The sequence below is a fragment of the Bos mutus genome, chromosome 7, assembly GCF_027580195.1.
Source record: "Bos mutus isolate GX-2022 chromosome 7, NWIPB_WYAK_1.1, whole genome shotgun sequence".
Classification (NCBI taxonomy): domain Eukaryota; kingdom Metazoa; phylum Chordata; class Mammalia; order Artiodactyla; family Bovidae; genus Bos; species Bos mutus.
Genome location: NC_091623.1, coordinates 87,077,534 through 87,149,622, shown reverse-complemented (window position 1 = coordinate 87,149,622; position 72,089 = coordinate 87,077,534). Strand labels below are relative to the sequence as shown.

At 40.6% G+C, this 72,089-nt stretch overlaps 2 protein-coding genes across 2 annotated transcripts; one reads left to right on the top strand and one right to left on the bottom strand.

The window, feature by feature from the left end:
* The first annotated feature begins 26,688 nt into the window (after window positions 1–26,688).
* On the top strand, window positions 26,689–38,254 carry LECT2 (leukocyte cell derived chemotaxin 2). The gene is made up of 4 exons (XM_005890392.3): window positions 26,689–26,860; window positions 29,087–29,183; window positions 30,757–30,902; window positions 38,088–38,254. The coding sequence occupies exons 1-4, from the start codon at window positions 26,815–26,817 to the stop codon at window positions 38,252–38,254; spliced, it is 456 nt and encodes a 151-aa protein (XP_005890454.1). The 5' UTR covers window positions 26,689–26,814.
* Window positions 38,255–40,286: 2,032 nt separating this feature from the next.
* On the bottom strand, window positions 40,287–59,130 carry FBXL21 (Putative F-box/LRR-repeat protein 21). Its single transcript, XM_005890393.3, has 5 exons — window positions 58,998–59,130; window positions 50,131–50,497; window positions 49,551–49,673; window positions 43,332–43,503; window positions 40,287–42,673 (listed from the first exon to the last, which is right to left on the bottom strand). Exons 2-5 carry the CDS (start codon window positions 50,494–50,496, stop codon window positions 42,030–42,032), a joined length of 1,305 nt encoding a protein of 434 aa, XP_005890455.1. The 5' UTR covers window position 50,497; window positions 58,998–59,130; the 3' UTR covers window positions 40,287–42,029.
* Between the last annotated feature and the right edge of the window lie 12,959 nt (window positions 59,131–72,089).

Sequence of the window (72,089 nt, the reverse complement as noted above, 5' to 3'; positions counted from 1 at the left end):
GAGCCATTCAACTCATTTCCCTGATTAAAATCCTTTTTCGACCCCCCATTACTTACCGCAGTGTTTTTCAGTAATTTTTGTCATTGCTGTTGCTATTATCTCAAAAAAATATCTACACAGACACTCACCCATCACCTGGAAAACGGCAGAGCTTACCAGATGTGCATGGGGGTGAGGCCAGCACCCCTCTGCTCTCCTTGCTGACACCTCCTCTTGAAGTCTCACCAGGGTACGTGTGTGCTCAGTCACTCAGTTGTGTCCAACTCTTGGCAACCTCATGGACTGCAGCCCATCAGGCTCCTCTGTCCATGGAATTTCCCAGGCAAGAATACTGGAGTGGGTTTCCCTTTCTTACTCCAGAGGATCGTCCCGATCCACGGGATCGAGCCAGCGTCTCCTGCATTGACAGATCGATCCTTTACCATTGAGACACCTGGGAAGCCAAGTCTCATCAGCGTGTCCATTCAAAACTGAACTCCTGTTCTGAGCCTGGGTCTCTTCCTGTAATGACTGGTGGAACCACCACTCAGGGACCTGAGAGCCAGCTCCTTCCCACGTACTCCTTCAGCTCCAGGAGGATCAGCAAGCCTTCTCCACCTCTCTTGAGCCGGCGGCCTCCTGCTCCCCATCTGCATGTGAACACCCAAGCGCTCAAGTCCAAGCAAGTATAGTCTCTTCCTGGAACGGCGGCACAACCTCCTCATTTCTACCGTTGCTCCCCAAATGTCCAGTGCGCTCCCCACACTGCAGCCAGAGTGAAGTGAAGTGAAGTGAAGTCGCTCAGTTGTGTCCAACTCTTTGCGACCCCGTGGACTGTAGCCCACCAGGCTCCTCCGTCCCTGGGATTCTCCAGGCAAGAACACTGGAGTGGGTTGCCATTTCCTTCTCCAGGGGATCTTCCCAACCCAGGAATCAAACCCAGGTCTCCTGCATTGCAAGCAGACACTTTAACTTCTGAGCCACCAGGGAAGCCCGCAGCCAGAGTAAGCAAACACAAAATTTCCGGCCAGAGTAGAAGGCCACCCTGACACAGGAACTTCCTGATATTTCAATGGCCTTGTCACTCCCCTCTGCCCTCCATCAAATACGACCATATATTTCCTTCTTTCTTCTATTTTTTTTTTTTTATAACTTTGAGATGAAACCATCAACCCGAGGTAATCTGAGAATCAAAGAATGGGATGTGACCTGTTCTTGAGTTGTAGCATGACCACTGAGTTTCACTGGCCACAGAGCAGAGTTCATAGGGTCATCTTCTTCTCTTGCCAGCAGCTGTCACAGCAATAACTTCTGTAAAATATTCAGAATTAATCACAAGGAATGTAGACGTCCAAAGCACTCTTATGTTCCACTGACATGAAATAATAAATGTGGATATATGGACATCTGGTTGACAGTATGATGCCCTAAGATCTAAAACGAATCTGATGATGTCATTAAATACCTATCTTTCTACTTTTACTTGTATTAGAACAAGATCCCTCTCAAAATCTATATTTATACATGGAGTTGGCCACATGGTCATATAAATCATGGGAAAATTTGGAGCAGATGTATTGGGTGGCTGGAATTCTGTGAAGACTGCATTTTAATGGAAAAATGACACAGAGCAGATGTCCTACATGTCTCATGGATGGAGTGATACAGCTACTTGAAAGGAATGTTTATACTCTAGATAGGTCGACATTTAATCAACAAATGTGATTGCTTACTGTCTGGTCTTGGGGAAATCAGACGTTGGGGTGTGCCGGCATTTCCCGGCCGGAGCGGAGTGAGCCACTGGGAGAAGGTTTTACAGTGCCTTCTCTGTCCACGTGTCCTGGGCTCTTCTTCCTCTTGCTGGCCAATGGAGACGTTCCAGGGCCTTTTCACGGTAGCCTTCCATGGCCTTGCAGCCTCAGAAACTTTTGTTTGAGAGGGAAGTGATACATGTAAGCTAAACCTGAAACCCCACCAAATATAGAAAACAACTCTTTGTGTACATTTCAAAGATTTTTTAACTTCTCTGTTTTGTTGGGTTTTACTCTTTTGAGTCTGTTTCATCTGATGATGTTTTGAACGTTGTTTGGAATAATTTTCAAGACATGATTTTCTAGGGTTGCAATATGTCATTCTGAAGGCAAACGCTTGTGCTTCAAAGACAGAGTAGGTCGTGGTCTGCTTCATGTGGCCTCCGGCTTCTCTGTTTTTCTTCCTCCTTTTCATGCAACTGAGCATCACAGAGCTGTAGTCCAGATTTTCTACTTTTGTGTAACTTGGAAAATGAAGAGGTAAAGATACAGCATTCAGCATGGGAGGTCTGGTGTATAAATGGATCGGAAAATGATTTAAATAGTGACTCAGATTTTCTAACACAGGATAAGGTGGTTTGATTCTGCTGATCCCAAGTCAGGTTAGGTGTCTGAATAATCGCAGACACCATCCTCAGTTGAGTGGCTATCTGTGATTTCAGGGGAGAGATGAGGTGGGTGGGCAGAAGACAAAGGACTGTACAAAGTGCCCCCACGGTGCACAGTGGGGTTTCAGGAATGGTGGCTGCTGAATAGGCCTCTCCTTGTGGGGCTGAGGCCCCATGGTTTGTGTTTTCACAGGAACACCCTGGGGTTGGAAGGGTAGTCACAGACCCAGCACCTGGCTTGCACCCCCTGAGTAGCCTGGGCTCAATCTGGCAGACTGAATGATAGACAATGAAGAATGACAAAAACGCCATGAGTCGGAAAATCTCTTTTGGTTGAGGTAATTACAAGAATCACTGAAAACAGAGTATACATTATCAACCTCTTGTATACAGAGAGACTTAGGCATGTCTATTACGATTGAGGTCAAAACTAGACCTGACTGCCCTTGTCATTTTATTGCCTCAAATATTTACTGAATGCTTACTATGCACTCAGCATTTATGCCCAGCAATTGTGTGACATCCCAACTAAGCAGACTTTCATGTTCTTTTCATCAGCACAGTGTAGTGTTTATAATATATTGCTAGATGCAACAAACTAGTTTGAATCACAAAAAGACACACAGACTGTAAGAACATATACAATTACACAGTTAGCTATAGCTCTTTGGATAATGGGCAATTTTTATGTTTATACAGCATTTTAAAAAATAGGTACCAGTACCCAGGATATGTCTAACTCAGGCTACCAGGAAAAAGTCCTCCCGACAATGAATCATCTACAACGAGCAAGAGCAGCATGATATTTGTTGCCATAATGACACAAATCTTTTTACTGAGTGGTCGCTTACTGTATCTGCTACTGGAAGCTGGCTGATCTAGATTTCTACCTCTTAGGAAGTCCCCATGCTCAGATCCTCTTAGACTCGTTTCATAATTCCTTTGCAGTACACACTTCCTAGGCAGACAAGTAGGGTTCAAATCCCAGAGAAGTCATATGTCAGAGCCAAATGTGTTTTGACATATTGTATGTGTAAGAAAACTGAACTGACGTCAGTTTCAAAGCCACAAAAAACAGACCTTCAACCAGAAAACTGCATCACGCTATTGCTTTTAATCTTTTTACTTGGGCCAAGTTTAGACAAGAGACATCCACTCCAGGTAATTCCAAAGGCACTGAGGCGTGCAGAGATACCTACTTCTGGAACCCTGAGGACTCTGATGAGCAGCACTGGGGATGTGCTCTGGTGAGTGGTGGCCAGGCACTTCTCCTTAGAAATTCTGATTGCACTAACTCAGTGTTTTTGGATTTCATAGAGGGGTCTCTATCTTAGAAAGGTCTCTATCTCTAACCATATTTGCAGAATTCGCAAAGAAAAAAAAATAAAAATGAAATATTTGGTGATTTAGGGATGACCAAAGGTCATCTTACCATAGGGAAAAAGGTGTGTTCTTGTCCTAAATGAAATTTGATGTTGTTATGAGTCATGGATACACCCCTAAGTCACAAGACACTTTGGTAATTATCCATAGTCTGAGAAAGCCTGCCTCCCTGTTGCTATAAAGTTCAAGACACAAAAGTGCATGAATATTACTTTTGCTATGCAGTCAACCAGTGGAAAATACCAGTTTCGAATGTGGACCTGCCAAAGTGTACCTCTAAATCATGCTTTGATTATCCCAACATAAGTTTCCTTAACATGTTTGCTAAACAGGGCCACACTGCCATGGATACTTTCCACTACCCTACATCACCCCTCACACATGCTGGCTCTTTCTTTCGAAGCAACCACGTACACCAAGTGAACACGTTAGCATGTCATTTGTTCTCAGCATGGATGGGAAATCCAGAGAAAAAGCAACATAAAAAATGTGATGAAGAGAGAGGAAACATAAAATAAGGACAATGAGAAGGGTGGAGAGCCACCACTCCACTGAGACAATGTCCTGGGGTGACTTTACCCATTAAGAGTTTGGGGAGCCGCCATGTTTAGTCTGATCAAAACCACTTCCTGTGAGAGGGCACAGAACAGATGGATGAGCACATGTGACTGAGCGAGCGACGACAGGGGTGACAGGAGGAGAGTGTGGCGCAGAGGGAAGACGGGGGAGGCCTTGTCTCTACTCATGGGGGAGGGAGCCACGCGCCAGCCACCACTTGCCGTCTCATGGTGCCACACGCAGAGGGCCTGTGCTCAGCTCCCAGCTTCTCTGCACACCCGAGCTGTGTCAAATGGATATGTCTGCCCTTCGGTCTCTTTGGAAACCCTGGCTGGGAACGGACCATTCTGGATTCTGCATTGAGCTCATCAGAGAGGTCGACAGGCCTGTCCATAACCATCCAGGTACCCGCTGCTGGCCTGTGACAGAGACTGTAAGTGAGCACAGCCCAGGAAAGACAAACGTTACTGTCGTTCTGCTGCCTGCATTCCCTCCTCAGTATTTCCGAATTCTGCCCACTGCTGTCCACATGCAGGGACCATCTGCATTAAAAGCTCCACAGAGTGTGTGGGAAGCGAAGCACTGTGGCTCAGAACCCTTGGGGGGTAGGACATAGACATATGTACAGCAATAATCTTATTGAGAATTCTAGGAACTTCCTTGATAGTCCAGTGGTTAAGAATCCGCCTTGCAATGCAGGCAGCACAGGTTTGATCCCTGGTCAGAGAACTAACCCCACGTGCTGCAATTGAGAGGGTAACAGGCAGGAAGGCCAGGGGTCTCCAAATAGAGGAAATAGCCTGCAAGTGTCAGACATTTTTATCTCTCTTAAGCGGCAGGAGGAAACAAACTAGCAATATTTTTTCCTTCTCTATACAAATTTAAAGGGAGGTTTCTCTTAAAATACTGTGTTGCCATAATGAGACCCGCCTGAAGTTAGCTATTAGCTATTCTCGAGTCTAGAGATAACCAATGCCTTTTTCTTATGGAAATGTTTGTCTTAAGCTATGCTAATGTACTATGCCTTTACCCCAAACTCTGTCTCCAAGTCGGTTCCGCCTCTTGGCCCAGAACCTAATTGACAAACCAGTATGGATATTGTTCCCCTAATCTATGTAAATGAAACTATTTGTATGGTGGTCTGCCCTTCTTCAAGATTCAAGTTAATCATTTTATGGCCCAGGATAAACCATTTGGTGCCAAGATTATCCCAAAATGCATCTTATGGGTGAGGGGCCTGGTGCCATTCTAAATTTTAAGACATTCCTTTCTTTCATTAACAGACTGCTAGTGACTATATAACATCCAGCTAAAGACTAGCAGGGGGGTACTCTTTCTGCCCCCTTCTGATGCCTATGTCAGAAGCTTTCTCTATCTCCTTTATACTTTAATAAAACTTCATTACACAAAAGCTCTGAGTGATCAAGCCTCGTCTCTGGCCCCGGATTGAATTCTTCTCCTCCGGGGGCCAAGAATCCTGATGTATTCGCGTGATTCAACAACAACCTTTCACAATGAAAGATCCTGTGTGCTGCAGCTAAGGCCTAACACAGCCAAATGAATAAATACATATATTTTTAAAGAATTCTGATGTCCACTAACATTTGCGAACCACACAGCTAAATTAAACTTCTGCCTTTAAGGCTCGTATCATCTCCAAGCTTATTTTTCAGTGTGAATTTGTACCTTTGTGGGATAAGGAGGGAGATGGATGTAGAATGAAACCCATGGTCTTCTTGAATCTCCTGTTTAGTCATTGGTATTTGGGCTAAATAAAGAGACTTATACATTACGAGGAATTGGGAGAGGAGTGTATTGCTAAAATTAGAGGGATTGTTTCATTCATTTATGTATTGGCCACATTATGTGGCATGAGGGGTCTCAGTTCCCTGACCAGGGATCAAACTCGAGCACTCTGCATTGGGAGCATGGAGTCTCAACCACTGGACCACCAGGGAAGTCCCCGGATTAGCGAGATCATTTTAAATGAGGGAAGGACATTCCTCTCAGTGGCCTCCGGTAGAACTAATCCAACCCACTGCTTACACTTAGAGTCTGAAAAGACTTTTCACAGACTAGGGCATCAAGCAGTGGAAATCTAGGGCCTGGCAACTAGAATAAGATGGAAGTGATTCCCCTTACTTTGGGTTGAGACACTGAAGAGTTGTACCCCAAGAGGGAAAGAAAAGGAGGTAAGTTTGTGCAGGGACTGGAGTGCATCACAGTCTTGGGACTGAGCTTTTCAGAGCTCATCCTGACTTGATGGGATGCTTAGGGATCTAGCAAAGGCAAAGAAAATTCCTCTCTGGAATTATAACCTCATCTCAGTACTCTATTTCTACAAAAGGTTTTGCAAACACCATGTCCAACACAAGATTAAAATTAACCAGAGCCACTCAAAGACAAGACAACATGAGAGAGAAACAATAGAGAGAACAAACAGACCTGAAAAGGTGTTAGACATTAGAGTTACCACACAAACTTTAAGGAAACTCTGCTATGTACACGCTTGAGAATTTTGTCAGATAACTAAAAATTCTCTTAAAGAAGAAACAAATGTACATTTTGGAAATGAAACATACAGTAACTTAAATCAATAACTTAATGAGTGGGTTTAACAGTAGATTAGATATAACTGAAGAGAAAATTGACAAAAATTGACAAAATGCTTTACTTAAACTATGATTTGTAGAGTAGTAGCACTGACATAAGAGTGTGTGTTTTTTTTCAAATACAGGCATAAGAGTGTGTGTTTTTTTTTCAAATACAGGCATAACTTGGAGATACTCCAGGCTCAGTTTCAGACCACCATAATAAAGCAAGAGAGCAACTCAAATTTTTTGGTTCCTCATTGAATATAAAACTTCTATTTATACTATTCTGTTGTCTATTAATAATGCAATAGAATTATGTCTAAAAAAACAATGTACATATTTAGTTTTAAAATACTTTATTGTTAAAAATTCTAACCATCATCTGACAATGCCACAAGCCTTCAATTTGTAAAAAAAAAAAAAAATGTAATATCTCTGAAGCATAATAAAGTGAAGTACAATAAAACAAGGTATGCCTGTAGACTTTTTATCTTGGAATAGTTTCAGATTTCAGAAAAGCTGCAATGGTAGTACACAGTTCTCATATAACCCACACCCAATTATTATATATGATACATTAATTACAATTAATGAGTTAATATTAGTATGTTCCTATTTTTTCCATTTAGTAATTAGTTTCTTAATGTGGATTTAATGAAATTATGTAGCTGGATGGAAAGAACACAGGTTCTAGAAAGAGATAGACTTGAATTTGACTCTGGGTTCTGCTCATTACTAGCATGATGATACATTCCTAATGACTAAAACCCATACTTTTATTCATCCTTCCTTAGTTTTTAAGTATGGTCCTTTTAACATCTAGGAACTTTTTGAATATGTGGAATCTTAGCCCCCACTACAGATCTAGTTAATCAGAATCTATATTTTAAAACAATCCCTGGGTAATTTCAAAGACATTAAAATTTGAGAGGTGTTGACTAGAAAAAGAAAAACTTTCAGAAGGAAGCATAAACAAAAATAAATAAATAAAAATACAGAAGAGAATATAGGAGGAAGAGTAAAGACAATGAACATAGACGATGAGATGCAAGTCTTGCATAAGCACAACTGTGGTCTCCAAAGGGGGTTACAGAGAGGACGGAGGAGAAACAATATTCAAAGAAACCATGGCTAGGAGTTTTCTAAAACTGATAAAAGATATCCAGCCACAGATTCTAGAAGCTCTAGGAACCCAAAACTGGAATGAAAGAAAATCCACACCCAGATATATCATAATAAGCCTGTTGAAAACCAAAGACAAAAACAAACAAAAACAGGTTACCTTCAATGGAGTCCCTACTGAACTTAACACTGACTTCTAAAGAGAAAGACTGGGAGCCAGAAGATTCTGGAATGATACTTCCAAAAGGATGGAAAACATAACTGCTACTGCTGCTGCTAAGTCGCTTCAGTCGTGTCTGACTCTGTGCGACCCTAGAGACGGCAGCCCACCAGGCTCCCCCGTCCCTGGGATTCTCCAGGCAAGAACACTGGAGTGGGTTGCTATTTCCTTCTCCAATGCATGGAAGTGAAAAATGAAAGTGAAGTCGCTCAGTTGTGTCCAACTCTCAGCGACCCCATGGACTGCAGCCTTCCAGGCTGCTCTGTCCATGGGATTTTCCAGGCAAGAACACTGGAGTGGGTTGGTATTTCCTTCTCCAATGCATGGAAGTGAAAAGTAAAAGTGAAGTCACTCAGCCATGTCCAACTCAGCGACCCCATGGACTGCAGGCTCCTCCGTCCATGGGATTCTCCAGGCAAGAGTACTAGAGTGGGGTGCCATCGCCTTTTCCGGAAAAACATAACTACTAACCTAGAATTCTATACCCACAAAAAATGTTCTTTAGAAACTGTGACACGATAAAATTCAGACAAATAAAAAATGAGGTAAGTTCTTCTCCAGCTACTTTGCACTAAAAGAAATATTAAAAAGTATCTTTCAGATATAAGGAAAATGATCCCAGATGGGAGTCTGGAGATGTGGAAACAGACAATGAAAATGGAAAATGTGTGAATAAATCAAAATTACTTTCTAGGGCACAAAATAATAATAATGCATTGTATGTTTAAAAGATATAAGCATTAAAATACAAATAGCAGAGTGGAAGTATTAAATAAAACCAATAATGTCCAGAAAGAAATATCAGTTAAGACTGGATTTTGATGATATATATTATAATCTCTACAATGAATAACTATTAAAAGAATGACTATAAATTATATAAGACTTTCAAGTTAATAGAGGGGTAAATGCCATACATAAATAATTAGTCAAAAGGAAGGCCAGAATGGGGAGAAATAAATAGAATAGGCAAGGAAAATAGAAAACACGGAGTAAGATGGTAGATTTAATTCAAAATGTATCAATTTTTACCTTAAGTGAATTGGTTTAGGTAGAAAAAGCCTGCCTCCCTTTGGGGATGTTTGCTGACAGCTCTTCAGTCTCTGCCTTCCCTCTTGCCCTCTGTTCTACATCAGAGAAGGAAAATACGGGTGCTCCCTCCTAAGGTGCCGGTGGGAGCTTCAAGCCACACAAGCCCTCTCGTCTGGGGACATGCCAGGACCAACACAATCTCCCAACTCTAGTCTCCTTTCCTTGTTCTCAAGTCATTTCAGGCTTGCGTGGGAGGTCTCATCTGCTTTCCCAGGCAGTCTCAATTATTTAAGCAATAAATCTTTCACATCCTCTTGATGTGAATGTATGTTGTCATTGGTCTCCACTTTCAAACCAAAGTCTGGGTAGGGGTCTATCCTGCTTCTTCAGGATGGTTAAAACAGTTGAACAAGCTCTAATTAAAAGACCAAGATTACAAGACTTGATTAAAACTACAAACCCACATACATACCATTTACAAGAGCTGTATCTAAAACAGAGGCATACAGAAAGACTGAAAGGATTAAAAAAAGATAATATGGAAGTCACTACATATATTTGGCTTTTCCAAAGATGGACTGCAAAATAAAATGCATTACCAGACATCAAGAGAATACTTTTAAAAACACTTTTAGTTCAGAGGACAATGTAAGTATTCTAAAACTGTAGCCTATAATAAAAGAGCCTCAAAATATTAGTGCACAAATCAAGCTTCAAACATGAAGAGAAACAGAACTGTGCAGTCATAGTGGAAACTATTGCACACCAATTTCAGTAACTGGAAGAACAAGGAGATTAAAAAGCTGGTAGAAGTACAGGATGGGTAACAGTTGCTCAGTCATGTCCGACTCTTTGTGAGCCCATGAATCGCAGGACGCCAGGCCTCCCTGTCCATCACCAACTCCCAGAGTTCACTCAGACTCACGTCCATCGAGTTAGTGATGCCATCCAGCCATCTCATCCTCTGTCGTCCCCTTCTCCTCCTGCCCCCAATCCCTCCCAGCATCAGAGTCTTTTCCAATGAGTCAACTCTTCGCATGAGGTGGCCAAAGTACTGGAGTTTCAGCTTTAGCATCATTCCTTCCAAAGAACACCCAGGGCTGATCTCCTTCAGAACGGACTGAACTGAACTGAACAACATGAGCAAACTGACACAGTGGACATATGTCCCACACTTCACACTGCAGGATACATTTTTATTCTCTCGAGTAGTATTATATAGAGCTTTCTTTTTTATCAGTCATTGAGCTGCATTGAAAGTTTTATTTATATTACTGCTTTTGTACTACTTTCCACAATAGAGGTTCTCCACCTAGGATCAAGATGCCTCATGGTGTCAGAAACCCAGCCTTGTTCTACTTTGCGGTTCCACTATATATATATTTCCATTTTGAAGGCTGCCTCAGTCCAAGGTGGCTGCTGAAAACTCCAGCTATTAGGATCACATTCGAAACACAGGAAGGAGAAGAAGGATTTCATAACCTCCTTTTAAATACACTTTCTGCAATTTGCAAGTACTATTTCTACTTATATCTCATTGGCCAGAACTTAGTTACTTTCACATCTAGCTCCACAGAAGGCTGGAATAGTCTATTTTGGTTGGCCATGTACCTAGTGGAAAAAAATTTGAAGATTTCATTGTTACACAGGGAAAATTATAATGATATCCAGATATTGAAATAGAGAGGGATAAAAAATATTCACATTTTACCTTATTTAATGGACATTTTCTCCAGCCCCAGCCTATCACCATTGAACAAAAAAGACAGAATTTGCCCTGTGGGATCCCCTCCGTCTGTGTTCCTTTGGCATGGTATGAAGGGGGACAGCAGGGAGGGACAGGCGAGCAAGCAATTACTAAGTCAAGGGAGCTTTGCATCGATACCCTAAACATAGTAGGTTGAATAAATAGGCTGTGGAGGTCTTGCTTTGCAAGTTAAAGTGAGTGACTACATTAAAAGTGAGTGAAGTCATTAATAAGCATAGCCTCTATTTCATGTAGGATGTCCAAGTCTAAATCAAACGCAACTGTTGGAAGACCAGATGTTATTCCCATTGCTACGCTGCAGTGTTTTCCTGGAAGTGATCTCACCCTGATGGTAACGCTGTTGTCCAACTGCTCATACTGTTTATATCTAGAAACCCAGATTTCAGGTTTAAAATGCATCAAGCTGCAAACAGCTATTGCTTTGAATGCTGAGCCTGTTACTGAAAATTCAAGCAAAATCCTCAGGCAGTGAGGTGTTAACTTTGATGGTTGTCAGGAGGCAAAGTCTTATGTAACTTGTAAACACGTGGGTCTATTATTACTCATGGTTCTGGACAACACCGCCACATAAACTGATGTGGGAAATCAGTCTTTGCTGTTCTCTTCTATGAAGAAAAAAAGTTAACTGTGATTAGTTATCTGCTATAGATTAGAAAGTATATAATCTCAAAGCCAAAAAGGATATTTGGTAAGAGGCATAGAGTGCCAATCCTTAAAAGAATAAAAAAACAAACAAACAAAAAACAGCTACCAGAAAACAGTGTGATGATGACCTTTATCTGAAATATTTTCTTCTTTTTGTTTTTCTCTTTTTAAAATTTGAGGGTAAAGAAAGGCATTGTGAGAAAATAAGCTGTTTTTGAATAATAGAGTTTTTAAGGATAATTATATCATTTTGGTTTTACATATTCATCTCACAAAAACATGACTGGTATGATGAAGCAAAAACAATACAGTTGTTAACACACTGATAGGTATACACACACAGTAGTTCATTCACATTATAAAAGAGATGGAACAGTTAGATGGTTCTTATGTTGAGCAGCAGTATGAAGACAACTAATGCCCAAGACTGATAACATGACAGCTTCCATTTCTGGGCGGGATACTTTCTATGGGCCAGGTCCTGTGCTAAGTGGTTAGTATGCTTTATCTCACCAAACAGAAAAAGGTCCTATAGTTATCCCCAGGCTCAGCAGACAAAAGGATGGTGCAGGAAGGGTATGTCACTTGCCCCAACCCGCATGGCCCTTGAGAAGTGCAGCTGGGTCTTAAGCCCAGGTTGCCTGCTCCAGAGCCCATCCTTGTAAGCCTGGGATTAAATGAAATATATTGTGTTATAGGTATAACAGTAGTTAGAGCTGAGCTATCCCTGGTAGCTCAGCTGGTAAAGAATCCACCTGCAGTGCAGAGACCTCAGTTCAATTCCTAGGTGGGGAAGATTGCCTGGAGAAGGGATAGGCTACCCGCTCCAGTATTCATGGGCTTACCTGGTGGCTCAGATGGTAAAGAATCCACCTGCAAAATGGGGGATTGGGTTCAATCCCTGGGTTGGGAAGATTCCCTGGAGGAGGGCATGGCAACCCACCCCAGTATTCTTGCCTGGAGAATCTCCATGGACAAAGGAGGCTACAGTCCGTGGGGCTGCAAAGAGTCACACACACACTATGTTATGGTAACTTAGTCACGCACCTGGCATCTAATGAGCTACCAATAAAGGTAAAATGAAGGATATTTACACAAAAACAGACTAAAGCAAATTGCAACTCACATACCTTCCACATCACTGACGATGCCTGAGAAGACAGTTAAGGTAATGAAAGATAACCTGGTCAGGGGTCCCTTTTTGGTTCTACCTCTCACCTCCCTGGTAGCTCAGACGGTAAAGCGTCTGCCTACAATGTGGAAGACCTGGGTTCAATCCCTGGGTTGGGAAGATGCTCTGGCGAAGGAAATGGCAACCCACTTCAGTACTCTTGCCTGAAAATCCCAAGGATGGAGGAGCGTGGTAGGCTACAGTCCATGGGGTCGCAAACAGTCGGACACGACTGAGCGACGTCACTCGCTCACTGCTTCACAGTTATCCCTGGGGAGCATCCCTGGATCACTCCTTGAGAGGCTGTGTGGCTTTGGACTAATCACTTACCCTCTCTGGACTGACATTCTTCTGTCTGGAATGATTCCTAAACTTTGCCTTTGCTCTGAATTTCTACAACTTAAGTCACCTCTAAGATTTCGCCTGAGAAAACCAGTGCAGGAGCCCAGGGAAGCTGAAAGCTTCCTTCACTATGTAGAAGAAGATTAACCGCCCTATTAAGAAAGAGAGCCAGGCACCGAAAGATCAGCATTTTCCACAAAGGATCAACTCTTGTTTCGATGGCAACTGGCTGTGGTAGCAAAACTGCAAGCTTCCAGAGTGGGCATGACTCAAAACCAGAGGGCCAAGGAAGACCTTTTGAAGAGCTGATGGAATCGAATTACGCCAACGACTTTCATAATCCTGCTCTGTGTGAGACCCAAGTGCGTCAGTCCAGATGGGAATCGCATGCAGGCTTTCTGTCGGGGGCAGAGGTGGAGGCTCCGAAGTCTGCTCCATGGCGCCCACTAGTGGAAGGCCACACTGTAGCGAGGCAGACTTGCTGGCTGCTGGGGTTCCAACAGCTCCACACTGTTTAAGCCCAAAGTCCACGCGTGCATCTCCTGACTAGGAAAACAGGAGAAAAAGAAAGTGCCTTGTCCAGGGCCATCAGCTAGCTAGAGACAGAGCTGACATTTTGGCAGCCATTTTGGTCAACACGGAGAAGTTATCTTTTGGACAACAACCAATGGCTCTCTATCATACCTACCATTTCATATTTGTTGTAAGATCCTGATCGCCATATGAAAAGAAAGTGCAAACTTGCTCTATCCTTAACCCAAGAAATATAAAATGTCTGGACAAAGTCTTAGGTCTTCTGATTTTTGTCATTCAATGGCTGTGCAAATAAATGCTTGGGATCCCATAAATATTTTATTAATGAATATTTTATTGGAATCAGAACTCCCATGAATATTTTATTGGAATCAGAATCGTTTAGAGAGAAAAATTATATTGGAAGTAACAACTGACAGATACTTTGAACTTCTTATGAGTAACCAGGAGAGCATAGTACTAACTCTCAAATATAAAAATTCTGACAAAATCCACCAAGTCATCTCAAGCATTATGGTGTATGTGTGTGTGTGTGTTACTCAGTCAGTCACCCAGTCATGTCCAACTCTTTGAGACCCTATGGACCATAGCCTACCAGGCTCTGTCCATGGGAAAGAGTGGGTTGCCATTTCCTTCTCTAGAGGATCATCCCAACCAGGGATTGAACCTCTGTGTCTTGTATTGCAGGCAGATTCTTCACCATCTGAGCCACCAGGGAAGCCCCCAAGTATGACAGTAGTAATGCCATTTATTTTCTGGATAATTAACAATACTTGAAACATTAACAGTATCTGTGTTCAAACAGTGTTTAACCATGTTAGGAAAATAAAAGCAGCATGTGACTCAATTCTTATATCCTGAGAAGCTGCACATCTTCACAAGGAAATGAGATATACACAGTGCATACAGTATGTGACTGTAATTCTGAAATAAATTAAATGCCCCAGAGAAAAGTTTGGAGGGAGTCTCAAGAAGGGCTACTGACAAATCTAGAAACAGCTAGAACTTCATGGAGCTGACAGGACTTGAGACAGGACTCCCAACCTTAAAGGATGGGAGGGGCACTGAAGTAGAGGGAAAGGAAGACAAGCGTTCAGAAAAGGGAAACACACAAGGATGCAGGGTGGTGGCTGAGGCAGGAGGAAGTTCCACAGAGAGAAAGAGGGTGTTCAGAGCAGTCCTGGCATGGCTCATCGCATCGTGACTTTAGTTTCCCAAACCTCTCCCAATCCCTAGCTGGCTTCTCTCTTGCCTCTCTATCCAGGCTAGATCTCACAGTCAGCCTTTCCAATCAAGGTTGTCAACTCTATGCTTTAGCTATCTTGGGGCCTCCCTCTGCTCCCCGTCCTGGGCAGTCGGACACTCCTGGGGCATCACAGAGACTGAGCTCCTGGGTCCCAGCTGCTTGGCAATCTTTTTCTTCATTTCCCATTTATCAGTGACCAGTCCAAACCACATTCAATCTCATTCTTGCAGACATTTCCTTGCCACCCTCACATTTTCTATGCCTCTCGTCTCAGAAGATTGAGGCTCTTCTACATGGGCTCCAATGTAACCTGTCCCCCTTGAAAATGTTTCTTTATTGCCACTTATTCTCCTTCCATGTTCCAGATCACCCCCTCACCTTCACACATTACATCCTCAGGTTTATACTATAATTAGGTTCTTTGCTCCTGGTGGCTCAGAGGTTAAAGCATCTGCCTGAAATGCGGGAGACGTGGGTTTGATCCCTGGGTCAGGAAGATCCCCTGGAGAAGGAAATGGCAACCCACTCCAGTACTCTTGCCTGGAGAATCCCATGGAGGGAGGAGCCTGGTAGGCTACAGTCCATGGGGTCGCAAAGAGTCGGACACGACTGAACTACTTCACTTCACTTCTTCACTTTGGTTTCATGTAGCAGATTTCTGCTTCAAAAACTATGGGGCAGAAAATCTTTTTTTAACTAATCTTTTTTTTTTTTTTTGCTCTTAAATGATAAATTGGAGCAGTGTATTACTTGCTATTTGTTATGAAAATGCGGGGACTGCAGGCTAACCTCAATGCACGCTCCCTCCCTTGTGAGAGTCTCTGTTTGCTCCACATACCGCCCACTCTTGGCTCTAACAGCCCTTCTGTTTCTGTATGATCTGGCACTGGTAAAACAGAAGGATGTGCCGCGTGCTCACAAAATGCGAAACATGCTAATGAGACGTGGGAATCAGGGATTTTCCCCCTCTGGCTCCATCATTTTCATTATGTCTTATTTCTTCTCTAACTCCTCATCAAAGGTCTTAAATTGAACAGACTATAAGAAAAGTTTTCAGTGAGATTGTAATTGAGTACATAAAGTGTCCATAAATTAAACCAACAGAATGAAATTTTCTGAAGTCCCTTGAAAGCTCCCACGGCATGCCAAGCTTTCCTTCTGTCCTGGTTCAACTCTTGGAAGTCAAACCAGAGTTAATTTTTTAATTCCTGAAGCAACGGCGCTACAATGTTGTGCTAGTTAATCTTATATATCAACTTGGACAGGTCATGGTACTCAGATATTTTGTCAAAAGACTATATACATGTCTCTGTGAAGGTATCTTTTAGATTGACACTTAAAACAGCAGACTTTGAGTAAAGTAACTTACTCTATAATGTGGGAAGGTCTGAGTCAATCAGGTGGAAGACTTTGAGAGAAAAAGATAGAGGTATCTAAAGAAGGTACCTTAGGTACCTGCCCTCAGACTTCCCTGGACTCCAACCTGTAGCATCAATTCATTCCTGAGTCTCCATCCTGCCCACCTGTCCTGGAGATTCTGGAGTTGCCAGCCTCCATTACTACATAAGTCAATTCCTTAAAATAACATACACTCTCTCTTTTAGAATATAGTATGGTAGTGGTGGTTTAGCTGCTGAGTCATGTCTGACTCTTGTGACCCCCATGGACTGTAGCCTGCCAGGGTCCTCTGTCCATGGGATTTCCTAGGCAAGAATACTGCAGTGGGTTGCCATTTCACATTCTTGGGGATCCTTCCTGACCCAGGGATCAAACTCTGGTCTCCTGCATTGCAGGCAGATTCTTGACCGACTGAGCCAGCAGGGAATCCCATAGCATACAGAGGGTTATTTTATATATATATAGAAAAAAAATATTGTTATTTTGTGTACACACCTCCCCCCTTACTAGTGCTGTTTCTCTGGAGAATCCTAATAAAAGTGGATATCCTTTTGTTAATTGCAGACAGAAAACAACATCTCCAGCAGAAATAAATTCTCTGAATTTGGAATTACAAAGGATACTTTCCAGGCTAGGACTGTTTTACTTTCCCTGAAAAGTTCTATTTACCCTGCTGTCTGGCAAAGGTTTAGGTAGAGTCATCTAGTCTGAAGGTCACACTCTCTGTCCTTTATGTCTATCAGGTCCAACCAAGTTCCTTTCTTTGATAGTTCCTATTTAGCAATAACAGGAAAAAATTGTTTTATGTCTCTGATACATGTTCTGATAAAACAATTTAAAAGTAAAATTTGAAAACACAAGTGTATCTAGTCTTTGCACAAATATCTAAACACCCAACTCCCCTGTCCTCTCTCACAGCATCCAACACAAGTATTCCTGCAGCAATTCCAGATCTCCCTAGGATGAAATAAAATTTTTAAATTCCATCTTTTTTTATTAGAAATAAGCAAACAGTGGGATTAGTCTTGATTTACAAGGCCATCTGAAACGCTTCATGGGCTCGGCCAATGACAGGACCATCAACACTCCCCCTACACGTTTCCCTCCACCTACACCTGCACTCCCCCTCATTCTCACATCCAGGGCTGACCCCTCCATGCTCTCAAGTCTTTCCTGGCTTGCCTGCCTCTCTAATCATCTTTGCATTCTCACAGCACTTAGCTGAGTGCCTTGTACAAACCACTCACTAAACACGAGCTAGAGTTGTTGAACAGTGAAGCAGTGCTGTAACTTTGAGAGCTATTTATGTTGGCAGTTCCTTTTTTAGAAGGTATCAGTAGCTAGAGAGACAACGTAGTCCCCAAACAGGAGAGCATCATTCCTTCCATTGTCATAATTCATTTATTACTCAGTTTAAGATGTTCAGCTGTTCTGAGTCAATCTGAACAATGGCGCCAAGAATGTGTGTGTTGTAACCTCTGGCAACACTCTGTGTCTGTGTGTGGTGCAATTTCAGGGTTCAAAGCTCAGTGGGCCAGTCGCATCTGTTTACCATTGCTTGGGGTAATCTCGGTCTTTGTTTCCTTAGGTGGCCCTGGGATGTTTGCTTTCTGTTGGTCAAAGTACTAGCAGATGGTGAAACTGGGTGAGGAAATATGCCCACTGTGGGTCTGTAAGTATTTGATAGAGTGAGGACCATCTATTGACTGGGCTTAGTACATTCTGGAAACTTAAAATCAAATGGTCAGTTCTGACACAAAACTCTCTGGCAGGATTTTAAAATCAACAGACTCTCATTTGAACGAGCAGATTTAAATAAAGAATAGGTTTTTTGCATATTTGTATCCAGTGAGATACAGAACAGCTTCACTGGTAAAAGTTCAAGTCCAATTTAAATCTCAAAGGCTAGAATGATCTTGTTTTGCATAGATGACCACCACTGTCTTTTAGCTACAAAGGTATGCAAGAGACAGAGAATCAGTTGGTTTGCAAGTGCTCTTGAGAGCAATCTTGGGTAAAATATTAATGGCTGTGAGTAGAGAAGGCAGACATGGTAAATTAAGAGTTGTGAGGCGCAGCCTTCTCATTTTTGACCCTCTGCCCTTAGCACACAGTAGACAGAAAAAAGGAGGACCTTTACATTCCTCATAGGTATAAGCATTTTCCCAGGGTCATGGCCATACAACTTCATGTAGGGACTGTGCACAGAGAACAACCAATAGATACTTAGGAAAACCTGACATTCCACATACCAGACAAAGACTATAAATCAGCTACTTTAAATAATCAAAGAACTAAGGGAAATCATGTATAAAGAAGTAAAGTATGAGAACAATGTCTCAACAAATAGAGAATTTCAATAAAGAACAGAAACTACATGTAAGAGAACCAAATAAGAATTCTAGGGTTGGAAAACACAATTACGGAATTAAAAAATTCTCTAGAGGGGCTCGAAGAAGATTTGAGCAGGGAGAAGAAGGAATTAAAGAGACTTGAAGATAGGTCAATTGAGATGATCCAGTCCAAGAAACAGGAAGAAAAAGGAGTGAAGAAAAATGAACTTAGAAGTTTAGAGAACCGTGGGGAACCCCCAAGAACACCAGCGTATGCACAACGGAAGTCCCAGGAGGACAGGGGAGAGATAGAAAGGGGGAGAAAGAATATTTAAAGAAATAATAACTGAAAGTTTATCAAATTGGATGAAAAACATTAACCCACACACCCAAGAAGATAAACAAAATTCAGATAAGATAAACTCAAAAACGCAAAGATTGGACACATCATAATCAAACTTTCAAAAAACAAAGCCAAAAATAGATTCTTGAAAGCAAGAGGAGAGAAGGAATTCTTCACAAACAAGGAATTCTTAGAGAGGCTAACAGTTGATTTATCATCAGAAATCATGGTGGCCAGAGGCAGTGGTATGATACAGAAGAAACATATCAAAAGTACTAAAAGAAACTTGTCAACCAAGAATTCTGTATTTGGCAAAATTATCCTTTAAAGAGCCTCTTGATTAAAGTGAAAGAGCAAGTGAAAAAGTTGGCTTAAAATTCAACATTCAGAAAACTAAGATCATGGCATTTGGTCCCATCACTTCATGGCAAATAGATGGGAAAATAATGGAAACAGTAAGAGACTTTATTTCAGGGGGCTCCAAAATCACTGCAGATGGTGACTGCAGCCATGGAATTAAAAGATGCTTGTTCCTTGGAAGAAAAGCTATGACCAACCTAGAAAGCATATTAAAAAGTAGAGACATTACTTTACCAACAAAGGTCCGTCTAGTCAAAGCTATGGTTTTTCCAGTAGGCATGTATGGATGTGAGAGCTGGACTCTCACATCCAGTCTTCTAAAGAAAGCTGAGTGCCAAAGAATTGATGCTTTTGAACTGTGGTATTGGAGAAGACTCTTGAGAGTCACTTGAACTGCAAGGAGATCCAATCAACCCATCCTAAAGGAAATCAGTCCTGAATGTTCATTGGAAGGACTGATGCTGAAGCTGAAACTCCAATACTTTGGCCACCTGATGCGAAGAACTGACTCATTGGAAAAGACCCTGATGCTGGGAAAGATTGAAGGCAGGAGGAGAAGGGGACGACAGAGGATGAGATGGTTGGATGGCATCATTGACGCAATGGACATGAGTTTGAGTAGGCTCTGTGAATTGGTGATGGACAGGGAGGACTGGTGTGCTGCAGTCCATGGGGTCACAAAGAGTTAGACACGACTGAGCGACTGAACTGATTGATCCTTTAAAAAATGAAGGATAAAAAAAGTGAAGGATAAGTTTAGACTTTCCTAGGTAAAAACTGAGAGAATTTGTTACTAGCAGATCTGCTCGAGGGAAATGTTATGGAACTCCTTCAAGCTGAAATCAAAGGACACCAGACAGTAACTTGAATCTCTGGAAAAAACAGAGTGTACTGACAAAACTACAAAAGTAAATAAAGCAGCAAATATAAATCTGTATACTGATTAGCATACAATGTATAAAGGTATAAGTTATATGACAAAGCACAAAGGAAGAGGGAAAGAGTGGAGCCATACAGGGACAAAGTTTCTGTATACTACTGTAGTTAATTCGGTATTAATCTGAACTAGATCATTGTGAGGTAATTTATAATCACCAGGGCAAGCACTAAGGAAATAAATCAAAAGTATACAGCAAAAGAAATGACAAGGATGGGATTTCCCTGGTGTTCCAGCAGCTAGGACTCTATGTTCCCCAAGCAGGGAACCAGAACCCCCTGGTCAGGCAACTAGAACCCACACGCCACAACTAAGAGTTCCCACTGCACCAAGAAATGACAAGGAAATTATAAAGTACAATAGAAAATACTGATTGACCACAAAAGAAGGCAGTAAACAGACAGATAAAAAAAGACTGTTTTCAGATTAAATGAACTTGTATATAGACAATTCTAAGGAATTCATAAAAAAAATCTGTAACAGCTAAGAAACTAATTTGGCAAGCTCACAGGATACAAGACATATATACAAAAAGCAGTTGTGTTTCTATATATTAGGAATGGAAATGGTATTGATGAACTTATTTTCAGGGAAGGAATAGAGATGCAGATAAAGACAACAGACTGTGGACACAGTGGGGGAAGGACAGTGTGGGACGAATGGAGAAAGTAGCACTGACATATACACACTGCTGCTGCTGCTGCTGCCAAGTCGCTTCAGTCGTGTCCCACTCTGTGCGACCCCAGAGACGGCAGCCCACCAGGCTCCCCATCCCTGGGATTCTCCAGGCAAGAACACTGGAGTGGGTTGCCATTTCCTTCTCCAATGCATGAGAGTGAAAAGTGAAAGTGAAGTCGCTCAGTCGTGTCCGACTCTTAGCAACCCCATAGACTGCAGCCTACCAGGCTCCTCCATCCATGGGATTTTCCAGGCAAGAGGACTGGAGTGGGGTGCCATTGCCTTCTCTGATATACATAGGTGGTTAGAAGTTGCAATATAATGCATGGAGCACAGCCAGACACTCTGATGATTTAAAGGGGTGGGATGGGGTGAGGGGAGGAAGGCTCAAGAAGGAGGTGATATATGTATAATTATGGCTGATTTGCATTGTTCTCCAATTAAAAAATAAATTAAAAAACAATTTCATTTATAATGGCATCAAAAGGAATAAAACACTTAGTAATACACTTTACTAAAGAAGTGCAAGATATATACCCTGGAACTGCAAAACTTCTTGAAAGAAATTAAAGAGAACCTAAATAAATGGAAAGACACCGCCACCCCCCCGCCATGTTCAAAGGTTGTAAGACTTTATAATGTTAAAATGGCAATATTCCCCCAATTGATCTACAGATTCAACTCAATCTCTATAAATTTCATCTACCTTTCAATTTTGTTCAGAAACTGACAAGATGATTCTACAATTAACACTGAAATGCAAAGGATCCAGAATAACCAAAACAATTTTGAAAAAGCAGAAAAAGCTGGAAGACTCATACTTCCAGATTTCAATATTTATGATAAAGCTAAAAATCAAATCTGTGTGGTACTTCCATCAGATCAGATCAGTTGCTCAGTTGTGTCCGACTCTTTGCGACCCCATGAATCGCAGCACGCCAGGCCTCCCTGTCCATCACCAACTCCTGGAGTTCACTCAGACTCACGTCCATCGAGTCAGTGATGCCATCCAGCCATCTCATCCTCTGTCGTCCCCTTCTCCTCCTGCCCCCAATCCCTCCCAGCATCAGAGTCTTTTCCAATGAGTCAGGATATATATATAGATCAGTGAAATAGAACTGAGAGTCCAGAACAGCCAAATTCATTTGGGCAAGGGTTCCAAGAAAATTAAATGGGGGAAACAACAGTCTTTTTAATAAATAATGTTGAAAGAACTGGCCACCTACATACAAAAAAATATAAATTTGAACCCTCTACTTCATCCCATACAAAAAAGTTAACTTGAAATGGATCAAAAACCTAAATGCAAGAGATAAAATTATAACATTATTAGAATAAAACATAGGCATAAATCTTCATGCTTTGGATAACCATTTCTTATATATGACATCTAAAGCATGAGTAGCCAAAGCAGGAGGAAGATATATTTAACCTCATTAAAACTAAAAACTTCTATGATTCAAAGGACACTGTCAAGAAAATGAAAAGACAACCCACATATGGGAAAAGAGTATTTGCAAATCATCTGTCTAACAAAGATTTTGTGTCCAGAGTATATAAAGAACTCTTACAACTCAACAATAGAAAGATAAATAATCCAATTAAAAACTGGGCAAAGGATTTAAATAGACATTTAAAAGACAAAGGAAATAGACAAAAGGGCAAAAAGCACGTGAAAAGATGTTCAGCTTCATTAGTTACGTGAGAAATTCAAGTCAAAACCACAACTATATACTACTTTATATCCACTAGGATAGCTATAATTAAAAAGACAGATAATAACAGGTGTTGGTAAGGATGCAGAGAAATTGCAACTCTTAGTGCTGGTAGGAATGTAAACTGATGTAGCCACTTTGGAAAACCATTTAATAGTTCCTCAAAAAGCTAAATACAGAGATATCATATGACCCAGCAATCCCACTCTTAGGTATATGCCCAAGAGAACTGAAAACATATGTCCAGATAAAACTTGTACATGAATGTTCATAGTAGTGTTATTTGTAATAGTCCAAAATGAAGATAATCCAACTGCTCATCAACTGATGAATGGAGAAACAAAACATGGTCTGTTCATTCAATGGAATATCATCTAGTCATAAAAAAGAAATAAAGTACTCACACATGGTAAAATGTGAATGAACCTTGAAAACATTCTGCTAAGTGAAAGAAGCCAGACATGAAAAAATCACATATTCTCTGATTTCATTCATATAAAATACCCAAAACAAGCAGGTTCAGAGAGTGAAAAAGTAGACTAATAGTTGCTAGGGGCTGGGGAAAGTAGGAAATGAGGAGTCACTGCTCATGTGTCAGGTTTTTTGTTTGGGGGTGATGAAAATGCTCTAGAATTAGATAGAGGCGTGAGTATATGATTTTGTGAATACACTAAAAAACCACTGAATTATGCATTTTAAAAGGGTAAATTTTATGATATGTGAAGTCTCAATTTAAAAAAAGATCAAGCTATGTCAGCAGACATAAAACATGCATGATATATCTATGTATATAGATATACACAAAACTATAGTTGTCAGGTGATTAGCAACTACAATTTCATCTGCACTCTTGTTTCTTCCTTTCAATGTAACATCATAATTCATGGGGTCTAGGGTTTAGTATGTAAAGTTGAGGGAGGGAGTTATTCTGTGTATCACACAGAATTACACTTAATAAATGTAAAAGGAATGATGTAAATAGAAAAAAGTATGTTGTTTTATTCCTCTTCCTTTTGCCCCATTTCCAAATCCAAAAGAAATATTGACAACCTATGTCACCATGCTTATCCTCTGGCTTTTTGTGTTATCTGGCCCCCCTGCAAGTAATCCTGGTTGAAAAACATGGGTCTGGGAAGCCAGGAAGGAAATCAAGGAGCAAGATGTTTATAAACCCATTTGGTGTCACTCAAAGAGGATACATTTTCTAGTCCATTTTATCATGGAAAAGGAAAGATTTCTGACTAGATGGTACGGTTGGTTGGAAAACCACTTAAAATTGTATCTTTTCTGTTCTCATTCCACATTCATCAAGCCACTTTCCCGAGGTGAGCACCTTAACACCAAGAGAGCACATCCTCCCATTAGAGAGGAGTCATCTCTGTTGAAAATCATCTATCAAGATAGCTAGCTAGCTATCATCTATCGATCTCTGTGTTTAGCTTCCTATAATCTGATGAACTCGAATCATTCTCCCTGAGTCAAAGTCTTAGACAACAAAAAGACTAACGGTCAGACTCTGGATTAAGGGAAATTTACCTCAATCAAGGATGATAAGTAGGTTTTTATATGCTAACCGACCATACTAGCACCATGATCTTGGACTTTCAGACTCTAGAACCGTAAGAGATAAATTTCTGTTGTTTATGAGCCATCCCATCTCTGGTGGTCTGTATAGCAGCCCAACAGACCAAGATGAACACAAACTATTAACATATCAGAATCAATTTGTTCATAACCTCCTGCCATTTGGCCAGCATTATCACTTTGCTATTTCAGCACATGTTCACCACCTACCTCATCAGAAGCAGAAGGTAGAGTTATAGAGAAGCAGAGACAGGATAGGAGACAATCGAGCCTTGCAACTGGGTGAGAGGCTGGCAGGCTACAGTCCACAGGGTCACAAAGTGTCGGACACGACTGAGCGACAACACACTTACATGACTTTATCTCAAGCTTTTCTAATAAGAGATGAGACTAATGTGCTGAAACTAACTTAGTTCATATCAATATAGGAAAAGAATAGTTTTATCACCACTGCCCTCAAATTTGAATTATAGTGAGTTTTGAATTTCTCCTCATCTCGGGTTTCTCTACCTTTAGTGAAATGTTAAGAAAAAAAATAAAAAGATCAAGGCATGAGGTACAGGTCGGGGCACAGTTGGTGGGGGAGGGGGTGGTGTCAGGGGGCTGGGGGTGAGTAGGAGAGAAATGTGAAAGCAACTTACAGTGCTGGTAGCTGACTACATCTTGCGAAAGTTAAATACCCATAATTGTAGCCCAACAAGAATTTGTAATTCCACATGTATTTCTTTATGAAGTATAGCTTAGAGAAGATAAACCTGTCTATTAACAGATCAGTGTTACTAATCAAAAGGTTTCTACCGTGTAGCAACCATCTGACCGTACCTTATAATCACTGGCTATACAAAAGAACAATGACTGTGCCTTCTGGTCCTGAGAGCCCATTGCAGAATGGACACTTGCCAGCTCTGTTCAGAACAAATCTTCAGTTAGCCGGCTTATAAACAACATTTGCTTTAATTCCCATATTATTTCCTTAAACATAATGAGTTTAATTATTGTACTCAGTAATTAACATTATAATTATTGGAAGCTGGTAATTTTTTGATGTAAATTTAGGAATATGGTTTAAGTAATTTAACATGCTGATTCCCATCATGATGTTTTTAAAATTGTCAGTTAACACCTAGACAAATTTAATTCAACATGTTCTCCATTCTAGTTACAAAGAAATTGTTAGGTATACTTTAGATTGGGCTTCCCTGGTGGCACTAAATGTAAACAACCTGCCGATGTAGGAGACACAAGAGACGCAGGTTCCATCCCTGGGTCAGCCCACTCCAATATTCTTGCCTGGAGAACCCCATAGACAGAGGAGCTTGGTGGGCTACATCCATAGGGCGCAGAGTCGGACATGACTGCAGTGACTTAGCACAGCACAGCATACTTCCTATCAGGGATTCACAACTTTGGAATGATGAACGTTTAGGGCCAGATAATTCTTTGCCCTGGGGTATGTTCTATGTCCGGTATGATGTTTAGCAGTAGCCCTGGCCTCTGCCCACTATGTTCCAACAGCGTCTGTGTAGCAGTGACGACCAAAAACATTTCTAGACACTGCCAAGTGTTTCCTGGGGGACAAAATTATTCCTGGTGAGAACCACTGCTGTGGATAAATGACCAATGCCTAAGAGAGAATCTCTTTAGATGATTCGAACACAGCAAAACTTCCCCTCTTCCCCATAGGTTTGAATCCCAAATCTGTTACGTCCTCCCCATGTGATCTTGAGTGAATTCACCTAATCAAACTGTGCCTTTGTTTTCTCTTCTGGAAAATTGGAATGACAATATATATTCCAACTGCTATTATACTCCATCGTATATCATTCATCCTTTTCTCTACTTATGGGTACTGTGGATGTTAATTTTTCATTATTACAAACAAGCAAACATCTAAAGTCACATATTTAAAGAAAGATAATTTTCTCAAAATTATAAAAGTATTTGCAAACATTACACAGATAAAATTAACTGATCCTCCAAAAAAACCCAAGGGAAATACTAAAAAATATACTATAGAAGGTCATACATTATTAATCTTCTTTTCTGAAACATACCCTATCCAGGGAATGAAAGACAGATCTACTAGCAGACAATATTAAATATTCATTTCTTCATGTGGATATCCTCCCACCAGTCACAGCCCAGAGAAAAGCCACTCTTCACCCAGCCTTATCACTTCTGTTAATATTTAGTCAGCATTTCCAATAAAGTTAGCTTTTTCAGATGAAAAGCTTTTACGTAGGTCCTACATAGCTGTCCACAGAGTATTAAAATCTGACTCCTTCCATTCTCGTAAATTTTTGGGTCTTGTACCAAATTGAAGATATGAGAGATGCAGAATTCTAAGGTTAAATAGCTAGATAATACTAATTCAGACTGGAATATTCTTCACAGAGTGTGTGGGGGCAAGCCTAAGGGTCAGAGGAAGAAGCATTCTAGAGAGACAAAGACAAATGTTTTCCACAGGAACCCTCCTTCTGGCTGCTCTGATTTCACCTGGTAAGTCAAAATTACTGTCTTAGAATCCTGGCTGACTTTTAAAAATTGATTCCAAGGATAGATTCGAAAGTCATTAACATTACAACCACAACAGAAACTTGTATATTTGGTTATTAACAGTGGAATAGGAAGCAAAGCTTAAACAGAGACACCAACGCAGAGAACGAACATACGGACACCAAGAGGGTAATGGCAGGGTGGGATGAATTGGGAGATTGAGAATGACATATATCTACTACCATGTATAAGACAGAAATCGAATGAGAACCTACCGTACTGCACAGGGGAAAAGCAGCTTTGTCTGTGTGTAGGACACACACTGTTAACTTTAGAAACGCATTCCAATAAACACTAGGTGCTGACATGCATCATTTGATTCTGCTTATACGAGGTAACTAGAACAGTCAACTTCATAGAAGGCATACTGGCGGATGCTGTCGGGGGTGGGGGGCAGTGAGGGGAGTGGGGAATTGTTGTTTACTGGGGACAGAGTTTCCATTTAGGAAGGTGAACAAGTTGGAAGTTGGATGATGAAGAGTTGCACAACAATATGAATGTACTTCGTGCCACTGAAATGCACAGTTAGATATGGTTAACACAGTCTGTTTTATGTTATGTGACTTTTACCACAATAAAAAAAAAATTTTTTTTTAAAGCAGAAAAGGAAGAATACACAAGGTCAAGAGTGGTTATCAATGACTTCCACCTGAATGTTCTATTTCTTTAATGAGAGAAGCAGAAAAGAAAAAACAATCTTAGTTTGGAATTAATTGGAACAAAATTAGAAAATAAAGTTTGTATGAGAATCTGATTTAGAAAACCCCTGACACAAAAATTGGTATGGATTAGGATAAGGGGACGGAGAAGGCGATGGCACCCACTCCAGTACTCTTGCCTGGAAAATCCCATGGATGGAGAAGCCTGATGGGCTGCAGTCCACGGGGTCGCGAAGAGTCGGACACGACTGGGCGACTTCACTTTCACTTTTCACTTTCATGCATCGGAGAAGGAAATGGCAACCCACTCCAGTGTTCTTGCCTGGAGAATCCCAGGGATGGGGAGCCTGGTGGGCTGCCGTCTATGGGGTCGCACAGAGTTGGACACGACTGAAGTGACTTAGCAGCAGCAGCAGCAGGACAAGGGGAACACTCCCCTGTCATAGCAAAAGAGCAAATGAATACACTAATAAACTAATATATGCCTCAATTCTGAAGGATAAATATTAGGGCCAAAGTGACTTGAAGCTTGGTCCAAAGGCATAATATACCTTTTAGAGGTATATTCAAGAATATGCTTAATGGTCATATTCTGTAGCTTCTTTTCATAACACATATATTAATGAATAGCAAAATACCTTTAAATATAACCAACAACCAAATTAGCAGATTCCTGCTTTTGCTTCCATTTTTGTTAGTTTGCTTTGAAGTAAAACGATGAGTTTCTTAATGCAACTCTCTGTGAATATAAATAATTAGAAATCCAGGAAACAATTTAAAGGAATATTTATCAAGTGCTTACTCTAATAACGAGAAGTTGCACGGAAAGTTTGCACAAAATACATGAAGACAGCCAGCCCCCTCCCTCCATGTTTTATGGCTTCTCAATTTTTCAAGTAATTGTTATTACTCACTTCCTCACCTTCTCTTCACACTCTGCTCTAGGCTAAATTAGTTTGACATGTTCTTATTTCTAAGAATCTCCTCTTCTATGTCAGTGGATATGAAAGAGATCCATTTAGTGTTAAATACACTTTGCTAACTCATAGTTTGTTTTTCCTTCAATTCAAACATCTTGGATCAAGACTAAAAATAAAGAACATTTCAAAGTTACTCTAGAATCATTTCTTTGAGCCATGTTGTTCAATTATTTTGTTTAACCTAAACATAGAGGGCCCCACGCCAAGTCATAAGCAAAGAAAAATTTTAAAGCACCATCTACAACATTGTTCGGCGGATAATATAAAACAAATAATAACAATAAAGGTGAGTGCTTGTAAATAAACTTACAAATACTCTACACGTCAGAAAACAAACTTCCACGGCCAGGGAAAAAAGGGCCATTTTACAGCTGAATCAGGAGTTAAAGGCAGGCCACCCCATAAACTACAGAAAAAATCAGAGAAAAAGTATAATGAAAAGAATTTTTGAATCTGCTGGGAGACATGAGGGTAATGGATATTGGGAATACGTGGTCAGGAAACCTGCTTCTCATGTTTTTCCTTTTCAGCACTGGCTGGACCATGGGCTATTATATGTGCTGGCAAGTCTTCCAATGAGATCAGGACATGTGATGGCCATGGCTGTGGCCAGTACACGGCTCAGAGGTAATGGGGTTTCACACACACACTCTTTCAGCTCAACCTCTTTGCTCAGTGTCCTCGCTGTAAGTTTCCACAAGTGCTCACCATCCTTTCCCTTCTGACGGCAGGAAAATTCAGAGGCAAAACCAGTTGCATTACCATGTCTGGAGCAACTTCCAAGAACAGGGCTTCAGATGTGGGCTCTGAATTGAGAACAGAGCACTGAATAAGGACCACAGAGAGGAGAGCTATGTTTTCTCTCTCAATGTTTTCATATGTTGACTCATCTCACCTGGCTTTTCCAAAGTGAAAACCAAACTTTACCATCCCATTTTATAGAAGAGGAACTTGAACTGGGGCACCAAACGGCTGAGGGACCTGCCAAACACAGTGAAGGTGGTTGAAGGCTGGGGAACTAGGATTCAGGCTTTTAGCTCTTGTTGCCAGCAGACTGTGGTGTTACTGACCCAGGCTTTGGGAGGTAAATACCAAAGGCTGGCCCTAAGCAGGTAATCTCTTCCAGACAGTGAGGGACATACTATGAATGTTCAACAATTCCCAGTACTACTTAGGGAGTGCCACTTTCTGATGAAATAGCAACATGTCCAACTGCATTTGGAGAGGGAAATGGCAACCCACTCCAGTACTCTTGCCTGGAAAATCCCATGGACAGGGGAGCCTGGTGGGCTACAGTCAATGGGGTCACAATGAGTCAGACACGACTGAGTGTGTATAGCACACGCACCAACTGCATTACCAATCACCACTCTAATCACAGAACTCTCACTCACACAGATACTATTCACAAAGCAACCTCACATACATGGAATAGGGCTGAGAAATGGGACACAGGGGGAAATGGCCCCTGAATTGCCAAAACTCAGGCTCAATCAGTCCATAAACCCTACAGTTTGTGCACTTGACTCATTCAATAACTTACTGGCTCCTCACGTGGAACCTGCTCTATGTTGCTATACACATAATGCTAACAATCCTGGTGAATCTGACTTTCAGGAGGCCTATTAGAAGGAGAAGAGCCTGGTAAGAGCAGGAAGAGTGAGGACTGTTAGAGACAACCTCAGGAAACCTTACAACCTGGGATCGTTTTCCATTTGTGCCCCACAGAGTTTAATAAATGCAGGAGCTATCAGTCACCATATTAAAATGTCATACACAATAAATGATGCGTATGGATCACTGAGAGAAAAAAAAGACTATGATTCTTCTTATAAAATAGGTTCCCATAAAAAGTCAACTCTTTTCTAGGTGGTCTTACAGATGTAAAGATTCAGGTATCTATAACATTTACTTACATTGATTGCCTCATCTCCCCCAGATGCCATATATTAATAATGGCTAACATTTTTTTTAAACACTTCTTGTGTACCAAATACTATCTTACATGCTTTAACCTTTACAACATGATTATGAATACCTGCGGAGAGGGAGGTGAAAACTGACTAAACAGAGTGAGGAAACCTGGGACATCCCAACATTTTTGATACCCTGGACTGGGAACAGTGGGTTAACCCCTGTTCCTGGGCAATAAAATTCCCAGGGCAGTTCTTCAGTCTGTTCATTCTTATTTATATCCTAGAAATCAGAAGCTTCACCAGGGTGTAGATGTCTTGTGCTCAGATGGCTCTGCTGTTTACGCACCTTTCACCGGAAAGATCATGGGCCAGGAGAAACCTTATAAAAACAAAAATGCCATCAATAATGGTGTTCGGATCTCTGGAGGAGGTAAGAAGTGGTGTATGTACCTGGGGCATATAGTGGAGATCTCTGATGCTTATTTCATGTGTATTCTATACAGAGAAGTTGCATTCTTCTTTCAAAGGAACAAAACCTAGGAACTAAAGGACAAGGGTACTGTACTAAAACAGCCCACACATTTTCCAAGATGTTTCACCACTTTCCCTACAGTCATCTTTTTTATACATACACTCCCCACCTAGCTCTATACCTGACTGGGGCACTTTCCTCCTGAGGTCCACATGGCTTTGCTTAATATTCTCCAAGCAAAATCACTTTCAGCAATATTAGCTATAATGAATGGATGCTTTCATTTACCAGTTCCACAACTGGAAAATGTTGGCATTTCTGCAAGAGTTTATGTGAACTGTTTTCAAATGTTCAGCTGTACATGTGTCTAGTGGTCAAAGTAAAGTCCAAAGCTGTAAAGAACAATATTGCATAGGAACCTGGAACATTAGGTCCGTGAATCAAGGTAAATTGGATGTGGTCAAGCAGGAGATGGCAAGATTGAACATAAACATTTTAGGAATCAGTGACGGGAATGGTCAGATTTAATTCAGATGACCATTATACCTATTACTGTGGGCAAGAACCACTTAGAAGAAATGGAGTAGCCCTCATAGTCAGAAAGAGTCTGAAATGCAGTACTTGGGTGTAATCTCAAAAACAACAGAATGGTCTCAGTTGATTTCCAAGACAAACCATTCAACATCACACTAATCCAAGTCTATGCCCCAACCACTGATGCTGAAGAAGGTGAAGTTCATCAGTTCTATGAAGACTGACAAGACCTTCTAGAACTAACACCAAAAAAAAGATGTCCTTTTCATCACAGAGCACTGGAATGCAAAAGTAGGAAGTCAAGAGATACCTGGAATAACAGGCAAGTTTGGCCTTGGAGTACAAAATGAAGCAGAGCAAAGGCTAACAGAATATTGTCAAGAGAATGCACTGGTCATAGCAAATTCCCTTTTCCAACAACTCAAGAGACAGCTCTACACATGGACATTACTAGGTAGTCAATACGAAAATCTGATTACGTTCTTTGCAGCCAAAGATGAAGAAGTGCTATACCATCAGCAAAAACGAGACCTGGAGCTGACTGTGGCTCAGATTATGAACTCCTTATTGCAAAATTCAGGCTTAAATTGAAGCAAGTAGGGAAAACCAGTAGGCCATTCAGATATGATCTAAAGCAAATCCCTGATGATTATACAGTGGAAGTGACAAATAGATTCAAGGGATGAGATCTGGAGACAGAATGCCTGAAGAACTATGGACTGAGGTTTATAACACTATATAGGAGGCAGTGACAAAAACAATCCCAAACAAACAGAAATGCAAGAAGGCAAAGTGGTTGTCTAAGGAGGCCTTACAAATAGCTGAGAAGAGAAGTGAAAAGCAAAGGAGAAAGACAAAGATAATCTCAACTGAGTTCACAGTTCAGAGAATAGAAAGGATAAGAAGGCCTTCTTAAATGAATAATGCCAGGAAATAGAGGAAAATAGAGAAATAGAGGAAAAATAAAATGGGTAAGACTAAAGATCTCTTCAAAAAAAAAGGAGATATCAAGGGAACATTTCATGCAAGAATGGGGCGTGATAAAAGACAGAAACAGTAAGCAAAACCAGAAGAGATTAAGAAGAGGTGGCAAGAATACACAGAAGAACTAAACAAGAAAGGTCTTGATGACCCAGATAATCACGATGATATGGTCACTCACCTAGAGGCAGACATCTTGGAGTATGAAGTCAAGTGGGCTTTACGAAGCATTACTAAAAACAAAGCTAGTGGAGGTGACAGACTTCCAGCTGAGCTATTTAAAATCCTAAAAGATGATGCTGTTAAAGTGCTGCACTCAACATGTCAGCAAATTTAGAAAACTCAACAGTGGCCACAGGACTGGAAAAGATCAGCGTTCGTTCCAGTCCCAAAGAAGGACAATGCCAAAGATCGTTTACACTGCTGTACAGTTGCACTCATTTCACATGCTAGCAAGGTTATGCTTAAAATCCTTCAAGCTAGGCTTCAGCAATACATGAACCAAGAACTTTCAGGTGTACAAGCTGGGTTTTGAAGAGGCAGAGGAACCAGGGATCAAATTGCAAACATTTGTTGTATCATGGAGCAAGAAAGTGAGTTTCAGAAAAACATCTGTTTTATTGACTAGGCTAAAGTCTTTGACTGTGTGGCTCACAATGAACTGTGGAAAATTTTTAAAGAGATGGGAATAATAGACCACCTTACCTGCCTCCTGAGAAAGCTGTATGTGGGTCAGGAAGAAACAGTTAGAACTGGATATGGAACAACTGACTGGTTCAAAATTGAGAAAGAAGTATGACAAGGCTATGTATTGTCACCCTGCTAATTTAACTTATATGCAGAGTATATTATGTGAAATGCCAGGCTGGATGAATCACAAGCTGAAATCAAGACTGCTGGGAGAAATATCAACAACCTCAGGTATGCAGATGACACCACCCTTATGGCAGAAAGTGAAGAGGAACTGAAGAGCCTCTTGATGAAAGTGAAAGAGGAGAGTGAAAAAACTGGCTTAAAACTCAACATTCAAAAAACTAAGATCATGGCATCCAGTGCCATCACTTCATGGCAAAGAGATGGGGAAAAGCTGTAAACAGTGACAGATTTTAATTTTCTTGGGCTCCAAAATCACTGTGGATGGTGACTGCAGCCATAAAGTTAAAAAAACACTTGTTCCTTGAAGGAAAATGAGACAAACCTAGACAGTGTATTAAAAAGCAGAGATACCACTTTGCCAACAAAGGTCCATATAGTCAAAGCTATGGCTTTTCCAGTAGTCATGTAGAGATGTGATAGTTGGACCATAAAGAAGGCTGAGCGCTGAAGAATTGATGCTTTTGAACTGTGGTGCTGGAGAACTCTTTAGAGTCTCCTGGATTGAAAGGAGATCAAATCCTGAAGGTAATCAACTCGGAATATTTATTGGAAGGACTGATGCTGAAGCTGAAGCTCCAATACTTTTGCCACCAGAAGGGAAGAGCTGACTCAATGGAAAAGATCCTGATGCTGGGAAAGATTGAAGGCAAAAGGAGAAGAGGGTGACAGAGGATGAGATGGTTAGATAGCATCACCAATTTAATGGACATGAATTTAAGCAAACTCTGGGAGATAGTGGAGGACAGAAGGGCCTGGTGTGCTACAGTCCAAAGGGTCACAAAGAGTGGGACACAACTTAGCAACTGAACAAAAACAACATTTTCAAAAGCTCTATGTTCTAGGTAAAGTCAGGTCTCCTGGTACTTCGGTCCTAGGCTTCTTATTTGGTGTTTTAAATCTATTGCAATAGAACATACATACAGCAAAGTGCACAAAGCAAAAATGGCTGGCTCAATGAATTTTCACAAAGTAAGCACACCAGGGCAACCTGCCGATTACACTATTTCAAGAAAAAGTACAACAGCAGCAGCCCAGAGACCCCTTGTACTACCTTTTAGGTTTTTTTTTTTTTGCCTAGTTTTTGAAAATGATTTAAATAGAATTAAACAGCATGCACTCTTTTGAGTGGGGGCCTTCTTTTATTACCATGATGTTTGTAAGATTCATTCATGTTTGTGAGGTTCATTCATCATTATTTACCTATAGTATCCATTGCATGCATGTGTGTTTATTTATTTAATCATGCTCTAAATGGACATTTGGGCAGTATCCAGTTTCAGGCAATTAGGAAAATGCTACTATGAACTTTCTAGTACATGTCTTTTCATGAACATAAATTTGCATGCCTGCTGGGGGTGGGTTTAGTGACACTCCTCTCACCAAGGCCATGAGAAACATTTTGCTAAGGAGCCCAAGTCTTTAAGGAGCGATCTGGAGGCTATCTTCTCTAGGCTTGAAATAAGAGAAACCACTGCCATTGAAAGGACTCCACTGAGCAGTCAAGGTTGGCATGGCTACCCAGTGGGGAGCAGAGGTCAAACAGTCATCAGATGCATCAGAATCAAGGATCTATGGCACTGTCTGCTTAATCACGGTGACCTAGAACCAAATACATGGGCAGTGTACTAAAGCTTTATTTGATTTGTATAAAAGGAAACACTCTAGGTCTGATGAACAAAAAATTCTGACCTCGATCAATTCTGGGTCTGAAAATCTTCTCCCAACGCTATCAACTGATTCCCAGACTTGAGTCAGTTTACAGTCCAGGGGCTCTCTTGAATGAAAGGGAGGCTGAGCCTTTCTAAGGAAGGGCTGTCACAAAAGCCAAAAATTTATACTATAAGCCTTACTTTATAGCTGTTCTCAAAGGGACTTGCTCTAGCCTTTTAGCAGGATGACTGCACACTGGAGATGAAGACACTTAAAGCTGACACTAATTCCTAAAGACACAAAAGGCCACTGCGGTCCCTGATCAGGGCTTATGCAGTCAGGTGATCAAGACAGTTTTTCGCTAGGGTCCATCTTACAAGTGGACCAAGTGCATCCACATGACCCCCTTGTAGTAACTTCCCCAGTCCAGAATGCATAGCTGGAATCAATATACTCAGCAACTGGCAGACGCTAGAGGAGTGGAGTTGCTGGGTCACTTGGTAGATGTATCTGCAGCCTTAGCAGATACTGCCACCTGGCTTCCCAAAGTGGTGCTATTCATTCACACTCCCATGAGGAGTGTGTGAAAATTCCAGTTGCTCCATACACAATACTTAGTGTTATCTGCTTTTCTCATTTCAGTCATTCTCATGAGTGTGTAATGGTATCTCCTTTAACTTTAATCTGCATTTCATATTTATTGATATTTTTCATATTTATTGATAACATCAATACTGTCTTTTGTGAAGTGCCTCTTCACATATTTTGCAAAATGCCCAGTGTTTTAGAGGTATGTGGGAGCTTTTTGTGTATTTTGGACATAAATTCTTTGCCAAATATGTATTATAACTATCTTCTCCCATCTTCTGGGCTCCTTTTTTAACTTTTCAAATGTTGTTTTTTAATAAACCAAAATTATTATTTTTAATGCAGTCCAATTTAGTAGTATCCTCCTTTACTGTTAGCACATTTTTATTACCTGTTTAAGACACATTTGCCCATCCTGAAACCCTAAAGATATTCACCCTAGGCTTTTGTCCACAAGCTTTATTGCTTGACCTTTCATATTTAGATTTATAATCCATCTGGAATTGGCTTTTCTGTAAGGAATGAGAAGAATCAAATTCTTCTCCCATATAGATAACTGACTCCATACCATTAACTTGCCAATACCGTTTTCTCCTCACTGCACAAAAGTATCTTGTCATAAATCAAGGTCTGCATATATGTGGGTCTGTTTATGGTCTTTCTACGGTGTTTCGTTGGTCAGTTGGTTAATCTTCCAGCAGTACTGCACTGTCTTAATTATCTTAGCTATAAAATACACCTTGATCTCTTAATAGTATAAATCTTCCAACTTTGCTCTTTTTTTCAGATTGCCTTGGCAAGTCCTGGGTTATCTGAATTTCCAAATAAATTACAGAAGCAGTTTGTCAATCTCCACCAAAAATCTTGCTGGGTCTTGGATTGGGTTTGCATTGACTATACAGATCAAACTGAGAAGAATTGATGTCTTAGAAGTAATGGATCTTCCAATCAATGAGCATGTTATATCTTCCATTTATTTAGGTCTTCTTGCACTGCTATACTGGAGAAGGCAATGGCACCCCACTCCAGTACTCTTGCCTGGAAAATCCCATGGATGGAGGAGCCTGGTAGCCTGCAGTCCATGGGGTAGCAGAGGGTCGGACATGACTGAGCGACTTCACTTTCACTTTTCGCTTTCATGCGTTGGAGAAGGAAATGGCACCCCACTCCAGAGTTCTTGCCTGGAGAATCCCAGGGACGGGGAGCCTGGTGGGCTGCCGTCTCTGGGGTCGTGCAGAGTCGGACACGACTGAAGCGACTTGGCAGCAGCAGCAGCAGCCTTGGACATATTCTGTTTAACTTATGTATATAAGATGTAGCTTATGGATTTCACTTAGATTTTCTGCAGCAGTACTGTCCACCAATAGTAATAATAAAAGCCACATATGTAATCTTAATTTTCCCACATCCACATTAGGTAAAAAGAAACTATAACTTAATTTTAATATTTTAAGATCTCCAAATTATTGTCATTTCAAAATGCAATATGAAATTAGTAATGTTTAACTTTGGAGGGGGTACTATCTTCAAAAATCCAATGTGTATCTTATAAAGTGCATCTAATTCAAATTAGCTACATTTCAAGTGTTGACTAGTCAGTGGATGGCAGCTACTGTGCTGGACAGGATGCTCCTATAGCCCTGCCTATGCTTTCTGCCCACCTGACCGGTTTGCACTGACACCAAATGTGTTGGAGTCTTCTACTACTGCTGGGTTTCTATTTCTCCTTGTATCTCCTGTAATCTCTCCTTTATAGGATTTTTGTGTTATATAATGATTTCTGTGTCATTGAGTGCCTGGATAGTTTTAACTATTTTATCTTCGTTGGATTTAGCATTATAATTGTCATTCTTTGTCTGGCTTCAATGCTTTTTGGCCTGAAGGTAACAAGATCATAACCCTTGCTTTCCCTTTCCTTCCATTTGCAAGGTAAATCTTTCCCAGCCTTGAATTTTTATACCTTTTCAGTGACTGTCTAATTGTATACAGCACAGACTTTCATTTTGCTTTTCAAGCCAATATGAAAATCTTTTTAATACATGAATTAACATTTATAGATACAACTCATATATTTGGTCCCGGCACTGTTATTATTTTATAATTATGGTATTACAATGGTATTATTTCTATTTCTCTGACAGGTCTTTTTTTCTTCTGGTATTTAGAAAGCTTTGTATTCTTGTGCCTGTTATTATTTCTACTTTGCTTTGTTTTTAAAAGTGTTTTATCAGAATCTGTCTTGAAGTTGACATTGTTCTGGGTCAATGTTTTCAGCTAGCTGGTGTTTCTCAGCTATTCGTCAATGCCTTTTTAAAGTGATTTGAGTCTATTCTTCCTTCAGCATCTTGTAATTTTAGTCTTCATTTCTGATATGATTGTGTCATTTTCTTCTGTTCGCTCATTGAGTTCAATCAATCATCCTTTCTTTTTTTTCATTTCTGCTCTTTAAAGAAAACTTCTGATTCAAGGCTACTAAAACCTAGATAATGAATAATTTTACTTCTTTTCTTTCAGGTTTCTGCATTAAAATGTTCTACATCAAGCCAATTAAATATAAAGGTTCTATCAAGAAGGGAGAAAAACTGGGCACTCTGCTGCCCTTGCAAAAAGTTTACCCTGGAATACAATCCCACATACATATTGAAAACTGTGACTTGAGTGATCCTACTGTCTACCTATAGATGGAGGACAAGCCGATCTTCTAAAAAGACAGCCATCTTCTTAAAACCTAGGCACCTATCCTGCTTTTCAACAAATTTGTGCTCAAATAGAAACATGATGAATGAAAGAGAGAAAAAAGCATTTTGATTTCAACTCATTGCCACTTTGATGTTTTGAAGGTCAGTTCATTTCTCAGGTCTGATCTGTAACCTATGGGATCAGGGATGTGTTTTTTCTAAAAGATTTCTCAGTTCTAAATAAATAGGAGAAACAAACATACAAATTCAAACTGGTGCCAACAGCAATGTTGACATTTCTAAAACTAGCTTTCTGCTTGAAAATATTAAAAAAAACCTTAAGTGTTTTTAGGGCACAAGATTAGTGTTGTACAATGCTAGACACATAAAAGTTCATAAATACCAAGTGAATAAACTCAAGGCTTCTTTTGAGTTGAGGCAGTAAAGAATTTCAGGAATACCCTTAGGTTTTGGTATTGGTATACCCAATTGCTGAAATACCCAAAGTGGTTGGAGGGTGAAGGGTTTACACGGATAAGACAGAATTTGCCAGTCTTTACAGCCATACATTCCCACACTCTATGTAAGTTGTCGATCTTCCAGGTAATCAATGATAGCAGTCCAAGGTACTGTGGGACACTGATTTCAGAAAGTCTACATTACAAAGAATACTAAAAAGAGAAAGAGATCTACCCCGACCTGAAGTATCTCATGCAACTGAGTCCATCAGCCTCATCGAGCCATATGCCCGTAACAGCTACTTATTTTTACACATCATTGTATATCCTTATGACTCTTTCCTGGTTATGCTGACAACGAGTATAAAAGGGAAATAAGACCATACGACTAGTCAAAGGACGAGAAATAATACGGCTCTGTAGATCTTAGTCGGTCACTAAGAAATGAGTGAGGTGAACTCCTCCTTCTGGAAACTTTCATGAATTTTTGCTTAAACTCTTTGGAATGTAGAAAACTCCAGTAGAATGACTCCACTCCTACTGTAGCTATGCTATTGGAAATGTAGTCAACTTAACTTTTTTACTAAAGAGAAGGGGCTGCTTTGGTATACTAGCACCTGTGTACAAGAATGCTCATAATATTACTATTTGTCATAGCAAAACCCGGAACAACTCAAATGCCTGTCAATAGTCAGATGGACAAACTGTGGTTTCATTACAGAATGGAATATTATACAGCAGTTGTAATAAATGAACCTCAGCTAAACATAACAAAATAGATGAATCATTAAAAAAAGCTCAAAAGGGCATATAGCATGATACTGTTTTATAAAGTCAAAACAACTAAAGCCAAAACAGAATTTTTAGGAACACATGTATATGTGATAAAAACATATAAAAAGGAAATCGAGCAAATAATAAACACTAGTTATCTCAGGACTGGATAGGGAAGGACCACATAGAAAAATTTAAGTTACTATCAATGCTGTAGTTTTACGGTTGGGAGGTGACTTCACGAGTATTTATCATTATGAATAAGATGTTATAGAGGCAACGGTACTCGGGTGGGTATCCAGGAAGAAGACTCACTGACGGCTCTCAGATAGTTTAGAGTCTATAAAACACCATCAGTACTTTCTCATATCCAGTTAGATACTATTCTCTACTGTGTCATAACATCTTATACAAGGCTAGCAAATTAAGACTTTAAGTTTTGGTTAAAAAGAAGAAAACTGCAACACCGGCAGTGTCTGGTTTGATCATCTACCTTATTCATCTCCCTAGTGCCAAGTAACTTTAGGTCACTTCCAAAGATTACATTTTTCTTCAAAAGACAAAGCCTGTGCTCCCATTGAGATCACAAAAAAGGAAATAGCATACAGATTTCAAAGGCAATTTTAAAAGGAGCTCTAAAATGTTTGAACAATGACATATACATTTAGTCTTCTAAATAATCAACCTTCTGAAGTGACTGTTTTAGAAACCACACTCATTACCCAGAACAGACGGCTTCTCCAAAGAAGAGCAAAAATGCTGCTTTCTGCCTCGCCTCCCACAGGCACTCTCATATCTGTTGAACATAAATGCAAACTTTAGACTAAAGGACTTCTTTCCTCAGAATCACTAGAATATAGCGCCCTCTAGTGCACTGTATCAGAAGGTTGTTTTGTTTTCTTAATTTCCTTTTCCTTTAGGTTTGAGTGTTAAAATGTTCAGTCTAAAGTACTGCACAGGTTCAAACGACAGGGAGGTAACAGCACTGAGTAACTTAATTTTCTTTATTGAAGGTGATTATAACATATACTTAAAATTTTGGTTTCAGATATTAGCTTAAATGACTATAAAATCCATCTTTATTTAGAAAATGTTTTGAGTTTTCTGAAAGAAAGTAATTTAATGAAAGAACAAGGTAAGTGGTCAATTTAAGAGGCCATAGCTGGACAGGGAGGAATCACTACATTTTTGTGACAACATTTATCACACTCAGGGCATATTAACAATAACATATGACTTTAAAATCTGCCTAGAATATGTACAAATGCGCTCTGACTAGAGGGTGCATGGCAATTTTAAGGAACTGAAAGAGGATGAGAACAGAAGGGGCAAAGGGCACCTGTGGGAGGAGACAAGGTCAAAGAAGCAGGGAGAAGCCAGAAGCCAGAACCTGTGGGGTCTTATGGGTCATTTTAAGGATACATATTCATCTTAAAGGCAATAAATCGTAGCCATTAAAGTATAATTATAAAGTATAAAGTATAAACAATAATGAAAGTGTTTTGGCTGTGTTACTAATTAAACAACCACTTCTGCAAAGGATCTGGCATAGTTTCAGATACATAGTAAATATATCCAGTAAATGCTGATTCCCTCACAAACACCCTCTAAAAAATTTACTTTTTATCTCAGTAGTGTGTTTAACCAATTACACAGTATCTTTATAAAATGAATTAGCATTATTTAATGTTAATCTAATGCCCATTTTCTCCCAAGTTAATACAACAAAGTAGAATTCGAAATGCACTAGAAATTACAAGTTATTTACTGAATCATAACATGATCTTATATACTGCTAAAAAATAGAGTTCAATTAAGCCAGCCTCTGTATCTCTACTTTGAGTGTACTCTTAGTTTCTAATACTAAATATTTTGTAAAGTATATTAATACCAAGATGAAACAGAAACAATCAACAATATAAAATTGTAAGTGACATAATTTAAGGGATCCAAAATTCAATATTACAAATTTATTTAGCAAGTCAAAATATGCCTTCAAGGAAGGCTGAGGAACTTATCTACAAACTGATTATCTGGAGAAGGCACCCCACTCCAGTACTCTAGCCTGGGAAATCCCAAGGACGGAGGAGCCTGGTAGGCTGCAGTCCATGGGGTCGCGAAGAGTCGGACACAACTGAGTGACTTCACTTTCACTTTTCACTTTCATGCATTGGAGAAGGAAATGGCAACCCACTCCAGTGTTCTTGCCTGGAGAATCCCAGGGACGGGGGAGCCTGGTGAGCTACCGTCAATGGGGTCGCACAGAGTAGGCCGCGACTAAAGCAACTTAGCAGCAGCAGCAGCTATCAACTATCTAACCCACCATACAGTGTCTGTGCTCTATTTATGATTTCTGTCTTTTCAAATCTCTCATAGTTTCTCAAATGCTTCTGCTATAATCCATTAAGGTAGTTTGTAAACAATACAAGATTTCACCTAACACATTTCAGCAACGCATCTTAAAATTTACATTTGCATAGACAGAAAGAAGCTAATCTTATAGATTAAAAAAAAAAAAAGTTAAGAATCTTTGGTTCAGTAGTCAATTACCAGAGAGGCATGACATCAGGAAACCATATTCTTCCCAGGTATTTGGAGACTTCAGTGTGAATTTCATCTAGGCTATAAACATCATCAGGTATCAAAACTTCCTCCATGATAGAGAGGTGGGTTAGCTTTCTCCCACACAGTCTTACAAACTCAATGAATGCACTGCAGCTAACTTCACATTCACTGAGGCCCAAGGCTGTCAAGTTTTTACAGTGTTCAGCAATACAAATAAGTTCAGTATCAATGACCTGAATACCATTAGCACATACAACTAACTCTGTTAGTCGGGGACAGTTAAGACCTAGCCGTCCTAGAATCTCTTTGCTTACTGACCGACCAAAATAAAGATGAGTAACAGGGGTTTCTTCTTTGAAGAACGTCTCCATTTCCTCTTCATATAAAAAGAAGTACATAACAACATTCACTCCAGGGGAGTGTTTAATAAGTGCATCCCAGCTTTGTCTTTTAATAGAATGAAATTCAATTTGTCCAGCATTTTCACTCACAACATCTATTCGAAGATGCTCAAGGTTAACATGAGTCTCGTTTGAAAGTGCCAGGAGAAGTTTGTCACTTAGCATGTAATAATTCAATGCCAGTTCTCTAAGACCTTGACAATGGTCAGCTACACAAAGGATTCCTGCAGGAAATGGGGACAAATCTTTAAACACAAAGAGTATGGATACTAACACAACATTTTGTGAATTTAAATTTGTATCAGTTATTCATTATTTCCTAGAATAGACATCTAATGATTTCTGAGATGGATGCTGATATATATATATATATAAAATTTGCATGCAAATCTGTATTTGTATGTGTGTATGTGTGCATATATATATATATAATATAAATAATTATGTGAATATGTGTACTTAGTCCTGTCTGACTCTTTTGCAACCCCATGGTCTGTAGACCTCCAGGCACCTCGGTCCATGGAAATTTCCAGACAAGAATTCTGGAGTGGATTGCCATTTCCTTCTCCAGAGGATCTTCCCCATTCAGGGATTGAACTTGTATCTCTTCCGTCTCCTGCATTGGCAGGCAGATTCTTCACCACTGCACCAACCGAAAAGCCCCATATATATAATTATACATACAATAAAAAAAATATATATATAAGTAAGATACTCTTAGGAGAAGCAATTTAAACTATATTTAGCTTACATCAATACACTGAGTTCTTTTGAAAGAAAGATTGATGAATTATATCTCATAAGCATGTAATGTTCAACAGGAAATTGTATTACTACTATTACTATAATAAAACATCATATGAGCTTAAAAATAAAACCTACCGTTAGATGAAACATGAGGACAGCTACTCATTTTTAGGCATCTTAGAGTACCACTATTATTGGCCACAAGAATGCTCAAAGAAGGATCATCCACTGGCGTGTCTTCAATTTTGATTGATGACAATGATTTTGAGTTAACAAAAAGAACTGTAAGTGCTGACACAAAATGAGACTAGCATGGCAATAAGAAAAAATTATAAAACATTATTTTAAAATCTACAGCTGCAATAATTTCATCAAAACTATTTATTAATATATCAACATATGCTTATAATAGCATAATAAAAGTGATCAACATATTACTGCTTTTCATAGTGCCATTAGCCAGGAGAAATAGCAAAGTGCAGTTTTATTACTTTTATCATTGCTAAATGGAATAGTGAGAGAGGAAGAAGTCTCAAAGATTTCATAAACACATCTTCCAATTGTTTTCAATCTTAAGGATTTATTTTTCAACATTAAAAGGATATAATCTTATGTATTTCCTAGAATAGAGGTTGGCAAGTTATGGTCCACTGGCCAAGTCCACTCCACTTTATCGTACGGCTCATGAGTTAAGTATGAAAAGTGTTAGTCACTCATTCATGTCTGACTCGTTCCTCTGATCATGGAATTCTCCAGGCAAGAATACTGGAATGGGTTGCCATTCCCTTCTCCAGGGGATCTTCTGGACCCAGGGATCACACCCAGGTCTCCCGCATTGCAGGTAGATTCTTTATCATCTAAGCCACTGCATGGTTTTTATATTTTCAAATAATTCAAAGAAAATTTTTAAAGAGGAGTACTTTGTGATATGCAAAACTTAAGTGAAGCTCTTTCAGTGTCCCTAATTAAAGTCTGACCATAGAAGAGCACTGTGGGACTCATTTATGTACTGCTCTTCTTTCACACTACAGTGCGAGAAGTGAGCAGAGCGATAGGCCCCACAAAGCCTGAAATTTACTATCTGGACTGAGTCAACACCCTAGTCTAGGATAAATAAATTCTTATCTGTTTTATTCATTCGTGTATTTCTAGCACCTAAAATAGTATCTGGTACATAGTAAAAGTCAGTATTTACTGTTGATGAATCAATGATGTCATATTCTTCAGAGACTTTTTTTTCTAGCAAATTATCTAAACAAAGATACATTTTGAAAACTTTCTGTTTTGAAGACTGACAAAAAAAAGTTTAGTTACAGTTTGACTTCATAATGGGTGGAGTTTCAGAACTTTTCAGGTCATTTTTTGACACAGAAAGTCTAGAAAACAAAATCTATGCACATTTTTTCCTTTTCATAATCAACTTGGATTCTATCAAAGGCTCTACTGTCCCTAACAGAATGACCAAATTGGTTATACATCATAATTCCTTTACAAGAAATCAATGGTTTATACAAGTGTAAACTGAGTTACACACATTCTCAAATGGTGGACAGCTGAACCTCTACTAAACTTTGCTGTTGTTGTCCAGTCGTGCACGACTCTTTGTGACCCCATGGACTGCAGCACACCAGGCCTCCCTGTCCTTCACCATCTCCCAAAGTTTGCCCAAGTTTGTGTCCACTGCATCAGTGATGCCATTCAGCCATCTCATTCTCTCTCCTCTTCTCCTTCTACCCTCAATCTTTCCCAGCATCAGGGACTTCAATGAGTCAGATGTTCTCATCAGCTCAGTTCAGTCGCTCAGTCATGTCCACCTCTTTCCAACCCCATGGACTCCAGCATGCCAGGCTTCCCTGTCCATCACCGACTCCCGGAACTTGTTCAAACTCATGTCTGTCAAGTCAGTGATGCCATCCAACCATCTCACCCTCTGTCATCCCCTTATCCTCCTGCCTTCAATCTTTCTCAGCATCAGGGTCTTTTCCAAGGAGTCAGTTCTTTGCATCAGATGGCCAAAGTATTGGAGTTTCAGCTTCAGCATCAGTCCTTCCAATGAATACTCATGACTGATTTCCCTTAGGATTGACTGGTTCCATCTCCTTGCAGTTCAAGGGACTCTCAAGTCTTCTCCAACACCACAATTCAAAAGCATCACTTCTTTGGGACTCAGCTTTCTTTATAGTCCAACTCTCACACCCATATATGACTACTGGAAAAACCATAACTTTGACTAGAAGGACATTTTGCTGGCAAAGTAATATCTCTGCTTTTTAATACGCTGTCTAGGTTGATCACAGATTTCCTTCCAAGGAGCAAGCATCTTTTAATTTCATAGCTTCAGTCACCATCTGCAGTGATTTTGGAGCCCAAGAAAATAAAGTCTGGCACTGTTTCCATCGTTTTCCCATCTATTTGCCATGAAGTGATGGGACCGGATGCCATGATCTTAATATTTTGAATGTTAAGTTTTAAGCCAGCTTTTTCACTCTCCTCTTTCACTTTCATCAAAAGGCTCTTTAGTTCCTTTACTTTCTGCCATAATGGTGGTATCATCTGCATATCTGAGGTTATTGATGTTTCTCCCGGCAATCTTGATTCCAGTTTGCACTTCATCCAAGCTGGCATTTCTCATGATGTTCTCTGCATATAAGTTAAAAAGCAAGGTGACAATACACAGCCTTGACATACTCCTTCCCCAATCTGGAACCAGTCTGTTGTTTCATGTCCAGTTCTAACTGCTGCTTCTTGAGCTGCAAACAGATTTCTCAGGAGGCAGGTAAAGTGGTCTAGTATTCCCATCTCTTGAAGAATTTCCCAGTTTGTTGTGATCTACACAGTCAAAGGCTTTGGTGTAATCCATAAAGCAGAAGTAGATGTTTTTCTGGAATTCTCTTGCCTTTTCTCCAAAATACTGGAGCTTCAGCTTCAGCATCAGTCCTTCCAATGAGAATTCAGGATTGATTTTCCTCAAGATTGACTGGTTTTATCTCCTTACTGTCCAAGGGACTTTTAGGAATCTTCTCCAGCACCACAGTTTGAAGGCATCATCTCTTCGGTGCTCTGCCTTCTTCATGGTCCATCTCTCACAACCATACATGACCACTGGGAAGACCACTACACAGACCTCTGTCAGCAGAGTGATGTCTCTGCTTTTCAACACACTGTCTAGGTTTGTCATAGCTTTCCTGCCAAGAAGCAATCATCATCTTCTGCAGTCTCCATCCACAGTGATTTTAGAGCCCAAGAAGAGGAAATCTGACACTACTCCCACCTTTTCCCCTTCTCTTTGCCATGAAGTAATGGGGCCAGATGCCATGATCTTAGTTTTTTAATATTTAGTTTTAAGCCAGCTCCTTCCTCTCCTCCTTCATCCTCATCAAGACGTTTTTTAGTTCCTCTTTGCTTTCTGCCATTAGACTGGTATCATCCTCATATCTAACATTGTGGAGGTTACTCCCTTCTATCTTGATTCCAGCTTGTAACTCATCCAGACCATCATTTCTTATGATATGCTCAGCATATAGGTTAAACAAACAGGGTGACAGCACACAACGCTGTTGTATTCCTTTCTCAATCCTGAACCAATCAGTTGTTCTATACAGGATTCTAACTGTTGCTTCTTGACCTGCATACAGGATTCTCAGGAGATAGGTAAGATGGTCTGGTATTCCTATCTCTTTTAAGAGCTTTCCACAATTTATTATGATCCACACAGTCAAAGGCTTTGGAGTAGTCGATGAAACAGAGGTAGATGTTTTCCTGGAATTCCCTGGCTTTCTCTATAATCCACTGAATGTTGGCAATTTGATCTCTGGTTCCTCTTCCTTTTCTAAAGCCAGCTTGGACATCTGGAAGTTCTTGGTTCTCAAAATGCTGAAGCCTAGCTTGCAGGATTTTAGCATGACCTTACTAGCACGGGAGATGAGTGCAACTATCTGATGTTCAGCACATTCTTTAGTACTACCCTTCTTGGGAATTGGGATGAGGATTGATTTTTTCCAGTCCTGTGGCCACTGCTGGGTCTTCCAGATTTGCTGACATATTAAATGCAACACCTTGATGGCATCGTCCTTCAGGGTTTTGAATAGTTCTACTTAACTTTATGGTGCCAAAAATTATTAGAGGAAAAGAAACAGTTCACTCTTTTTCCTTAAGAAATGTAAGGTTTATTTCACTTTTAATCAACTTACATAGGACTCTTTCAGTCCTGAAGGACACACTTAAGCATTAGAGTACATATTTCATTATAGTAACAATGTATTATTGCTTTTTTTTAAAAGAGGACCATTTTCAAAGTCTTTATTGAATTTATTACAATACTGCTTCTGTTTTTATGTTTTTGGTTTTTTGGCCACAAGGCATACGGGATCTTAGCTCCCCAATCAGGGATTGAATCACATCCCCTGCACTGGAAGGAAAGTCTTAACCACTGAACCGCCATGGAAGTCTCTAGGTCAGTACTTCTCAGGCAGATCAACATTCTGTATCCATACATCACTTTCCGTCAATCTGCAAATCAAAGAACTGAGGCACAGAGACATCCACAACTTTGCCAGAAGCCACAGAGCTCATTTTGTGTGGAGGCGTGGCTTAGAATGAAGCGTCTGGTAACTGCCTCAGCTAACCCAGAAGCTGGCCCTGGAAGCTGATGTGCAGCAGAGAGACAGCCCAGAATCTAAGAATTTCAGGCTAATCTGCTTCCCTATCTCATAAACAAAAATAACTATTTAGAAGTAGTAAGTTTTCATCTGATTACTTGAATCCCCAAGTGACCCATTTTCTTTCAGCATACCTCTTAAAAAGATTAACAGGCTAGCAGAAATGCATTCTAAAAGAGAGCCATGACCCAGTTAATGAGAAAGGAGATGCTGCTATTCCTCCATCCACTTCTACAGGAAGGTTTCCATTAGTCAGTTTTACTGATGACCAGAGTTTAGTGCTTATTACATATGAGGCACTATTCTAATTCTGGGTTTATTATGGTAAATAAGCAAAAGAGAATCCCCACCCTCAAGGAGCTGATGTCTTCTGTTTCAGGAGGAGAAGAGTAAACATTAAATAAATAAGGTGATTTCAAGTTCTGATGAATGATGTAAAGAAAATAAAACACTGCAGAGAGTAACTAGAGGAGGGGTGTTGTTTCAGCAAAATGGGTCAAGGAGGGCCTCTCTGAGGACACGGCATTCAAGTCAAAGCCGAATGAAGAGAAGGCAGTCATTAATTTCTGTGGCAGAGACTGCTGGTGGCTTCATAAGAACCATCATCCTTTCTTCTTTGGTAATCTGGTTCTAATTTTTAGCTGGGCATATTGCCACCCAGCTAAAAGACTTCCCTTGCTTCCCAGAGATGTGCTGTGGCCACAGAGCTAAGCTGCCCAGTAAGAAGCCCTGTGTGGTACTTATGGCTAGCCTTGTACACCTTGAAAGGGAGAGGGCACACTCTTCCCCCCCATTTATTCCCTCCAGCGGTCTAGAACAAGGACATGATGGCTGGAGCACAGAAAGCCATCTTGGGAAATGAAAATGAAGACAACACCGTGGAGAGAAAGGAAGCGCCTAGGCGGAATGTGGGTTCCACAGTCCTAGTGGACAGCAGTCCACAGCTAGGGACTGCGGCGCCTATGGATTTCTTTAGTGTAAGAGAAATAAACCTCAGGCATGTTTTCAAGCCACTGTTACTTTGGAATTTCTACTGCAAGGATGCCAACATTATCCTAACCAGTATAGTACATTTAGTTAAAGATTACACTGTTCCACCTCCAATGGAGCAACGACAGAATTCAGGAAAGATACCCACTATTGGCCCTACACACTCTACACTCAATGTACCTATGTAAACTGGCACTTGGAAATTCTAAATACAACACCTAGATTTTATATTAATGCCATCTGCTGTGACACAATTATTAAAATTACAAAATAGATCTAAAGAATGAAATCATGCATTAGATATCTCATCAAAAATATCTAATGTGTATCTAAGTGCTAGTCAACAAAAACCTGCTTTAAGTAATTATTTGAATGCAAGTAAGGTTGTGATCTATTTTTAGGAAAAGAATTATGTTTGACTGAATGCATGCTCAGTTGCTTCGTCGTGTCTGATTCTGCAGCTCCAGGGACTGTAGCCCTCCAGGCTCTTCTGTCCATGGAATTTTTCAGGCAAGAATACTGGAGTGGGTTGCCATTTCTTTTTCCAGGGAATCTTCCCAACCCAGGGATCAAACTTGCATCTCTTGCATCTCCTGCACTGGCAGGGAAGTTCTTTACCACTAGCACCACCTGGGAAGCCCTGTGTGTGTCTAGTTCAATAATATTTAAGAATTGTAGTCAATCTCACAAAAAAAATCATCTTTACCTTGGACATATTCAGAAAACTTGGCTTGGCCGTTGAAATCAAGCCCAAAGTCTGGATAGAACAATTTACCAGCTGCGAAAGTATACCACAGGCAGCTTCTGCTGACTCAGTACTACTATCAACCTACAGAGACAATTAAAAATCTTAATTTCATGAATGTAACATTAGAAGGTTACTGGCAATATAATTATTTAACAGAATTCAATACTCAACTACAAAACTGTACTTATCCCTTCAAACTATAAATGAGTATTTTTTCTCTAATATACACTATATTCGACAAAAAAGGAAAAGCAGAGATGATGACAAATGAACTTTCTAAGCACTTTATACTTTCGAATCTTGTAACATTACCTGAATTTTATTAAAATTATTAATGGCATCTACATGAAGGAAGCTGAAGTTTATTCAATTGTAGCTCAAGTACTACAGCTAAATCTATGCAAGTAACAACAAAGAAACAGGAAATAGATTGGGATAAGAATTCTGAAATATTCATTGACTGTTTCAGTATAATGATCTAACACAAATACTAACAAAACTTAAGTCATCGCTTTTATGTACTGCTTATTTTTCTTACCTTAAAGCTGACATACTGGAGATGGGCAGCATGCTTTTTAATGATCTGCTGAATGAGATCAGGATGAGTGGAGTTAAAATATGAAGTAGCTGACTGGTTCAGCTCAAATTCAAACTTTCTCCAAAGATCAGGTATGTGGAAAACTTCATTCCATCTCCTACAGACAGAAGATGCCCGGGCTCGATCTATTAAAGGAAGATACTGAAAAATGCGTAACACTACGTGGTGAGGCAAATTCCCCCAATCCAGAAGAGCAGCACGCATGTGAGTCTGGCTGAGAGAAGAATGGCACCCAAGTTTTGGCTGTTTCACTGCAGGTGAAGACTGGAGAACTTTATTCATGAAAGATAAACGGTTCCTCTTCATTCTGTAAACAGTAAACAATGGTAAGTGATCATTTTCCCCACATTCCCATCCTATACTTTGCTTTAATTGTATGGAATAACAACATCAGAAAATGAGAAACAGTTTAAGACAATTTTCACAGGAATCTTTCACTTTCATGCATTGATAGGCACTACTTAGCACTAGACATACAGAGATAAACAGGAGGGAAAAGTCAAAGCGTTAGTCGCTCAGTCATGTTCGACTCGCGGCGACACCATGGACTGTAGCCCACCAGGCTCTTCTTTTCCATGGGATTCCCCAGGCAAGAATACTAGATTGGATAGCCATTCCCCTCTTCAGATAATCTTCCTAACCCACGTTTCCCACACTGCCAGCAGATTCTTTACCATCTGAGCCACCAGAGAAGCCCCAAATAGGAGGGAACTTGTTCTCAAAGAGCTATGGTGAAACAGCAAAATACAGTGATGAATGCCATCACTGAAACTGGGACCAGCTGGTGGAAGTTTAAGGGAATGGCATGTTCTTGAGTCTGTATGTGGGAGGGGGTAGTCGGGGTAAGTTTCCAGGAAGAAAGGTCCAAGGAAGCAGAGCATGTGCCAGGTTTATTCCTAGTCAATTACTGTATTCTCACTAACACAGTGCAATTGTGCTGAGAACTCCAAGCAGGGTGGGGTTGTGGGGATCGTTGGGAGCTAGAAAACATAACTAAAAGCATGGATCTGGGTAAGTCCCAACTCTGTTATTTACCAACCATGTGATTCTGTCTGAGCAAATTAATATAAGCCTCAGCTTCCTCCCCTGAAAAGCAGGGAGAAATGCATTACGTCTCATAAGGTTGTTGAGAGGATTAAAGTAACTCAAGTGCCAGCCCATAGTAAGTGCTCAATAAATGTCGCCCTTGTTGTTAAATCATCTAATGCATTTTCCTGAACAAATTTCATTATGTTGCTTAAGCTGGAGCACAGTTCCAACGAAAAGCCAAATGGCCTGTGACAGTTTTCAGATGACACCCAGGACATGGGAGATCTAGAGAAGCGGGATATGGCAGGGACTGAAGCCGCAGCAGCATACTGGGTCCTCACTAGCTGATGTAAACATAGCAAAGGAACGAGCATTCTTTCCCAACAGAAAGAAAGGATGACTCCTATTAGCTGGAGACAAAACTAAGTGCAGACAAAATTCAGGTATAGATATAGCCAAGTATATAGGGTTATCTTGTACATATATTTTACATAAGAATTCAAAGTATTTTAAGTATACAATTTAAAATAGTAATAAGGGTAGTTCTGAATTTTATTTAACTTTGGTTGACTCTTTAACCCTCTTCTCATCCCTGGATGCTAGGTATGTGTATGTGGAAGATTTGGTATCATAACTGAAACATACCTTCAAATCTAATGAAATATTTATTTAATATGTAAATATCCCTGTCTCACGAGTCACTGTCTGATGGGAAACATTTCTTAACCACAACATAGAGATGGATCCCAGAAATAGGAATGACGCATAAAATCACTGAGCAAAATGAAAGGCCATCTTTAGGGTTTGGGAAAGGGAAGGAGGGGTAGGAAAAAACTGTATCTCGAGCACTAGGCAGAAGAGCCAGTGCACATCTTAATCTGACTAAACCAGTTTACGTACGTAACTGAGCAATACCATGTAGAATATGCGCAGCTGCTGACATCAATAATTCAAAGCATGTACTATTTTAAAGGGTTAATTCCTAAAACGAAATACAACGGTCCAAGGAAAGCAAAGGAATGGACGTCAGACACTCACCTCTGAAGCTGAGCACATTTATTGACATTTTGCTTGTAACTGTTTTATTAGGAAGCCTACAGAATGGAAAGCTAAAATTTTACTAAGGAATTACCAAAAAGTTATTGCTAACATAATCCCTCATTAAAAAAGCAGTGAAGCCAAAAATAAAACAAAGACTTCATCCAAATGCCCAGTTAGAAAACCACCTTGTGATTCTAAATAAAGGAACTGTGCTATATATTAAAACCGCATGTAACAGGGATTAAATGTTAAACCTGTGTATCTGTTAAAAAAAATTAAGTTCCCAATTCACTGACAGAGTCACCAAAAATAACTAAACGATAGTATGTACCAATAATTCTATCAAAAAATAACATCTTAGTTTTCTTTTTCCTCATGTACATCAACTTTCAGAATAGAAAACCCATCCACAAACCATACATTTTATATGAAATAATTTTTTAGCAATGAACATCTGGAACATATGATCAAGTGCAAGACAAAGGGATCTTTATTAGCTTGAAAACCTAGATATAGAAATTCCAGCCTAAGCATATACAATCGTTTTTCAAAACTGATCATTTCTTTTTCAAACTACCAACTTTCTTACCTAAAGAAGGCTCCAAAGTTACAGTTCACGGTGAATGAATGAAATGAAGTAACTGCTGCCATAGGGTACTCACCAATATCCATTTGATTTCACTTCCTAGCTTGGCAAAACACCACAAAAACACATTCATCAGAATATATAAGTAAAAATTCAGCAATTTTTATACTTAGGGCATTTATATATCATTGTATATGCTGAAAGTTATTATCAGAAAATTACTGATTCCCAAACTATTTTCCACTCAGAAGAAAAGCTGCCCATTAAAGCAAAAACAAGAACAAAATACCACTAGCCTCATCAATAGAAATAGAGCAACACTCACCAGGAATTACACATGAAGCTCTACTCAAATAGAAGACTGTGGATCAAACAGTCAAATGAGGGCTCTAAAAATTCACATTTTAATAAAAACATATAGGGAGTTACTACAGAACAATTAGGGTAGCCCTGATTACATTTGTTAATAGGCTATGTAAATCTTTCAGTTCCAGTTTTTAGAAGCACATGCCACCACTACTTTTCATACTGTTCATGGGGTTCTCAAGGTAAGAATACTGAAGTGGTTTGCCATTCCCTTCTCCAGCGGACCACGTTTTGTCAGAACTCTCCACCATGACCCATCTGTCTTGGGTGGCCCTACACGGCATGGCTCATAGTTTGAGTTAGACAAGGTTGTGGTCCATGTGATCAGATTGGTTAGTTTTTTGTGATTGTGGTTTTCATTCTGTCTGCCCTCTGAAGAAGAAGGATAAGAGGCTTATGGAAGCGTCCTGATGGGAGAGACTGACTGAGGGGGAAACTGGGTCTTGATCTGATGGGCAGGGCCATGCTCAGTAAATCTTTAATTCAATTTTCTGTTGACGGGGAGGGCTGTGTTCCCTCCCTGTGGTTTGACCTAAGGCCAAACTATGGAGAAGGTAATGAAGATAACGGCGACTTCCTTCAAAAGGTCCCATGCAGGCACTGCTGCACTCAGTGCCCCCAACCCTGCAGCAGGCCACTGCCGACCCACGCCTCCACCGAGACTCCTGGACACTCACGGGCAAGGCTGAGTCAGTCTCTTGTGGGGTCCCTGCTGCTCTTTCCTGGGTCCTGGTACACACAAGGTTTTGTTTGTGCCCTCCAAGAGTCTGTTTCCTCAGTCTTGTGTAAGTTCTGGGGGCTCTATGGTGGGGTTAATGGTGACCTCTTCCAAGAGGTCACATGCCATACCCAGGTCTACTGCACCCAGAGCCCCTGCAGCAGTCCACTGCTGACCCATACCTCCACAGGAGACACTCAAACACAGTTCTGGCTCAGTCTCTGCAGGGTCTTTGGGTCCTGGTGTGCACAAGGTTTGTTTGAGCCCTCCAAGAGTCTCTGGCAGGTATGAGGTTTGATTCTAAACACGATTTTGCCTCTCCTACCATCTTCCTGGGGATTCTCCTTTGCCCTTGGATGTGGGGTATCTTTTTTTTGGTGGGATCCAACATTCTCCTGTTGACAGTTGTCCAGTAGCAAGTTGTAATTTTGGAGTTCTCACAGGAGAAGATGAGCACACATCCCTCTACTCCACCATCCTGGAGAAAATCTTGGCTTGAAATTCAACAATCAGAAAACTAAGATCATGGCATCTGGTTCCATCACTTCATGGCAGATAGATGGGGAAACAAAGGACACAGTGACAGACTTTATTTTCTGGGGCTCCAAAATCACTGAAGACGGTGACTGCAGCCATGAAATTAGAAGACGCTTACTCCTTGGAAGGAAAGTTATAACCAACCTAGACAGCATATTAAAAAGCAGAGACACTACTTTGCCAACAAAGGTCCATCTAATCAAGGCTACGGTTTTTCCAGTAGTCTTGTATGGATGTGAGAATTGGACTATAAAGAAAGCTGAGCTCCGAAGAACTGATGTTTTTGAACTGTGGTGTTGGAGAAGACTCTTGAGAGACCCCTAGACTGCAAGGAGATCCAACCAGTCCATCCTAAAGAAAATCAGTCCTGAATATTCATTGGAAGGACTGATGCTGAAGCTCCAATATTATGGCCACCTGATGTGAAGAACTGACTCATTAGAAAAGACCCTGATACTGGGAAAGATTGAAGGCAGGAGGAGAAGGGGACAACAGAGGATAAGATGGTTGGATGGCATCACTGACTTGAAGGACATGAGTTTGAGAAAGCTCCAGGAGTCGGTGATGGACAGGGAAGCCTGGTGTGCTGCAGTCCATGGGGTCGCAAAGAGTTGGACACGACTGAGCGAATGAACTGAATTGAACACCTCTACAGTTATAATAATTAAATAAGCAGACAGAACTTTTATTATTTATCATTCCCATATGAATGTAGTCTGACTGCTGCTGCTGCTGCTGCTAAGTCGCTTCAGTCGTGTCCGACTCTGTGGAACCCCATAAATGGAAGCCCATCAGGCTCCCCCGTCCCTGGGATTCTCCAGGCAAGAACACTGGAGTGGGTTGCCATTTCCTTCTCCAATGCATGAAAGTGAAAAGTGAAAGGGAAGTCGCTCAGTCATGTCCGACTCTTAGCGACCCCATGGACTACAGCCTACCAGGCTCCTCCATCCATGGGATTTTCCAGGCAAGAGTACTAGAGTGGGGTGCCATTGTCTGCTGTTACCATAAGCTTCTGTGGTTTTTAAATTTTTCACCTGTATTGACAGACATAATTGATTTGTTCATGATTTATTAGTATTCTCTTTGAAGTTTGATCAATTTCTGTGACTTATCAGAGTTAGGAGCAGTCTATGGATACAGAAGAAAATAAAAACAGGTCTACACCAGGCATGGCAAATAGATGGGGAAGCAATGGAAACAGTGACAGAACTTTATTTTCTTGGGCTCCAAGATCACTGTGGACGGTGACTGCAGCCAGGAAATTAAAAGAAGCTTGCTCCTTGAAAGAAAAGCAATGACAAACTTAACAGCGTATTAAAAAGCAGAGACATTACTTTGCCTACAAAGGTCCATATAGTCAAAGCTATGGTTTTTCCAGTAGTCATGTATGGATGTGAGAGCTGGACAATAAAAAAGGCTGAGCCCTAAAGAATTGATGCCTTCAAACTGTGGTGCTGGAGAAGACTCTTGAGAGTCCCTTGGACTGCAAGGAGATCAAACCAGACAATCCTAAAGGAAATCAACCTTGAATATTCATTGGAAGGACTGATGCTGAAGTTGAAGCTCCAACCCTTTGGTCATCTGATAGGAAGAGCCAACTCCCTGGAAAAGACCCTGATGCTGGCAAAGATTAAAGACAGGAGGAGAAAGGGATGGCAGAGGATGAGATGGCTGGATAGCATCACTGACTCAATGGACATGAGCTTGAGCAAACTCTGGCAGACAGTGAAGGACAGAGAAGCCTGGGGTGCTGCAGTCCACGGGGTTGTAAAGAGTCAGACACGATTGAACAACTACAACAATACCAGAATAAAACTCATTGTCTGGGCATCATGAATAAGTGTCATAAAGTAAAATTAAATAAATTCACTCTGCTCCTTTTTGTAAGCCTAACTCAGTTACACACAGCAGGTGGAGGAGACAACTTATTAATAATCCACTAAAACCTTATCTTCAATCTCTAATGCCCACCATCAGCCAGCTTTCTTCTCTCTGAATCCTACTCCTAAAATAGAGCTCTGGAAGACAGACAGGGAGAATGAATTAGAGCCCAATATCCACAATTTGATTTCCAGACTGCCAAGTGTTGCTCTACTATCATACAAACCCTATCTTCCAGATAATGGCAAGGTCAGCTCTCTCTCCTTTATATTCTACTCCAGAAGTAAGCAGATGGGAGCCACCAGGGACACTTTCAGAGGAATACCACAAAAGAAGAGAGAGGTAAGTCAAGTGACTTATACTTTCCCAACCAAATGACACATAGTTTTATTTACCACAGAAACTTTTCTACTGAGCTATCAATATGGCTACTTCCATGTATGCAGGTCATGCTTTATGCTAGAAAACACTGAAGAGATCTGGAAAGGATATATAAATAGGGAGTCTCTACCTAAGACCCAGAAGTAGGCGTTGTGAAGGTACCTAACTCAGATCGGCTCACTGGAGTTTTTAAACTCGGATGAATTACTTTCCTGGTGGCTAAAGGGAGTTGACTGTTGTTTTAAGAGTCACCAAATAGTGAGGACTGGTGGAAGACAAAACCAGAATTTAGGACCCCATCAGGTGGTAAGCCACAATTGAAACATGTAGAAATGAGCAAACTTGACAGTGATCACAAGCACAAAACAGGTTTATCAGCACTTGGGGAAAAAACGTAATGATGATTCAAAGTCCACTTGGTGGCTTCACTAACCACCCTAACCCAATTTCCCTTTTTTAAATATGTTAATTAATTTGGCAGATGGGTGACCCTGTGAATCAGAGCCTCTAAAAGTATCTAAGAACTCTCCCACAGTATTCTTGAGGGAAAGATAATCAAAGACAGGTTACTGAACGTTAAAAGCCCACCTGGAAGCAGAAATGAAAGCAGCTATCTTCTGCACCATCACCAGGTTCTTCCAGATTGATGAAATGAATACACAGAAGGCACTTCTAAAGACGTCAAGTTTTTATGAGTCACAACAGTAGAAATATTGTGTAAATACTACAGATAAAGAATAAAGATTTAAAACTATCTAAAAAAATGAGACATATTTGTTGGAAGCAACAAGATGAAAATGAACAAAAACAATGAGCAAATGTCCTTAAGCAACTCTTCTAAAGTGGCACACTGAGAAATTAGATTGCTCCCCCCATATGCAGGGGACCTCTGTTAGGAGTCTGAAATCCTAGTAGTCATCAGTGCAATGGCCAGAGAGGTGTAGCCTGGACAGGGGAGCGGAAGATTTATTTCAAAATATAGTTTTGAAACTTGACTGCTTGACAGAATACTAATAGAAGAGTAAATTGTGCCAAAGGGCAAAGTCTTCCCACTGAACATAGCCCAGAGGACAAAATATAATTTTTTAAGAATGTTTTCAAAAATATTTATGTTCTTTGCAACCCACATGACCTCTGGGTTCCATTCTAAATCTAAAATCTACAATTTTTTAAAATATGAAAGTCAAACTACAGTATCATCAAAGTTCCAACAGGACATAAATAACTGGTATGTATTTATGTCAAACAAATCTTTCTTAAAGCAGTGACTGCCAACTTTCTACTGTTGTGACTCTTAAAAACTTGAACTGGGCAATGTGTTTAAATCCTTGAAACTGGGGTGGGGGAGAGTCTCAGCTGTTCCCCTCTCTTAACCCTCTCCACCTCTCCTCCAACTCCGAAGGAAAAAGGGAATGAGGACTGCAAGCCAGGCTCTCTTACAGGGAAGGCTTCTGAAATGGGGAGAGTCTCTTCTCAGTGTTGGTTACACCAAGGGATCTTAACAATTAATACAAAGGTTTCAAGAAGGCACTTTGCAACATTTTTCTGAGCAAATAATCAGTTTTTCCACTTCATATTTTGGGGGAAATTTCTGGGCACAGGTAACTAAAGACAAAACCAATAACACCTAAAGGGGCAGAGATTCTTCCAAATTACAGGGAAGGCTTGTGTCTACTTTTCTCCAGGACATGCCTTTGTAAACATAAACTCTTAACAGGCTCCTCCTGTTAAGGTAAAACACTTCAAGTCGTCGTGCAAAAGAGACCGCGTAATCAGTAATCATACAGGTAATGAAAACATCAACTAATACGCGCTTAAGAGAGAGGTTAAGACGAATATAATCCGTTCAGAGCTTACCCTCCAAAGATGAACAAAATGACTAAATTCGGGAAACCTGGGTCCCGGGCTGGGCCCTGCAGAAAAACCACCATAGGAAGAAACGAACAACCCGAGGCTGTAAAACCTCAGACAGAAGACCCCACCTCGAGGAAAAGCAAATGCGGGGGTGGGGGTTGGCCACGGCAGCCTGGCCTGGGGTCGGGAGGAGTCTCTAGCCGGGGGTGCCCCCTCCCGCTCCCCGTTTCGGGGAGCCCAGTGCCCGGGCTGAGGACGCCAGGTCGCGCCTCCTCGTTCCGGGAGAAAGCGCGCTAGCCGGGTCCTCAAACAACCCGCCCCGGGCAGGACCCGCGCTCCTGCCCGCGGCTTCCTCAAAGCTAGTGGAGGCGCAGCCCCCCGCAGACCTCCGCTCTCCCCAGAAGGAAAGGATACCTGGAGACACACAAACGCGTGTCTTTCCGTGCGCCCGGGCTTTCGCCGGCCGGGCTGCGGCGTCGGCCCAATTCCCCCCCGTCCGAGCTCTGGGCAGCTGCCCTGGAACCGGATACGCTGGGCCCGGGACGAAGACCCCAGAGCTCGCGGGCGTCCCCCAGGCCCTCCCCCGGCCCCGCCCCCGGGCGGCCACGCATGCGCATAGCTCCAACTGTCTCAGGGGACCTGTGCGTGCCGGCTCCCACCCGCTCAGGGGCATCTCCTTAAGTGGTGACTGGGAGGGTTTTCTGCCTGCTAGCCTTCAGCTAAATTGATGTGACACCTGCGCGGTGAAATCTTAACGACCAGCCCATCCGAATGGGAGTGAATTCACAGTTCCAGGGTCTAGAACGTAACTTCCCTGGAAAGTGCACCCTTTATTAATACACAGATACATGAAACTTAAAATACTGAGAGTGTTAACAGTTCAGTGTTAAATATGTGTATATCAACTCCCCGTCCTGTGCCACATCTCACTCCCTGAGGATAACACTGTTCTTGTGTAAATTACTAGACCTTCCGTACATACACAGAAGTATCCAATGAGAAGCAAGGATTTTATTACTCTCATTTGCTAAGTTTGAAAAAAAACTCTGGGATCAAATTATATATAATGTTCTGGAACTTCTTTTGCTTACTACACCACGGACATATTTCTCTATAAACTTCTCTATCAACACAAATCCCCTCTCTTTTTTTTTTTTTTTTTTTTGCAAACAACTCTCTTAAGGTATAATTGACAAAATAAACTGCAGATACTTAAAACATACAATTCGATAAGTCTGAACATACACATTTCTTCCAAAAGTTTCCTTATGCCTGTCTATAATCCCTCCTCCAACACTTTCCCCATCTGCTTTCTGACACTACAGATTAGTTCACATTTTCTAGAATTTTACATAAATTGAATCATAGAGTATGTACTCTTTTTATCTGGTTATTTGCACTCAGCATAATTATTTTGAGTATCATAGTGTTAGTTGCTCAGTCTTGTCTGACTCTTTGTTACCCTATGGACTGTAGTCCACCAGGCTCCTCTGTCCATGCAGTTCTCCAGGCAAGAATACTTGAGTGGGTAACCATTCCTTTCTCTAGGGGATCTTCCCTGACCAGGGATTGAACCCAGGTCTTCTGTACTGCAGGTGGATTCTTTACCATCTTAACCACCAGGGAAACCACCAGGGAAATGAGTATCATAGCTCATTTGTTTTTACTGCTGAGTAGTATTCCATTTTACAGATATAACACAGTTTATATATACATTCACCTGAAGATGGACATTTGGCTATTACAAATAAAGCTGCTATGAACATTACTGTACACATCTTTGGACATGTTCATTTCTCTTGGGTGAACACCTAGTATGGAAGAGCTGCACTGTATAATAGATGAAATCACCCTTCTGGAAGAAAGCCAAGAGGAACTGAAGAGCCTCTTGAGGAAAGTGAAAGAGGAGAGTGAAAAAGCTGGCTTAAAACTCAACATTCAAAAAACTAAGATCATGGCATCCGGTCCCATCATTTTATGGCAAATAAATGGGGAAACAATGGAAACAGTGACAAACTTTATTTTCCTGGGCTCCAAAATCACTGCAGATGGTGGCTGCAGCCATGAAATTAAAAGATGCTTGCTCCTTGGAAGAAAAGCTATGATCAACCTAGACAGCATATTAAAAAGCAGAGACATTACTTTGCCAACAAAGGTCTGTCTAGTCAAAGCTATGGTTTTTTCAGTAGTCGTATATGGATGTGAGAGTTGGGCAATAAAGAAAGCTGAGCCTCGAAGAATTGATGCCTTTTTTTAAAATTTTTTTATTTTTTTGAATTGATGCTTTTGAACTGTGGTGCTGGAGAAGACTCTTGAGAGTCCCTTGGACTGCAAGGATATCAAACCAGTCAATCCTAAAGGAAATCAGTCCTGAATATTCATTGGAAGGACTGATGCTGAAGCTGAAGCTCCAATACTGTGGCCACCCAATTCAAAGAGCCAACTCATTGGAAAAGACCCTGATGCTGGGAAAGATTGAAGGCAGGAAGAAAAGGGGAAGACAGAGGATGAGATCATTGGATGGCATCACCAACTCGTTGGACATGAGTTTGAGCAAGCTCCAGGAGTTGGTGATGGACAGGGAAGCCTGGCATGCTACAGTCCATGGGGTCACAAAGAGTCAGACACAACTGGGAGACTGAACTGAACTAACTTCTAAAGAAGATTGCCAGTCTTTTCCAACAAGGCTATTTTATATTCCCACCAGAAGTGTGTTACAGCTCCATTTCCTCCACATCCTCACCCCCACTTTTTAATCTAATAGATATCTAGAGGTATCACAATACAGTTTAAATGTACATTTCCCTAGTAAATAATGCTGTTGAACATTTCTTCATGTGTTTATTTGCCATCTGTACAACCTTTTTGGTTATGTGTCTGTTAAAATATTGCCTAGTTTTAATTCGGTTGTCTGTTTTCTCACTGAATTTTGAGAATTCTTTATACATTCTGCATACAAATCCCCTATCAGACATAAGACTTACAACCTTTTTTTTTTTCCCAGTCTATATGTAAGTTGTCTTTCTACTCTCCTTTTGAAGAGTAGAAGTTTTCATTTTGATGAAGTCTGGTTTATCAATTTGACCTTTTGTGGATCATGATGTCCATCTAAGAAATTTTTGCCTAAGCCAAGTTCACAAAGATTTTCTCCTATATGGTTTATAATTTTAGATTTTACATGTAGGTTTATGATTCATTTGAGTTAACTTTTGTGTATGAATCAAAGTTCACTTTTTTTTTTGTATGTATATCCAATTACTTCATGCTCTTTGTGTCCGACTCTTTGCGACCCCATGGACTGTGGCCTACCAGGCACCTCAGTCCATGGGATTTTCCAGGCAAGAATCCTGGAATGGGTTGCCATTTCCTTCTCCAGGGGATCTTCCCGACCCAGGGATCAAACCCGGGTCTCCTGCACTGTAGGCAGACGCTTTACTGTCTGAGCTTCCAGGGAAGCCCCCTTGAGTTAACTTTTGTGTATGAATCGAAGTTCACTTTTTTTTTTTTGGTATGTATATCCAATTACTTCATGTCTAGCTTTTGAAAAGATTGTTGCTTTTCTCCACTGAATTGCCTCTGCGTCTTTGCAGAACAGTTGTTCATGTATACATGGTCTAAGAGTCTCTATTTTGTTTAATTGATATATTTTCCCATCTTTATGCCAACATCACACTGCCTTGTTTCTGTAACTTTGTAATAATTATTAAAATCAGGTAATTTTAGCCCTCCAACTTGTTCTTTTTCAAGGCCCTATTGGCTCTTTTGTTTTATTGGTTTGTTTGTTTAACATTTTATTTTGTATTGGGGTATAGTCAGTTAATAACGCTGTGATAGTCTCAGGTAAGCAGTGAAAGGACTCAGCCATACGTATACATGTATCCATTCTCCCCCAAACTCCCCTCCCATCCAGGCTTTATTATGACTATTCAATATTCTTTGTATTTCTATTTGCATTTTAGACTCAGTTTGTCAATATCTACAAAAAAAAAAAAAAAGTCTTGATGGGATCTTGCTAGAGATTGCCTTGAATCTAGAAATCAGTGTAGGGAGAATTGATAGCTTAAAAATATCAAGTCTTCAAACTGATGAACATAATATAGCTTTCATGTATTTAGGTCCTCTTTAATTTCTCTCAGCAATGTTTGAGTTTTTATACAGGTGTTGCACACTTTTTTTTCCTCCCCAGAGATACCCTAGGTATTTTAGAGGAGTCTAGGGGTCTACAGTCCATGGCGTGGCAAAGAGTTGGATACGACTTGGCAACTGAGCATGCACAAATCCTTAGCCTTCTAATCTTTCGGCTTCCCAGGTGATACAGTGGTAAAGACTCCAACTGCCAGTGCAGGAGATGCAAGAGACGTGAGTTTGATCCCTGGGTCAGGAAGATCCCCGGGTCAGGAAGATCCCCTGGAGGAGTAAATGGCAACCTACTCCAATATTCTTTCATGGAAAATTCCACAGGCAGAGGAGCCTAGCATCTACAGTCCATGGGGTCACAAAGAATTAGACATGACTGAGTGAGCGACACACACCCTAGGTATTTATAGTTTTTACAAGGCTGTTGTAAACAATATTGCTTTATATGTTTTAATTCCTAATCATTTGGTGCAAATATATAGAAATATAATTGACTTTTGTACATTGATCTTGTATCTTGCTGTGCTGTGTTTTGTTGCTCAGTCATGGCAGACTCATTGTGACCCCATGGACTGTAGCCAACCAGGTTCCTCTGTCCATGGAATTCTCCAGGCTAGAATGCTGGAGGGGGTAGACATTCCCTTCTCCAGGGGATCTTCCCAACCCAGGGATCGTACCCAGGTCTCCTGTAATGCAGGCCGATTCTTTACTGTCTGAGCCACCAGGGAGCAAACTTGCTCAAATCACTTTTAGTTCTAGAAGCCTCCATTGGCATCTAGTACATTCCACTGGATTTTCTACATAGACAATCATGTCATAAAAGCAGTTATTGTTTGTCCCAACTGAATGCTGCTGCTACTGCTAAGTCACTTCAGTCGTGTCCGACTCTGTGCAACCCCATAGACAGCAGCCCACCAGGCTCCACCGTCCCTGGGATTCTCCAGGCAAGAACACTGGAGTGGGTTGCCATTTCCTTCTCCAGTGCATGGAAGTGAAAAGTGAAAGTGAAGTCGCTCAGTCGTGTCCGACTCTTAGCGACCCCATGGACTGCAGCCTACCAGGCTCCTCCGTCCATGGGATTTTCCAGGCAAGAGTACTGGAGTGGGGTGCCATCGCCTTACCAATATAATTATGCTCTGAAGATCTATTCTGCCTTTCTTTTAAGAATTTGGTGTTTCAGTCCAGGTTTGATGCATGAGACAGGGTGCTCAGGGCCGAGCACTGGGATGACCCTGAGGGATGAGATGGGAAGGGAGGTGGGAGGGGGGTTCAGGATGGGGAACACATGTACACCCATGGCTGATTCATGTCAATGTATGGCAAAAACCACTGCAATATTGTAAATTAATTAGCCTCCAATTAAAATAATTAATTAAAAAAGAGGTTGGTGTTTAGTATTTTAAAAGATATATAATCTATATTCTAAATAAGTTAAGACTTTTTGCTTTTGCTCCATATTCCTTTAAATTAAGCTTTCCCCAAAGGAAATTAGTAAATGTAAAATTAGTAAAGTAAAAATTAAGGGTTTTCATTTTAAAATCAGAAATGCCAGCTAGTGCGTCTCTGAATGTGGAAGAACTTGCTGCTGTTTTCAGTGTTTTCAGACACAGTATGAAGCCCCTGAAAAGAGAGGGAATTATGAAATGAGCATTTCTAAGTGGGTCAGGGCTAGTCATCCCTGACAATACTGATTCAAAGCCACTATCCTGTTTTGAAAAGTGAATAAAATCAAGGGGATTGTGTGGAGCTCAAGATTCCATAAACACTGTGTTCTGTCTCATGTAAGGTAGCCTTGTTTTGTACCATCTTGTGGATCTGAACTTATCATTTCTTAAAACAGAGAAGAAAAATGATTTTGACCTTTTCCTTTTCACTAATGCTTTTGTAAGTCAAGTTTTTATAGTACAAAGTCTTTAAAATGAAATGTGACATTGAACTGTGTGTTCCCACTGATTTGAAAAGCTGTAACATAAATTTGTAATTTTTAAAGATAATTTTCTGTAACATTGAATTATGTGTTCCAACTGATTTTAAAAGCTGTAACATGGATTAGCTAGTTTTAAAAGCTGTAACATAAATTTGTAAATGATTCTGCAAATATACTTGATTTTAAAAGGACACTGATTTATTGCTATGTTTAACTAAACATTTCATAGAAATAGTTAATTTATAGATAATTTTCTGTAGTCAGCTATGAAAGGCAAAGTGTGTATTATTAATTTGACTGTCCACACAAATCTGGGATTATAGAGAGAAACAAGATCAGTCATTTCAAATCATGTGATAAAAGTAGGTTAGTAGGTCATGTTTTATAGCTGTTCAGGTGATCAGCCATCTTTAAAGGCATTTCAAAAAGTAGTCATTAGCAAGAATGAAAATTTCTTAGCTGTTTAATTAGAGGAAAAATTTAATACTAAAATATTTTCCTTGTAAAGAACAGCAAGTGCTTTCAATGTGTTAAAATTTCCCCTTTATTATGTTTTCCTATGGCAATTTAAAATCGTTGAAAAATGCCATGTCTTAAGATTGGAAATTAAATACACAATAGTTTAATTTGATGTACTGGCTTTATAAAGTAAATGCTCCAAAGTAGGTTTTGTTTTTAATAATTATTATTCATTATCATAAAGGATACACTGTATTGCCAGTTGATTACATTACAACTGTCAGAGGAAATGGAAAAGATACTATAATATTTAAGGGAAATAATATTTTAAATATCACAGGATAGCAGTAGACTGGCAGCAAACACACCAATAAGTAAGCAAACAGAAATAGGATAGCTCTTTGTTACAAGGTATCAAGGAGACACTAAACACAGGCTCAGAGACATCAGCAGAGTTTGCCTATCAACAGCAATGGCAAGCAGTCTAGCACAGAGAACAGAGCAAGAACAAACCCAGGGGGACCTCTCTGGTGGTCCAGTGGTTAAGAATCTGCCTGCCAATGCTGGGGACACGGGTTCCATGCCTGGTCTAGGAAGATTCCACATGACGTGGGGCAACTAAACCTGTGTGCCCCACAACTGCACCTGGAGCCCGTGCTTGGCAACAAAGAATAAGAAACCCACACACCACAACAAAGAGTATCCCCACTCGCCACAACAGGAGAAAGCCTGCACGTAGCAACAGAGACCCAGCACAGCCATAAATAAATGATTAGGTAAAATTTAAAAAAAACTGAGCCACACAGTCAAACACAGGCCAATGTCACAACCATAATGTCCGCTACTGCTCACGTCACCGCCGATCAATCACACACCTACCACCACGTCTTCTAGATGGTGGTGTTAATGAAAGTATTACCTCAGTAGAAATTCAAACCAAGCACAGCATGTCTGGCTTTTATATTTCCCTGTGTGAACTCCCTGTGTTGAGTAAAATTGCAAAGCTCAGCATTTACAGAGAGTGTTACAGCTTTGACTCTTTCAAATGAGTAGTCTTATTTGAGCTTTATAAACATAGGATGAGGTATGCAAAACATGTTGAATAAGAATCAAAGTGAAAAAAAAAATCCAAGTGACACCTCTTTCCGGACCCCATGCATACCCAGCACATGGCATGGTGTGGGCTCTCAGTTGGGCTTTGAGGAAGAGTCTTGAGAATGCATGAAGCTTTTGAGAATGCACAAAGCTTTGGGTTTAGGGGCAATGATTTTCCTCCAGAAGGGGGAAGCAGATCACATGTGTGAGTTGGAGCTATTTTCTTCCTTTAATGATGATTCACAGAGCGTGTATTCAGTTTGGGCTGAATCATAGTAAAAAAGTGTATTTTAGATCCCCAAATCCTTACTGAGCATTTTTGCCCTTACGTTTAATAAAAGAAGTTTTCTCTTCAGAGAAAATTTGGTTACTCACTTTCCTTTATCAACATCAATTACAACTTCCTGCCTTTAGGGAACTTTTCAAACCTTTGAAAGGAAAATCTCTACACCATCTACTATTGAATGAAGGGTGTTTCATTAAGAACAAATTACTGTTGAGTCATATCCTGAAAGTGACTCTTTCTTTTTAACAGAAAACTTCTATGGGTGCTTCAGACAGGAACCAAGTCAAACTCTTAATATATTGATGTATTCCCTTTGGAGCAGAGGTTTCATCTGGAATCCAGAAAAAAATAACTAACATCAAGCTTGTAGAATGCCATATATAGGTTCCCTTTGACAAGTGACAGTCATGATGTGCAACTATGTCACTAACTCACATAAAATTTAGTTACATTTCCTTGAATTAACTACCTAGAGAACTACGCTAAAAACATTAATTAATGAACCACAGCAGTTCTCCTACAATATTCATGCCGTCCCTAGCACTTTTCCTAGCCGTTCTCAATATAGAGCTAGACATTATTCATAAAAGATAATGGATTTGAGTAAAAGTTCCTTTTCACAAACTCAGATTCCCCTATATTCTGGAAGCTGTATAAAATCTATTTTCAAGAAGCCTAAATTTAATTTAGATTTTTTTGGCTAATATTCCATAGCAATATGTTGAGAATTATAATGATTTTACTTCTGAATTATGTCAGGGAAAAAAAAATCCCCAAATAGTTTTTATACCAAATGCTTCAAATTTTAAACTTTGATGCACAGCCTCTTGCAAAGTAGGAATAATGATGGGAAGGCATCAGTTTTCTCTGACCAGAAATCATCACATTAGCTTGTTCTTTTAGCTTTGGTTTCTTCTACTCTCAACCCAAGTCACAGACACTTTTCTAGATATAGGACAGTAACATACAATGATTTTTTTTTTGAGTACACTATTTTATAACATTTATTTTTACTTGGAGGGTAAATGCTTTATAGTGTTGTGTTGGCTTCTTCTATACAATGTGAATCAGGTCATAAGTATACATATGGCCCCTCCCCCTTGAATCCCCCTGCCCCCAACCCCATCTCACTCCTCCAGGCTCTCCATATATCGCGTTGAACTCCTGTGTTATACAGGAACATCCCATTAGCTATCTATTTTACATATGGTAATGTATATGTTGGAGAAGGAAATGGCAACCCACTCCAGTATTCTTGCCTGAAGAATCCCATGGACAGAGGAGCCTGGTGGGCTACAGTTCATGGGGTCGCAAAGAGTCGGACATGACTGAGCATCTGAGCACAGTATGTATGTTTCAATTCTTCTCTCTCAATTCGTGGCACCCTCTCCTTTCCCTGCTGGGTCCAACGTCTGTTCTCGATGTCTGCATCTCTATTTCTGCCCTGCAAAAAGTTCATCAGTACCATTTTTCTAGATTCCATATATATATGCATTAATACAAGGGATTTGTTTTTCTCTTTCTGACTTACTTCATTCTGTATAACAAGCTCTATGTTCAGCCACTTCATGAGAACTGACTCAGATGTGTTCCCTTCTAATATTCCACTGTGTATACGTACCACAACTTCTTTTTCTATTCCTCTGTTAATGGACATCTAGGTTGCTTCCATGTCTTAGCTATTGTAAATAGTGCTACAATGAACATACATGTTTGAATACACTGTTTAATTATGTCCTATTCCACAGCAAAGAGTCTGGATGCAGTCTCTGGCTTTCCAAACCCGATTGCTCTGACAACTCCTCTCCTTGGCTGCCCCCTCTCCCATTACCTCAACCTCTTGACTGCAGGGGTGCCCCGGCTCGGCTCAGTTCTAGGAGCACTTCTGTCTCTATTTATGCTGATTCTCTTGGTGACATCACTCCTCCTGGTTTTAAGCTCAGTCTATATGTTATTGATTCCCAAATCTAGATCTCCCTCTCGAGTCCTCCCCTCTCTCTTGAACTCCAGACTTTTATATCCAATTCTCCCTTTGACTTCTGCTGGATTTACAATAGTCATCTCAAACTTGTGTCCAAGGTGACTTCTAGATTCTCTTCTTAAAAACACGTTTCTCTTGCTGTTTTCCTATCTCATTAAATAGCAATACTGTGTTTTTAGTTTCACAGGCCCAGAACTTTGGAATTCTCTATTTTCTTTCACACTTTATGTAAAATATGTCAACAAATTTCAGCTCTATCTTCGAAACATGTCCAGAATCTAAATACCTCTCCCCACGCTGACTATCACAACTCTGGTCCAAGCCACTACCATCTCACCTGGAGTGTTTGGGGGCCTCCCATTTGCCTCCCTGCCTCCACTCTTGGTCTACAATGTATTCTAAATGCGGAGGGCCAGAGGACTCCTGTAAGGATGTCAACTCATGTCAATCCTCTGCTTGAAACCCATCAATGGTGTCCTTCCACTCAGAGTAAAACATAGTCCTTATAAGGACCTAAGAACCCTCCCTGTAATCTGTCCTCTGCTACGCCATCCCCTTGACTTCATCTTCTACTCCCTCCTCCCTCCATCCTTCACTCTAGTCTCTGTTCCTCAAATCTTGTAAGAATACTCTTGTCTCAGGCCTTCACCATTCACTTTCCCCTCTACCTGGAATGCTCTTTCCATAGATACCTACAAGGCTTACTCCCTCTTCTCCTTCAGAAAATGAAAATGTTAGTTTCTCAGTCATGTCAAACTCTTTGTGACCCCATGGTCTGTAGCCTGCCAGGCTCATCTGTCCATGGGATTCTCCAGGCAAGAATACTGGAGAGGGTTGCCATGCCCTTCTCTGGGGGATCTTCCTGATCCAGGGATTGAACCCAGGTCTCCCAAAAGCAGAGACATTACTTTGTCAACAAAGGTCCATCTAGTCAAGGCTATGGTTTTTCCAGTGGTCTTGTATGGATGTGACAGTTGGACTATAAAAAAAACTGAACACCAAAGAATTGATGCTTTTGAACTGTGGTGTTGGAGAAGACTCTTGAGAGTCCCTTGGACTGCAAGGAGATCCAACCAGTCCATCCTAAAGGAGATCAATCCTGGGTGTTCATTGGAAGGACTGATGTTGAAGCTGAAACTCCAATACTTTGGGCACCTGATGCAAAGAGCTGATTCATTGGAAAAGACCCTGATGCTGGGAAAGATTGAGGGCAGGAAGAGAAGGGGACCACAGAGGATGAGATGGTTGGATGGCATTACCGACTCAATGGACATAGGTTTGGGTGAACTCCGGGAATTGATGATGGACAGGGAGGCCTGGTGTGCTGCGGTTCATGGGGTCGCAAAGAGTCAGACATGACTGAGCAATTGAACTGAACTGAACTGAACTCCCGCGTTGCAGGCAGATTCTTTACCATTTGAGCTACTGGGAAAGCCTAGGGCTTTACTCAAATCTCACTTGCTTCATTTTCTCCTTGTTACTAATGACTATATCATATACTATAGAGTGTGGCAGAGAATGAGATAGTTAGATATCATCACTGACTCAATGGACATGAATTGGAGCAAACTCCAGGAGACAGTGAAGTATTGCAGGAAGAGGGACACCTCCCAGGGCTCAAGAGTGGGCTCTTGTCTAACACTGGGAAATGAATTGTCTGAGGAGACACATGTGCTGATGAAACAAGAGACTTTATTAGGAAAGGGTGCCCGGGAAGAGAGCCACAGGGTAAAGGAACCAGGAGAACTGCTCTACCACGTGGCTCGGGGTCTCAGGTTTTGTGGTGATGGGATTCGTTTCTGGGTTGTCTTTAGCCAATCATGCTGACTCAGAGTCCTTTCTGGCAGTGCACGCATTGCTCAGCCAAGATGGATGCCAGTGAGAAGGATTCTGGGAGGTGGTCAGACATGCGGTGTGTCCTTTTGAGCTTTCTTGAACTCTTTTGGTTGGTGATGGCTTGTTAGTTCAGTGTTCCTTCCTAGGACCACCTGTCATAAAATAACTCACACAAATGGTTACTAGGGTGCCTGGCCAGGGTGGGCGGTTTTAGTCAGTGTGTTTCCTCTAATAGAAGGACAGGGAAGCCTGGCATGCTGCAGTCCATGGGGTTGCAAAGAGTTGGACACAACTTAGCCACTGAACAATAACAACAACCACAGATACATTTTTCTTATCTATTGTTCCCACTAGAATGTAAGCTCCAGGCAGGCAGGATTTTTGTCTGTTTCATTCGCTGCTGTATCCTCACTATTCAGAATAGCGCCTGGCACGTAGCAAGTACTCAATGAGCAATTGTAAAGGGGATGAGTAAATGAACATCTTGTCATCTCACAAAATCGTTCCAACAGATAGAAAATGGATGGGTGAATGGATGGATGGACAGAGTAAGCCTATATAGGGATAGGCTGGTACAACTTGTCACTACCACTCCCCCACTCCTGCTGCAGGAAAAGCAGGACAAATACCACTACAGAATCACAGAGAGAACTTCTCATTCTAGCCTTAGGATAGCATATAATCATTATACATTTTATATTTCTTAGAAATTAAGTGTTAAATAATACCTTTCATTGCAACAGCTTAAAATGTGTTTTTTAAAAAAGAGTACCATAATTACATGTACTTATACATCACTTTAAAAATCAGGCTTAATGGATTCAAGATCTCACTGCTTTTGACACCTTTGTAATGGAATAAAAAATGCAAGAAAAGCCCCAGCAGCAGTCTGACATTTACAATATGGCATTTAAGCCTTAGAAAGTCTATTGTTGCCTTGCTCATTAGCATAAGAAAAAAGTGCACTGACATGCAGACTATCAATAGAGTGTCGTGCTAACCTTGGGCCAGCCAGTGACCTCAGTTGATTTTACTTGGTTCTTCCTGTCTACTCAGCACATCAGAGTTGAGCAGATTGCTGAGAGAAGGCTCTGAAAAGGAAGTGGGGTTCACTCTTGGTACTTTTTTCTTAACCAAAAGTGCTTTCCTGAGGTCAAAGTGTGAGTGACACAGATGCTCTGTGTTGACCACAATTACAGTGTAAAGACAAGTGTTCTTTATGTGACTGAGCCCCTACAAAGCTGCCGAATGTTTAGAACGTGGCTTTGGCCCCTGGTTTCCTAAGAGCATGCTTCTAGCACCTTGAATGCCCTCTTCTGGTACCCAGAACACTCACTCTTCTTGCTTTCAAACTAGCACACAGGAAAGCCTCTGATTACAGCTTAAACAAGTTGCCTCTTCCAAAGTTATTATATGTCCTTTTGGAGAGATCAAAGCCAGAAACCAAATGAATAAAGTGCCAGTAGTGAAGCTTCAGGAATCAACGAGCCAGACCTCTGTGTTGGGGGGTCAGGGCTTTGACTGCTAGTGCCCTGGAGATAGAGTCTAGTAGGCTGGACACCCCGGAGAAGGCAGTGGCACCCCACTCCAGTACTCTTGCCTGCAAAATCCCATGGATGCAGGAGCCTGGTGGGCTGCAGTCCATGGGGTCGCTAAGAGTCGGACACAACTGAGCAACTTCACTTTCACTTTTCAGTTTCATTCACTGGAGAAGGAAATGGCAACCCACTCCAGTGTTCTTGCCTGGAGAATCTCAGGGACAGGGGAGCCTGGTAGGCTGCCATC

Bases quoted from the DNA above. Each gene is read 5' to 3' on its own strand.
- FBXL21 (XM_005890393.3), bottom strand. From the start codon at position 50,496: ATGAAGAGGAACCGTTTATCTTTCATGAATAAAGTTCTCCAGTCTTCA. The intron at 43,504-49,550 runs GTAAAGATGATT...TTGCCATGCTAG, and splicing joins GTTTTCTGAATATGTCCAAG to TCTCATTTTGTGTCAGCACT. The intron at 42,674-43,331 runs GTAGGTTTTATT...CATTTCCTGCAG, and splicing joins TCCTCATGTTTCATCTAACG to GAATCCTTTGTGTAGCTGAC.
- LECT2 (XM_005890392.3), top strand. From the start codon at position 26,815: ATGTTTTCCACAGGAACCCTCCTTCTGGCTGCTCTGATTTCACCTG. The intron at 29,184-30,756 runs GTAATGGGGTTT...TTTATATCCTAG, and splicing joins GGCCAGTACACGGCTCAGAG to AAATCAGAAGCTTCACCAGG. The intron at 30,903-38,087 runs GTAAGAAGTGGT...CTTTTCTTTCAG, and splicing joins TGTTCGGATCTCTGGAGGAG to GTTTCTGCATTAAAATGTTC.